At 45.8% G+C, this 71,046-nt stretch overlaps 3 protein-coding genes and 1 long non-coding RNA gene across 6 annotated transcripts; 1 reads left to right on the top strand and 3 right to left on the bottom strand.

Annotated features, from left to right (window-relative positions):
* Positions 1 to 20,312: 20,312 nt before the first annotated feature.
* On the bottom strand, positions 20,313 to 29,720 carry GLUL (glutamate-ammonia ligase). 3 transcript variants are annotated; one of them, XM_082614685.1, is made up of 8 exons: positions 29,549 to 29,687; positions 28,391 to 28,504; positions 26,737 to 26,915; positions 25,279 to 25,440; positions 23,538 to 23,684; positions 22,999 to 23,126; positions 22,594 to 22,793; positions 20,313 to 22,012 (listed from the first exon to the last, which is right to left on the bottom strand). In XM_082614685.1, exons 2-8 carry the CDS (start codon positions 28,399 to 28,401, stop codon positions 21,694 to 21,696), a joined length of 1,146 nt encoding a protein of 381 aa, XP_082470811.1. In that variant the 5' UTR covers positions 28,402 to 28,504; positions 29,549 to 29,687; the 3' UTR covers positions 20,313 to 21,693. The 3 variants fall into 3 exon arrangements, with proteins under 3 accessions (XP_082470811.1, XP_082470809.1, XP_082470810.1); XM_082614683.1 differs by lacking the exon at positions 28,391 to 28,504 and having other exon boundaries at positions 29,549 to 29,720; XM_082614684.1 differs by lacking the exon at positions 29,549 to 29,687 and having other exon boundaries at positions 28,391 to 28,837.
* Positions 29,721 to 29,921: 201 nt separating this feature from the next.
* Positions 29,922 to 62,153, top strand: LOC309800523. The gene is made up of 3 exons (XR_014293471.1): positions 29,922 to 30,029; positions 30,385 to 31,003; positions 62,019 to 62,153. It is a non-coding gene; the product is annotated as an uncharacterized lncRNA (long non-coding RNA).
* TEDDM1 (transmembrane epididymal protein 1) lies at positions 36,132 to 36,954 on the bottom strand (the record flags this gene model as incomplete). Its single annotated transcript, XM_082615511.1, has 1 exon — positions 36,132 to 36,954. One exon carries the CDS (start codon positions 36,952 to 36,954, stop codon positions 36,241 to 36,243), a length of 714 nt encoding a protein of 237 aa, XP_082471637.1. The 3' UTR covers positions 36,132 to 36,240.
* Positions 47,252 to 65,333, bottom strand: RNASEL (ribonuclease L). Its single transcript, XM_082614682.1, is given in 8 exon segments — positions 47,252 to 49,396; positions 49,399 to 49,520; positions 50,175 to 50,305; positions 54,028 to 54,160; positions 54,955 to 55,160; positions 56,406 to 56,491; positions 60,974 to 62,635; positions 65,095 to 65,333. Coding segments are annotated over 7 exon segments (2,208 nt in total). The 5' UTR covers positions 62,448 to 62,635; positions 65,095 to 65,333; the 3' UTR covers positions 47,252 to 49,340.
* Between the last annotated feature and the right edge of the window lie 5,713 nt (positions 65,334 to 71,046).

Genomic DNA, 71,046 nt, shown 5'->3' with positions numbered 1-71,046 from the left:
GTGGTATGAAGAAAGTGGCAGAGGAAGAGTAAAGGGCAGATGGCCACCACGGAGTCCAGGCAGGGGCTGAGGCATGAGCCAACAAGGATCAGGGCCTAAGCCTCTGCTGAGCTCCCGGGGTGAACTGGCCTCGTCTCCCTCTCTTGTTTGGAACAGAAAGTTGGAATGTGGGGTTCCTAGAGACTTGGTGAGGTGGGGATGATGAGCCCCAGGAAATGGTATGCAAAACTTTGATCATATGCATTTTTTCACATTACACCTCCTCCAGTACAAAAGCTGCTGTAGAATGAACCAGACTCTACGTATTGCCCTCTCCCACATCTCCTGGGATCCCAGGAAAGACAGCCATGATAGAGGCAAGAGCACTGGGGCTGGAGTTAGGAAATTAGGGTTCAGATCCTGGCTCTGCCACTTAACTAACTGTGTGGCCTTAAGGAAATCACATCATTTCTTGGAACCTCAGTTTCTTTTTTTTTTTTTCTTTTTGGCTGGGTTGAGTCCAGTTGCTGAGCAGACTCTCTAGTTGCGGCGAGCAGGGGCTACTCTTAGTTGCAGTTTGCGGGCTTCTCATTGCGGTGGCTTCTCTTGTGGTGGAGCACGGGCTCTAGGCTAGCAGGCTTCAGGAGTTGCAGCATGCGGGCTCAGTAGTTGTGGCTCATGGGCTTAGTTGTTCCACGGCATGTGGGATCTTCCTGGACCAGGGCTCAAACCCGTGTCTCCTGCATTGGCAGGTGGGTTCTTAACCACTGTGCCACCAGGGAAGTCCTGGAACCTCAGTTTCTTCATCTGTTGAGAATAACTTACCTCTCACCTAGAGGAGTTGTGAGAATCAGATGAACACTTGCAGTGAGCAAGTGCACCCAGATCAAGCTTGGCATGTAGTTGGCCTTCATAGACTGTTGGTCACATCTGAATCTTGGGAGACGGGCAGCCCCAGCTCTCAGGGAAAACCTGAGCAAGATTCCTAGCTACAGGGTCTTAGTGGCAGCATGGTTGAAAGAGAGCTCTGGGCTATTTGATTTGAAGCTCTATTTGCTTAGCAAGCATACCCTTTTTTGTTTTGTTTTACTTAAAAATTCTATCTTGTCATAACATAAACCTCCCTATTAAGAAATTAATTTTAAACATTTTCATTATAAAGTCCTACATTCTCCTTACTAAACATTTTAAAATGTAGGAAAATCAGCCATAGTTCTACCATTTAATTTTAACATTTAACATATTTTTTCCAGTTTTTTTCAATGTGTGCTTTTTTTTGGTTTTGACTTTGGTAAGATGCTGATAAAAACTAATTAGGTTTTATTTTCTTCTAGGACAAAATTGTAAATACAAATATATATATGTACACCTATAATAAATATAATATAAATATATAAAATATATATATGAGAGTGAGAGACAGAGACAGGGAGAGAGAGGGAGGGAGAGAGAGAGATTTATTTTCAGGAACTGGCTCACAGGATCATGGAGGCTTGGCAAATCCAAAGGGAGTGGAGATTGAGGGAAGAGTTGCAGTTTGAGTCACAGCAGAGTCCCTTCTTGCTCTGGGGAAGTTACTCTTTGTCCCACTTCAACAGATTAGAGGAGGCCCACCCACATTACTAAGGGTAAACTGCTTTACTCAAAGTCCACCAATTTAAATGTTAATCTCATCCAAAAACACCTTCACAGAAACCCCGGGCAGGCACCATGGCCCAGGCTAGTTGATATATAAAGCTAACACTTTGGTACTTCCATGGCCGTCCAGTGGTTTAAGACTCTGTGCCTCCACTGCAGGGGGCGTGGATTCAATCCCTGGTCGGGGAACTGAGATCCCACATGCCACATAATGTGGTCAAAAATTAAAAAAAAAAAAAATTAACACTTTGTAAAAGTTTTTTATAAATAAAAGTTCTGAGGGTCGAATGGAGCTCTGTGTAAGCTGCTTCTCATACCATAACAGTATTTGTGGAAATCATGCCAGGTGCTGAACCCTGGGCAAGTTTACTTAATTCTAGGAAGAGTTTTCTAGTAGGTGTGGTAGTATGCGTGGAGTGCTTTATTCTCTGGAATGAGCAAGCTCACTGCTTTTGTTTAGATTGTATGATGAGGATAGGAGTTCGCAGTAGAGTTGATGGAAATTGTGGGTGGAGGTGGTTAAATCACATGACTTTCCTTAGTGAGGTCACTTGGCTTGAAGGAACCAGGTGGGACAATGACATCCTGACAGCACCTCTTAAGGAGACAATGAAATGTTCTTGGGTGTTTCTCTAGATCGTGTCCTCTGGAAAGCATGCAAGCCCAACCTACTGCTTTGACAAAGCTCCATCACCCTCAGGAGAGGGCTTGGGGCGGCCAAGGCAATAAAGGGAATTAAAACTCTGGCAAAAGTGAAAAAAGACTTCAGGCCAAAGTCCCCTTCCCAAAGAATGGGAGGTGGAGCCATGAACCTTGCTATTTCTATCTTCCCAGAGATTACCAGTCTGGCTGGCAGGCATCTCTGTCAAGAGAAATTTGCAGAGCACGAGAGCCAGTAGGTCAGAAGCGTCTGAGGAAAGAATGGCCCCACCCCTGCCCCACCTCCTAACACACCCACCGTCAGCAGCCTCCATCATCAGCAACTTTAGTCATCCCCAGCCTAAGATAGAGGCTGTCCTGCAGCCTTAGCAGGAAAGGTCAGTTGATTTAAATAGCTGTGTCATCCGCAGCAACTTTCCTGGCCTAAGAAAGGAAACCCAAGCCACAAGAGATGATGAGCCCACGGCTCTACCTAGTGTGGCAAGGACAGAAAGGGAGGCTAACGAGCATTTGTTAGACATCGGCTGTGTTCCCTACTAGTGTGCTTTGGCGCATCCACAGAGTGACCTTACTTAATCCCAAGGGCTGTATATCATTATAAACATGTTGTAGGTGATGTAAAATCTCAGCAAGATTAAATGACTTGCCCAAAGGTAAGAGGATCAGACATCGCTCCTTCACTGACTCAGTGCTGTAGACTTACGGCCATGGGGCTGAAAAGTGTAGACTTTTTCTTCTGAAAAGATGATAAATGCATGATTTTTTTAAAACTCCAAACTGTAGAGAAAAGCAACCACAAACAATTCGCTCTTATCCCTGTCTCAAGGAAGTCACCATCAGTACTTGAAAACTTTACCAAGAATAGTTTATGAATATAAGCATATAATTGTGCCTGGGAGTGTGTGTGTCTGCTTTTGGTGTGCTCCCACCTTTGCTTTTTCACTTAACAATATAGGTCCAATTTCCCTATCAGTACACATAGACCTCCTTCATTCTTCTTAACAGCTGCGTAATACCTATGAATGGGCCTTACTTATCTAACCACTTGGTTTCAATAGTTTGCTAATATAAACAATAGGGCAATGATCTTTCCTTACACGTAATTTATGCATATATGCAAGCATATATATTTCTAGAAGGATATTTGCTGTGTCAAAAGGATATGTGCATATTATTGGAAATAATAATTTTTTTTAGTTTTTTTTTAATATCTTTATTGGAGTATAATTGCTTTACAATGTTGTGCTAGTTTCTATTGTACAACAAAGTGAATCAGCTCTACGTATCCATACATCCCCATATACCCTCCCTCTTGTATCTCCCTCCCACCCTCCCTATCCCACCCCTCTAGGTGGTCACAAAGCACTGAGCTGATCTCCCTGTGCTATGCAGCTGCTTCCCACTAGCTATCTATTCTACATTTGGTAGTGTATATATGTCAATGCTACTCTCTCACTTCGTCCCAGCTTCCTCTTCCCCCACTGTGTCCTCAAGTCCATTCTCTATGTCTGCGTCTTTATTCCTGCCCTGCCTCCGTCCGGGTTCATCAGTACTGTTTTTTCAGATTCCATATATGTGTGTTAGCATACAGTATTTGTTTTTCTCTTTCTGACTTACTTCACTCTGTATGACAGGCTCTAGGTCCATCCACCTCATTACAGATAACCCAATTTCATTCCTTTTAATGGCTGAGTAATATTCCATTGTATATATGTGCCACATCTTTATCCATTCATCTGTTGATGGACGTTTAGGTTGCTTCCATGTCCTGGCTATTATAAATAGTGCTACAATGAATGTTGTGGTACATGTATGGGAAATAGTAATTTAAATTGCCAGATTGCCCTCCCAAAAGGATGTCCCAACTTCCACCTCCACTAAGAAGTCTGAGAGACTGCTTGTGACCCCAACCTGCCATAAGACCTAGAACCTTTCCACATTGTATCTGACAGAACCAGTGCCCAGACCCAGTACTTCTGTTTTTAATTCTAGTATTTGTTTATTTTTCCTTTTATGCAAAATTACCTTCAACATAGACATAGTCTAAAGGAGGTGGGAGAAAGTCAGAATTTAAATGAAACAGAAGGGATAGTGTCTCTACCTTTGGAACTTAGCTCCTAGGAGTAAAGAAAGCAATACAAACTTTTGAACAAATCACTAATCAACTGAAGGTCCAATGGCCAGCCCTCTTTCTGAGCCTCAGAAGTCCAGCGCTTGCATGGATCTACTTTATAGTACTACCTTGTCTCCACTGAATCTCTCCAAGGCCTTCCCTGGGCCTCACTGGGCTTGTCTGGCTCTGAAGTTTTTACTGTGTGGGTCCATAAAGCTTTGCCTTCTTTCCCTAGTGTCTGTTCTCCAAGAGTGAGGGCCCTTGTGTCCATTCTACTGGTTTGCAAGATACAGGTGCCCAGAGCATTCCCTGATTCATACCATAAAAATGGGAGGTGAACTACAGAAAAAAACTTTAAAGACTTCTTAATTAATTCTTTTTTTGCGGTACGCAGGCCTCTCACTGTTGTGGCCTCTCCCGTTGCCAAGCACAGGCTCTGGAAGTGCAGGCTCAGCGGCCATGGCTCACAGGCCCAGCCGCTCCGCGGCATGTGGGATCTTCTCGGACCGGGGCATGAACCCGTGTCCCCTGTATCGGCAGGCGGACTCTCAACCACTGCGCCACCAGGGAAGCCCTTAAGTAATTCTTAAAATGATCTTACTTAGGATGTAATTTTGTGAAAGTGAAGGTCTTTAAAAATGCCACGTCCAGTGCATAGTAGCAGGAAAAACTTTGCTTAGCACTTCATGGATGTTAGCTCATTAATTGTAATGACTTTATATTGCTATGTTAATCCCATTCTACTAATGAGAAAAATAAGACAGAGAGAAGGTAAAATGCCAAGATCATATAGTAGGTAAGTAATGAAACCTAAAATTAACCTAGGCCTTCCACTGAATTCCGTATCCCAAGCTCTTTCTATTATCTCATATTGAAAATAATAATTATCGGGCTTCCCTGGTGGCGCAGTGGTTGAGAGTCCGCCTGCCGATGCAGGGGACACGGGTTCGTGCCCCAGTCCGGGAAGATCCCACATGCCGCAGAGCGGCTAGGCCCGTGAGCCATGGCCGCTGAGCCTGCGCGTCCGGAGCCTGTGCTCCTCAACGGGAGAGGCCACAACAGTGAGAGGCTGCGTACCGCAAAAAAAAAAAAAAGAAGAAGAAGAAAATAATAATTATCATTATAAGGAATACAGATAATCAACACACAAATAAATAGATTAGTGTGATAATGTTATGCTAATTATGATACTTGTGATGAAAGAAATGTTAAGATGAATGTGCTAGAATAAAGCAGAGGACAGAGTAGAGGGTTTAGAGAGTATGGTTAGGGAAGGCTTTTTTGAGAAGGTGGCAGTTGAGCTGAGACGAAAACAGACAGATCTGCTTGGAATTTGAGGAAGAACCTCTTCTGACTGAAGAAACAGCACACCCAGAGGTCACCATCTTGGTGTGTTCACAGAACAGAAAGCAGAACGGAGAGACTGAGCAGAGGGAGTGAGGGTGGACTGGTCTAAGATGAAGCTGGAGAAGCAGGAAGGGTCCAGATCAAAGCAAAACCTAAGAGACAACAGAATGGAGCTTGAATTCCATAACAATAATGGGAAACCATTAAAAAGTGTTAGAAGAGATGAGACATAATCCAGGTTAGGTTTTTGAAAGATTTCCCTGGTTGCTGTTGGGAAATACATTCATCAGAGCTTAGAGTTGAAGGAGAAGGACCATTTGCAAGGCTTGAGTGGAAGGACAAGTGAGAGATGATGGTCACTTGGACTAGGAATGTAATGGTGGAGATAGATAAAAATGGGAGGATTCACAATACATTTGTAGATAAAACAGACAGGATTTTTTTTTTTTTCTTTTGGCGGTATGCGAGCCTCTCACTGTTGTGGCCTCCCCCGTTGCGGAGCACAGGCTCCGGATGCGCAGGCCCAGCGGCCATGGCTCACGGGCCCAGCCGCTCCGCGGCATATGGGATCCTCCCAGACCGGGGCACGAACCCGTATCCCCTGCATCGGCAGGCAGACTCTCAACCACTGCGCCACCAGGGAGGCCCAAAACAGACAGGATTTGCTGATAGACAAGATGGGGAAAGAGCATGCCGTAAATGAAAAGGAAGAAGCAAGATCAATTGCTAGGTTTGGGGCAACAATGACTGGTACCAGAGAGGAGAGGAGGAAGAGTCTTAGAAATGGTGCTCTGAAATAAAGAGCTCTTTATTGTACATACTTAAGTTTTAGATTCTTATTGATAACCAAGTGAGGTTCTCAAGTATGTAGTTGGATATAGAAGTCAAGAGCTCAAGGGAGGGCTTCCCTGGTGGCGCAGTGGTTGAGAGTCCGCCTGCCGATGCAGGGGACATGGGTTCATGCCCCAGTCTGGGAAGATCCCACATGCCGCGGAGCGGCTGGGCCCGTGAGCCATGGCCGCTGAGCCTGCGCGTCCGGAGCCTCCGGGAGAGGCCACAGCAGTGAGAGCCCCGCGCACTGCAAAAAAAAAAAAAAAAAAAAAAAAAAAAAGAGCTCAAGGGAAAGATCTAGGAAAGATCTAGGCTGGAGGTAAAAGTTGGGACACATAGTCTGAGGGTTACCAGGGGAGGGACATACATTAAAAAAAAAAGAGTCTAGGATAGAGCCCTAGAAACTCTCCAAAATGTAGAGATTGGAGCCAGTCAAGGGAGGAGGAGGAACAAGTAAAAGAGATTGAAAGGGAAAGGCCAGGTGAGATGTAGGGGATGAGAAAGGGCTAAGAACTCACAGAAACATCTGGGAATCCAAGAGCTCCGGACTCATATCCAACTGGCCCTGAAGGGGAGCCTTGGTCAAGGCAATGAGATGGAAGGAATAAGTTAGGACTATATGTATAGAAAGTCTGCTGATCACAAGCCAGGCATTCTAGCGAGCACAGTGGAGGGGTCAGATGTGGGGAAGGGAGGAATAAATTGGTCCACATTAGGGAATGTGTGGAACAGCATGGATATGAGAGACCCTGCGATAAAGGCTGAGGTTTGGAGCTCTGGCTGGAACGGGAAAAATAGGGATAGGGGCTTGATGGAATTCGTATTGGGTAATCAATTCAAAGTACTGTCCAGAATATTCCTAATGTCTGAGTGAGGAGATTAGGCTTTGTAGCAACAAGCTCCCTTGTGCAGCTTGGGGTATTATGAGTCCCACTTTACAAGTATAGAAAATTACACTTGATGAGTTTGAGAAAATTGATGCCAGATGGAGAGTGAACTAGGTCCTTTGAGTCCAAAATCTGGGCTTGGCCCGGCACTCCAAAGCTCAGCGGTATTTCCTAAACTTGACTGAGAAGAGTCATCTGGAATGGTTCTTAAAAATATGTACTCCCTCTCTCCCTCCTCTGGAGATTATTATGTAGTTAGGTCTACGGTGGGGTCCCTGATTCTGAAAGTTTATAATTTGCCCCATTACTGCAGTTGTGGATAGAAGATGCTGCTGGGAACACAGAACTCTTTGGTTAGTTTGGAATTTTACAGGACCATCTTTTATATGATTGTGATGTTTGAGGAAAAGGTAGAGGGGAAGTGAAAGGTTGGCTCTAGTTTAATCTAATGTATCCCCACCAATTAAAAACAAACAATATACGAATAAGTCCTTTGCCTTTTGAAAGCAAGAATTATATGGTCAAGGAATACACTAGCTGTATAGCAATTGTAGATCTATTAATCATTTTTCTGAGGGACCTCAGGGACATCACACTTAATTTCCTTGCTCCTTTCTTTACTTGAACCTCCTGTCCACCTGCCTTTTAGGGATGTCCTGAAGGTTGCCCGTTAGCTCCTAGTATGTCCTTAGGTGTGAAGAGCTCAGGAAACTATGAGAATCATAGTGGAAAATTCAAGCTGTTTGTTTTTCTTCTTCATCCATCTGGTCATTTTAACCTTTGTTGCAGTTCTTTAAGAATACAATAGAGGGACTTCCCTGGCAGTCCAGTGGTTAAGACTCCCCTTCCAATGCAAGGGGCGCGGGTTCGATCCCTGGCCTGGGAGCTAAGATCCCGCATGCTGTGAGGCACAGCCAAAAAAAACCAAAAACTATAGAGTTATTATCATTACACTTAGTCTTTTCATATCACAAAGGAAAAGTTAAATGGATTTGACATACAGGTATCCCCCACTTTTCAAAAGTTCACTTTAGGGACTTCCCTGGTGGTGCAGTGGTTAAGAATCCGCCTGCTAATGCAGGGGACAAGAGTGCGATCCCTGGTCCGGGAAGATCTCACATGTCGCGGAGCAACTAAGCCCGTGTGCCACAAATACCAAGCCTGCGCTCTAGAGCCTGTGAGCCACAACTACTGAGCCTGTGTGCTGCAGCTACTGAAGCCCGTGCGCCTAGAGCCCCGTGCTCCGCAACAAGAGAAACCACAGCAATAAGAAGCCCACGGGGCTTTCCCTGGTGGCGCAGTGGTTGAGAGTCCTCCTGCCGATGCAGGGGACGCGGGTTCGTGCCCCGGTCCGGGAGGATCCCACATGCCGTGGAGCGGCTGGGCCCGTGAGCCATGGCCGCTGAGCCTGCACGTCTGGAGCCTGTGCTCGGCAACGGGAGAGGCCACAACAGTGAGAGGCCCGCAAAAAAAAAAAAAAAAAAAAAGCCCACGAACCTCACCGAAGAGTAGCCCCCTCTCGCCGCAACCAGAGAAAGCCCACGCACAGCAACAAAGACCCAATGCAGCCAAAAATCAATCAATCAATAAAATTTCTTTAAAAGTTCACTTTATTCCAGGTTCCTTTACACCTCTCCGATTTTAGGAAAGACCTACGATAGTACCTGTTTTTGCTAACTGAAAGAAATCCGAAGAGGATTTTTGCTTTTACAAAAGAAGTCGAAAAGTGAAAGTAGGGTTCAGTGTTTGTTTTGCCGGAGCCTCCTTTGTAGAACAGCACACACCCTACCCAAGCAGTGACAGTGGCCCCAGCAAGCTCCTTCCTGGGAACTACACTCAGCATCTCAGCATCAAACCGCCATGACTTTGAACTGTATCTGTAAGCGCCTGTGCTTGATCTCAATTTAGATGCATCCTAAGGTGACTGCTTCTGTGAGTTACACCATCTCGACTTCTTAGGAAAGGTTTCAGAGGAACACACCGAGGCAACCAAGAAGTCAAACTTAACCTGAGTTAGAAATGTTCCCTTTCGCGGTACGCGGGCCTCTCACTGTTGTGGCCTCTCCCGTTGCGGAGCACAGGCTCCGGACGCGCAGGCTCAGCAGCCATGGCTCACGGCCCAGCCGCTCCGCGGCATGTGGGATCCTCCCGGACCGGGGCACGAAACCGTGTCCCCTGCATCGGCAGGCGGACTCTCAACCACTGTGCCACCAGAGAAGCCCAGAAATGTTCCCTTTCTGAGACACGAAGGCAATGGAGCAGAACCAAGAAAACAGGCTCTAAAATACAACTGTGACCACATCACAAAAAGTTAAAACAAGAGAAAGGGCTCTGTTACTCTTGTAGCTAAAATTACTGTACGCCAGTGCCATATACTGCAAGTTACGAAGCACTTTCACATTCACTATGTCCGTGCAGCAGTAGTGGTGGGCACAGGACAGCTATCACTGCCATTTTAAGGATGACAGACCAGAGTCCCAGGAAGCTGTGGAACTAGACTGTCTAGGATCAGATCCTAACTATGCCTCTTACTTGTGTGTGGCCTTTAGCAAGTGACTTAATCTTTAGGTGCCTCAACTTTCTTATCTGCAAAATGGGAATAATAATAACAACGGCAGCTCATAGGATTGTTGTGCAGTTAAGTGAGTCAGCAGCACCTAACATGCAGTAATTACCAATAGGGAAAGAAACATCCTTTACTGATAGTCTTTTATTATAGAGATTTTTGTAAAGTTTATATTTTTTAAATTTATTTTTATTTATTTGTTTATTTATTTTTGGCTGTGTTGGGTCTTCGTTGCCGCACATGGGCTTTCTCTAGTTGCGGCGAGCAGGGGCTACTCTTTGTTGTGGTGTGCAGGCTTCTCATTGCAGTGGCTTCTCTTGTGGCGGAGCACGGATTCTAGGTGCACGGGCTTCAGTAGTTGTGGCATGCAGGCTCAGTAGATGTGGCACACGGGCTTAGTTGCTCCGCAGCATATGGGATCTTCCCAGACCAGGGCTCAAACCCGTGTCCTCTGCATTGGCAGGCAGATTCTTAACCACTGCACCACCAGGGAAGTCCTGAGTTTATACTTTTTTTAAAGCACATGCTCAAAAGATAAAGGAATATAAATGAGTGGCTCAGCTCCATTAAGAATTCATCCACATGGGAATTCCCTGGCTGTCCAATGGTTAAGACTCCGAGCTTCCACTGCAGGGGGCACGGCTCGATCCCTGGTCAGGGAACTAAGATCTCACAAGCTGAGCGGCAGGGCCAAAAAGAACAAACAAAAAAACCCTGAATTTATCCATGCATTCAACAACACTTATTGAGTATCTACTAGGAACTTGGATAGATATCAGAAAGAATGCCAAAGATAAGGTAGAGGGTTCTGAATTTACACCCATAAAATGTTATTTTACTTCATCTGAAGCCAAGAGTAGTGGTATTGAGGTGGCTTCAGCAATCTCATAATCTCCATCAGAATCTCTACTCAGCCATTCCAAATAGATTTACAAGCTATGTAAAAAGTGTCCCTGTTCTCTAAACGCAGGGACAAGTCTCCAGGCTGCCCTGATGACCGAAGAGCTGCCCTGTGCCCCTCCTTTCAATGGAGCCCTCGCTGCACTCCGAGCCTGCATTGCTGGATCCCTGGCCCTCCCCAGAGCTGGAAATAAATTCAGGAAACTTACCTGGTGCCCAGAACACAAGGAAAAGGTGGCAAGTGGCTGCTGCTGGCGATGTCACTGCCCACGGTACCCTGGAAGCAGGTGGCCTCCTCGCCACTCTGACCCAGCCTCTTCAGGTGAACCCTGCCCCCTTCCTGTCACCTTCTTGGACCCCCAAAACAATATCAATGTCCCTTGTGTCTTGGGGAGTATTTCCTTTAAGTCTTCTCAGAGGCTCCCTTTCTTGGGGAGCCCTCCGTGCCCTCCCCCAGTAAGATTTAAAGTGTTTGAGCTTTCATTTAAGGACTACTGGGGAAGTAGTCTCCCCGGTAGCTTCAGATTTCCACCCAGCTTCGGTTTCCACCCAGCAACCCAATCTTCCCCTGAGGCAAAGAAACAAAAATCCCAGCTAACCGATGGCCAAGCTGTGGGGTCAGCTGGGGGTGGGGGAGGGGAGGACTACCTGATAAAGTGCTCTTGGAACCACCCTCAGTAACCTTAGCACAAGGGTAGACAGAATACTATACACTGGGTGAATGCTGCCCTAATTTTTTTAAATACAAATTTTGGTAGTGAGACTGGCAAGCTTTTTATTTTATTTTAATCTTTTTAATTTTTTAAATTTAAAATTATTTATTTATTTATTTTTGGCTGTGTTGGGTCCTTGTTGCTGTGTGCAGGCTTTCTCTAGTTGCAGTGAGCGGGGGCTACCCTTCATTGCGGTGCGCGGGCTTCTCATTGTTGCAGAGTATGGGCTCTAGGCATGGGCTTCAGTAGTTGTGGCATGTGGGCTCAGTAGTCGTGGCTTGTGGGCTCTAGAGCGCAGGCTCAGTAGTTGTGGTGCACGGGCTTAGTTGCTCCATGGCAGGTGGGATCTTCCCGACCAGGGCACAAACCTGTGTCCCCTGCATTGGCAGGTGGATTCTTAACCACTGTGCCATAGGGAAGTCCAAGACACCTGTTTTAAAATCATATCCATTAGAATTGTCCTAGAGAATCAGCCTTTTAGAACTGGATCAATGATCCAGAGAATATCTGGAGGAGTGAGAACAGGCTGGGGAAGGATCTAGAAGTCATTGCAGGACAGAAGTAACTGGGAATGTTCAATGTGAAAAAGAAACGACTCAATGGAGACGTGAGTCCTGTCTTCAACTCTCTGAAGAATTTTCACCTGAGAAAGATTAGCCTCCTGGGTCTGTGTAATTTCAGAGGGCAGAATGAGGATAAAGATGAAAAGAAAAGAAAAAAGAAAGGAAAAAACAAACAACAACTACAGAGAAGCAACTTTCACCTCATCATAAAGAAAAGCATAAAGCGTTGCATAAATGGAAAGGGCTTACTTATGATATAGTGATCTCCCTGCCCTAGAGAGTTTGAGCATAAAGTGCATGACAGCCTATAATGAATGCTGTAAAAACAGTTTCTAAACCTGGAAGTCTGCACAAAATCAGCCGGTGGGCAGGAGTTTTTAACCTGAATCCTTGGATAGGCTTCAGGCAGACTCTGAACACACTGAAATTATAAATAAAGCTTATTTTAGGGGGGCATCTGTATCTATCCATAACTGCTTCTATTTGTATGTTTTAACCAGAGTGTCCAAGAAAGGAATAACCCAAAATAAAGTTTAGGGTGACTGCCCTAGGCTGACTTCCACTTCTGATTCTAGGATTCAAATTCCTGCACCAACATCTTTGTGTGCCAAAGGTCAGTGAAACTTCCAATCAGCATGCACTGACAAGAAAAGAGGATTCTTTGGATGCCTGGGACATAGATGTGGGCCATCCCTACCTCAGCATCACTACTTTGGCTTCAGACTTTTTTTTTTTTTTTTGGCCATACCACACCATGGCTTGCAGGATCTTAGTTCCCTAACCAGGGATCGAACCCAGGCCCCCCGCATTGGAAACTTGGAGTCCTAACCACTGAACCACCAGGGAATTCCCTTGGCCTCAGATCTAATCTGTAGTAAGTGAAACAAAGTGACATTTTGTGGGTACAAATTCAAAACCCTTTAGCCTTCTTTGGCACCTGCTCCTGATGTCTACCCAAGCTCCTGTGAGAGTAGGCTCTAATCTTCTGAAATACGGCAGAAGAAAAAGGCCTCAGGTCTCCAGGACCCTCTGGGGCTTTCCTACTCACCAGCCCCTGACTCCCGCAGTCAACATGGAATTGTCTTGGAGGCTGCATGAATGGAGACAGTGTTATGCCTGTTTGTCTTCCACTTAGAAGACTGTGCTACACCATGCCAGGCAGCTGCAGCCTCCAATAGGACACCAGTGGGCCCCGGGGTGATGCCTGCAGACAGCTGGCACTCAGCAAGCTTTTCCACAGATTGGGACCTGAAGGAGACCTCCAGCCCAGCTCAAATGAGGGGAGGAGAACTTTTCAGGTAGCATATCCTGTCCCTGGAAACCAAAAACATATGAACAGGCAGGAGAAATAAATAGTCTCCTTATCCCCACTCTCCCTTCCAGTTTTCTCTCTTTTCTGCTCCTCCATTCTTACTCTCTCTCCGTATTCTCTCTCCACTTCTTTGATTGCTCTTCCCTTCCCCTTCTGTGTGACATCTCAGTTGGCTCAGTGTCACTATTCAAAACTTTAGTTACATAACATGGCTTATGAAAGCAAAATAACCCTGCCGCTTGCCATGCCAGGCTGGGTGAAACCCAGATGAAAAAAAAAAAACACCTGGTGCTCGGTGCTTCTGGGTTTTCTTGGATTCTTCGCAAGGAGGATCAGCAGAAAAGGGCTTGCATGTTCTGAGGGCACCAGACATCTGAGTCTCTCTTGAGATGAACTCAGTCAGGTCTTGGAGCTTTCCAGCCTGTTAAAAGGCAGAGGAAGAACAGGTCAGAGACAAGGGAGGGTGGGGCTGGAGTGAGCAGTGGCAAAGACAGACGCAATGATTAAATAAACGTGAGAACTAGGACAGGAACCTTCCATTCTTTCCATACTCTGTCACCACCTCTGGAATTCTAAGTTGGCATCTCTGCTGAAAACTTTGCACGATACACACTAGTTTAGTAGCCCCTAGACGTATTTCTTGGTTTCTCAATAGATATGAAGACAAAGGGCAGGTCCACATCAATAGTTTCAAGCTCCCAGAAGTGACTTAATTTAACCTCGTCCCCTGGGAGATGTCCTTGGCTCCCAGATCTTGATTATTCAGGCAGAAATATTAATGCAACCCCCCCCCAGGGGTCTCTCCTGGGAATGCTGTGGTAAGAACCTAGTTTTTTGCAGTTTCTGGGTTTGTATTCATTCTGCTGAGGACTCGCCTTTTTTTCCTAAGTATGGATCAGGAAAAGGGCTGATCCATAATGTCATTTTTTAGGCTTAGAGAAAGTTTAGCCCAGGCTAAAGGGGAATCCATCACACTGTGTATATATCTTCTCCAAACATTTTAATCCAGGTGAAATGTGGATTACAATGATTATCTAGGGCATCTTTGACAGAAAGGAGATATCTCACAGAGGAGCATGCAGGTTTGGGCTTATAGTGGAGCTAATATGAATGGAGAGGTTGCACCTGGCTTTGGAAGGCCTATAGGACTCCAGTCTGGGAATTTACTTTATATGCACACACCCTTGGGGGCATTTTTGGTCCCTGGAAACATTGCCTCTATTTTCTTGCCTGGTCCGTGTTCCCTGTATGGCTCCCAGAGGACCTTCCTGCTGTTTGGGATGGAGAAAGGGAAAGACATATCCAAATTATTCCTCGCTCCCAATTAAGTGCAGGCATTGAACTGGAAATCCTTAACTCCACTCTCTGCCAGACAAGAGAGAATCATTAAAAACAGGAATCAAAGAAATGAAAACAGAAACTGTAACTAAAAGACTTTCTCCCCAGGATAATACTTCAATCTTTACTATTGTCTCAGGGCCAAAGCTGCTCATCGTGATACATTTAAACATTGGCCCAAGCTCAAGAGGTGGAGCTTTTCCTTCCCCTAAGCGTGGACTGAATTTCGTGACTCAGTTCCAGCATATAGAGAATGGCAAAAGTGATGGGAGGGGCTTCCCTGGTGGCGCAGTGGTTGAGAGTCCACCTGCCGATGCAGGGGACACGGGTTCGTGCCCCGGTCTGGGAAGATCCCACATGCCGCGGAGTGGCTGGGCCCGTGAGCCATGGCCACTGAGCCTGCGCGTCCGGAGCACCGCAACGGGAGAGGCCACAGCGGTAAGAGGCCCGCGTACCGCAAAAAAAAAAGTGATGGGATGTCACTTCTAAGATTAGGTTATAAAAAGACTGTCTTCCACCTCTCTCTCTTGCTTTCATTTTCTTTCTTGCTTCACTCATTCTGAAGAAAGATGTGTCATGAGTGGCACTGTGGAGAGGCCTGTGTGGGAAGGAACAGTAGCCTCCTGCCCAGTCATGTGACTGAGCTTGGGAACAGATCCTGTAGTGCATTCACATCTTCATAAACTGCAGCTCTGACAGTTTGACTCAACCTCCAAAGAAACTCTGAGGCAGAACCACCCAGCTACGTCACTCCCAGATTCCTGACCCCAGGAAACTGTATCAGATAATAAATATTTGCTGTTTTCAGCTGCTATATTTTTGGAGTAATTTGTTATGCAATGATGGGTAACACACTTCAATGCTTTCAAATTATATATATCCCTCAGGGGTGGAGAGTACTGGGCTAATTTCCCTGGGAAAGATTGTCATCCAGCTTTAAGATTCCTGTACATGAAGCAGGAGTCTTCAAACAGAGAGAAACTGTTCTCTCTAACCTAGAAGAAATGAGTTTTAAATAGGTTAAATATTCCTATTATTACTCATACTAAAATGTTGCCCCATATTTTTCCCCCCAAAGAAACGCTGTGTCAAGGTGTGACTTGTTCATTTCTTTCAGACTTCTCCAACATCCCTGACTTTCTGAATTTAGCTGTGAACCTTGATCACAAATAAATAACTGTAAGTTGAAAGCAGTCATCCTCCAAGAAAGCAAATTTAACCATGAGCTTCTTCATTTCACGGTAGAACATGGTTCACTGCATGGAATTCTAAATCCAGAAGGAATTTCAGGGATGTCCATAGCTTATCTCAGGCTGATTCTATTAGGATGATGTCAATTTCTGTACAAATGAATCATTCAATGCCAGATAGTCTAGGTATCAATGTGTTCCCAACTGTTCCCTCCTTAGGGAAGGGAGGAACCTGCAAGACTCAGCTGTTTTCAGGATAGAGCAGTTGGGGTGATCATCCTTGAAGGCCCTGCATCTGGGACCAGGGAGAGGAGACTATTTCTGGACCAGGTAATTTGGGATGAACTGCAGGAGTAAGGAAGCTCATACACAAATCATAAACATCTAAGATTCATGCTTGTGATAAACTGCCCTCCCACACCCATCCTCCACCCTCTATTCACTTCTTTTAGCCACTGACACTGATAATGACCTTTCCAGTTAATTCGACAAACATTTACCAAAGGCTTACATGGCTACAGTGCCTTAAGTAGGTTAAGCCATAATATATTTATGTAAAGATGTTAATAGGGTGGCAGTTTCTGGTTCCTAAGCCCACCTAGGAATGAGTCTGGAGGTAGGTTATTTGGGGAGGAGAAACCCAGTACGTTCATTTCATGATCCTCTCTTGTAAACAAAGCCCTGGGGAAGTGGATTCTCCTACTATACTGTCTCTCTTAATATATCACAAATTCCTTGCCCGAGACCAGACAAGTCACTTCTCTGCCCCTCCCCCAATCCTCTTTCCTCCCTTCTACCAGTATGATACTGTACTTCATTATATAGCATTATTTGAGTAGTTATCAAAACAGCTCAAAAAATCATTGGAGGATAAGCTAGTATACATAGCAATATGTCTTGAAGTCTCATACTGTTTCATGATGCCAATGACACTCTTTTAGCTGTAAGAGGGAGGGGCATGAAGAAGAGGAAGAATTTCTATTCAGTTGACACCCTCATTCCTATGTTTGCACCAAAACACCAAAAAGTAGTGCCTATTTGGTCCACATTATATCTATTAAATTTTGCAGGTATCTTGAATGCCTCTTCCATTTAACGTCAGTAGAGCAGAATAATAGTCACAAAGGAGGAGTTATTCTGAATCCTTATTGAAAAGCAAGTGCAGAAATGCTGTCATGCAGTTTAGATTTGACGAGTGTGCACCCACTGGAGTTAAGCCTACAGATCTGCTGACTCTGCCATAATGTGGAGGAGGAGAGGAAGCTGAGACAGTCACAACCTCGAGACAATGCAAGTAACTTAATCTGAAATCCATGAGAAAGAGGACAACTTGCTGAGGTCCAAGGCCCTGCAAAAGCAAGTCATCAAATAACAATAGGAACTGCGTAGACACTTCCTCTGTAACATGGGACCAGGACACCACCCCCTTTATATCAGAGGGGCTCCAGGCAGTGAATCATAGATAAACAATTAGTTGACAGTGCCCAAAAACTTCTTGTCCATTAAGCACAGGAGAGGGTAGAATTAGAAAGGGTTGGCGGTAGAACCATGCTTTGAGAATGATTATAGCATCTATGTCCTGCCTCCCCACTCCTAGTGACAGCTTTTCAGACCAGTGAATCCGCTTGAATATGTACTACTTCTGGAAGAGATATTCTTAAGTTCCTGTCTCCTTTATAAGGTGCTATAGCTTTTGCAGAAGGTTCGTGTAGGGTACCTGGACTGTGTTCTAATGTGTACATATATGCATATGTCCCAATATGGTATGTGTCTATATTTTATATATGTGCATATTTCTGCATATTATAAAATCAGGTTGACTTTTTTTTTTAATGAGTAGCTGGTGATTGAGCTAAAGCCTATAAAATGATAGGGCTCTAATCAAGTCAAACTGGTCACAGTAGTAATCTACCTGAAGCCTTTGGAATGACATGGTAACTTGCCACTACTTATAAAGCAACACGAGGCTCTTGGCAGCCTGACTCCAGCCAGAACCAACCACGCCAGCAGTCATTAAAAATTCAGTAAAACCTAACTTCACCTTAGTGCCATGACCAGAGTTAAAACACAGCCAAACCACCAAGACCTTATGGGTTTAACACCACCCAATAGAGTTGTGGGCTTAAAGCTTGCAAAACTGGTACTTAAAAATAATTCATGAAACAAGCCCTGCAGGCACCATGACAGGTCGGGATACAGCCCTGAGAAAGAAAAACAGGATCCCTGCCTTCATGAAGTTTACAATCAAAAGGTCTAGTGAGTGAAGGGCTTTCTTTGCAATAGCAAGTTACTTTTCAAACTTTGTACTTTTATTGGTGTAAGGGCCAAGGAGTAGTTGGAATTATTTAAGTGCAGCCTTTGGTGAGATATTTGGAGCCCCGGCACCAAGTATTTGTTTAGGAAGTTCTTTTATCCACTAGGGTAACATTCTACCCAGCAGCGCAGATCTGGCTTGTTAAATGATCCCAGTAGTAACCATCCAAGGAACTCCTTGGAACCCTTTATCAGCTCCTTGACGTTCTTCTACTAGCTTGTGTTGTCATTTAGCTCTTGTCCAATAACTGGCAGGATGGAATTAAGGGAACTTGTGTTTAAAATGGAGAAACTCCTTTTGTGAATACTGGCCTGTCTCTTTAAGGCTGAAGGCTTGGCCGTCATTCTGTTTAATCTATCACTGATAAAGTTATCACGTAACCTAGTGTCTGCTAAATGAGCTATAAAAAACACCTTAGAAATACAAGGGGATTGCACTGTGACCTGTAGGTCAAAGCTAACTCTATGTAAGAGGGTGGAGAAGGAAATACACTAGTTGTTTCCACCTAAATCCTGTTGAGAATTCCTTTCTACGTCATCTGTCAGAGAATTGTTTACGATGAGCACACAAGCAAAGCGCTCAGGTTATCTCCTTAATGTAGTGCTTGCGCTGTGCAGAATACCCCCTCACCAAGAACTGTGCTGGTGACCTAGGGAAGGGAAGCCAACTTCGGCTGGAGAGAGGGAAACAGAACTTCAGCTGAAATAAATAATTTATCAGCAAAACCTGGAAAACACCGAGAGCAAGCGGGCACTCTTAATAATCATGCCAAAACATGGTGCAAACTGCGACCACTCCCAGCAAACCAATAGGTAAGATCATCCTACTTTGAAAATGGGATATAACTTAGAAAAAGAAAATGCAGATATCTAGGATTACCTAAGACTAGAGCAATAAGCACTTGCCCAAAGAAAACTCATCTCTATAAATTTGCTGTAACAGGCACCAGCTACCTCCAAACTGATAGAGGACACTACTTTTTAAAAAGGTAATTATGATTGCCCACAATACCTGGTACCTTACAAGGTCAAAGGATGAATAAGTGCTTTTGCTAGAGGTATGTGCACAGCACCAGAGAGCAGGAGGGAGCTCCTACCCAGCCTGATGTGGAAATGAACTAAGGTAGGAAGAAGCCAGGACGAGGTGGAAGAATTTCCAGTTAAAGGGACAGGGAGCAAAGGCACCAAGGTGTCAACATAGTGCTTTTGGGAGTATCACAAGCAGCTCACTGGTCTGGTGCAAGGAAAAGCGTATCCAAGGCATGTCTGGGGCTGGCTTGCCCTCAGCACAGCCAGCCTCAGAAGGCTTTAACCAGCGTAGCAACGTGGTCAATATTTGCTATTTAGATGAATCACTGGCAGCTGGGCACAGGATGAAATGGAGACCAGTAGGGATAGTAAGACCAGTTGAAAGCACACTAAACACTTTAGGCTGCTATAAAATTAAGCCAGAGGGGTATTCAAAACAATGTGATAGCATGATAGGTCAAAGCCAAGCTCTGGAGCACATGCAGGGGACGGTTGGTGTTTGTACCCTACTGCAAAATTCTAAGGCTGGGATATGCCTTAACCCACATATCCAAATTCCCAAAGCATGGGAAAGATCTGGTTGGCAACAAGACTCAGGAAAGATTTTTTTTTAAATTCCAAGAACAGGTAAACCTGAACTTACTTTGCCTCTTTTAAAAAACTCCCCTTTTTTGGTAGTAAAAGGGAATGAAGAGGCACATGGGGATTTAAAAGAATCACAAAGAATCAAGTCAGAAGAGATCTTCTAAATGTTAGGTTGATTTATAAGAGCTGCTCTGGGCAGTTAACACAGTTTGTTTACAGTGAGTAGTTATCTATCTCTGAACATACTGTATGTACATGGCAATTAGAAGTTGTCATGGTAAGAAAAAACCATAGCCCGCCTGCTGCAGCCAACACAAAAACAGCCAGAAACAGTAGGGGAGACGTAGGGACAAAGGTGGGGGTTTTTTTTATTATAAAAGAAAAAAAAAAAACTCCTCAGGAATCTAAATAAAGGAAGGGAATATTTCACACTCAGAGAATAGACATCAGGACACAAAATTACAAGTGTTTTGACTCCAGACCTGTCCTCATCTCCTCCATCAGCAGACATGGGAAGGAGACAGCTGAAGCAAACAAGCAATTCTGTAAAACAAAGACTTAGAAACCCTACAGATATGATTAAAATCTAAACTTGTTTTGCTTTAAAAAAATTTTTTTTTAATATATCAAAAGGCCTGCTTTAGTGACATGCTAGTCCCACCAGAAAATAACCCCCAAACCCCCTTGTCAGTAACATGCTCAAGTTGACCAGCCAACTCATATTTCCAAACCCCTGTGTGTACAAGTACGTGTGTGTCTTTTGAACCAAAGCCCCAGGGCTCAGGTGACTGCTGCTGCTCCCGCGGGCTGACACAGCCAACCCGTGCCAGCCTCCCCAGAAGGGTGAGCAGGGCAGAGAAGCCCTAAAGCGGTAGTGAGGGGATGAGAGCCCAGTAGCCAACTTGTCAAGCACCCCGCCCCGTCCCCCCCCCCGAAAAGGAGACCAGACTACTCAACTCAAATTTGGCTCCCCGTGACCAGAATGGTTTTTACTTGCTAAGGAGAAAACACACATTTATCTGCACACCCGTATATATAATTTTTTTGTTTTTACATTTAAATATAAAAATACTACTCTGCTTTGTGTTATAAATGGAGGACCAAACAACATGGAACTCTTTCTTTTAAGGTAGGGCTATCCATCCATTTATGCTGAGCTTGTCAGGGCATTTAGCCCCAGGCAAGGGAAGCACCACACTAGGAGATCTAGGGCATTTTCCGACCTGATTTCCCACCCTTCCTTCTCCCCTAATTCTCACTTTTAATAGAAAGTTGGTTATAACCTTATAAGTAATGGAATTTCTCACCAAGAAAGGGAAATCCTAACCTTACCACAGAATCAAGCCCCCTGCCCCCCACTCAGCTACGACGCAGAGAAAGTACTCCCCCTCCCTTCACAAATACTATGCTTTCTGTCCGGATAGCTATGCCTATTGGACAAACACACCTGATTAAATGGAAGCAGTGGTTATGTTTCCCCAACCCCGCCCCGACTAACGCACTAGAAAGCTTCAGTGATAGGAAAAAAAATGGGGGGGGGGTAGGTGGGTGTGAAGAGATTAAGAACTTGACCCCTCTATCCTGGCCAAAGAAAGCAAGAGTGAGGAATAAAAAAAGACCTTGACATCCCGCCCTTTGAGTTAACAGCTATTATGACAGGTGAGAGGGGCGAGAGTGGCAGCAGGATGTAGGATTAGGAGGGGTTTTGACGGCTGCAAGTCTAGTCCACTTAGTTTTTGTACTGGAAGGGCTCATCGCCAGTTTCGTTGAGAAGACATGTGCGGATGAGGGCTTCTGTCACCGCAAAGGGGTCACAGTTGGCAGAGGGGCGACGGTCTTCAAAGTAACCCTTCTTCTCCTGGCCGACAGTCCGGGGAATGCGGATGCTAGCGCCACGGTTGGCCACACCGGCAGAGAAGTCGTTGATGTTGGAGGTTTCGTGGAATCCAGTTAGGCGCCGGGCGTTGTCCAGGCCCCCCTTGGGATCGTAGGCTCGGATGTGGTACTGGTGTCGCTTGCTTAGTTTCTCAATGGCCTCCTCAATGTACCTGGAGGAGACAGTTAAGATGAGGGTCCAACCTGCCACCAGGAAACCCGCCCTTCAAGGGCAGAGGAGCAGGTGTGGATCCAAGAATGGAGCGACTCATCTACCAAAGACTGTTTTCCAGGGTCTAATTCACCAAAACATGGCCCCAGGAGAACAAATTCTCCACAAGGGCAGCACTTTGCCTTGTAACCTGTATCTCTTAGTGCTCAGAAGAGTGCTAGACATGCAGTAGAGGGCATTTGTTGAATGAAAAGACCCCAAGCAAGGACTTTCTTTCTCCCACCCACAGGCATTAAATTCATTCATAAGCCTGTACTGTTACTAATTTAGTTCTTACTAAAGACTTTCAAATGCATTCATCTGTGTCAACTTTCCCCTATCACCATCCTTGAATCCTACTCCTAGAGTATTTTTTGGGTACTTTTCAAATAGAAACAAAATGACAGGATCAGAAGACAGTTTTTGAAGCCAAGGGGTAAGGTATGAACTGAGAAGGCGGCTTACTCATCCCCAGTACATCAAACCCTTGGCAAGTATTCTTGCAAAGAGAGTGAAACAGCCCCAGCAGGAGGCGGCACTCACTTCAGACCATTCTCCTCTCGCATGGCCTTGGTGCTGAAGTTGGTGTGGCAGCCGGCACCATTCCAGTTCCCAGGAATGGGCTTAGGATCAAAGGTGGCAATCACTCCGAAGTCTTCACACACACGATGCAAGATGAAGCGGGCCACCCAGAGATGATCTCCCATGTCGATTCCTTCACACGGCCCTATCTGGAATTCCCACTAGAGAGAACGAGAAGACTAGCCTTTAAAGCAAAAACCCACTGCTCACCCCAACCCAGAAGCTCTGACACATGCACCCTTCTCACCTCTACTCCAAGCCACCTTGGGGACTTTGGGTTAAGGAGTGGGGCCCCATAGCAGCCCTTGCTAGCAAAAGTCCCCACTCGCCTCTAGGTGGGGAAGGTGATGGGCTAGAGCCATTTACCTGGGCAGGCATGACCTCGGCATTCGTGCCCCCGATCTTGATGCCGGCATACAAACAGGCCCGGTAGTGAGCCTCCACGATATCCCTGCCATAGGCTTTGTCTGCTCCCACACCACAGTAGTAGGGACCTGCAGAGGCGTCAAGATGGAAGGTCAAGAGGCAGGACATCAAGAAAATTCCTATCTATATGAGATGCACGGTCCAAAGTCAGAAGTCAGAAAGCTCTCAACACTTGCTATCTGGAATCACCATCCCTGCCTTCACCCGGAGGTGCAGGAGTGGAGTGCAGGAGGCCCTCCTGGCCACATTCTCAGTAAGGCCAAAGGTTTTCCCGCAATGTTAATGTCTCAACATCCACGTCTGGATTTGGGTAGCACGAGGGCTCTCTCTCTTTACAGTATTATTTCAGCCAATCTCAGGGATACTCCCCTAGCTTTTTGATCCACAAGGATTCACTCCCATCTCTGGAGAGAGAGACTTTCCTTGCTAATTAAGCACTTGGGGAGGAGCAAGATTCACCCCTCACCAAGGGGACTTACCTTGGGGCCCAGGGAAGCCATTGGAAGGCCAACCAAAGGGATGCCCATCTGTGCCCATGAGAGTATATTCCTGCTCCATTCCAAACCAGGGGCGCTGGTTGCCCACCATGTCCATTATCCGTTTACAGGTGTGCCTTAAATTGGTCTCTAGGAAAAAGAAAGAGTCAACACACTATTAGAGACATATGGACAAATGTACCGAACCCCTGTGTTGATGGGAAATACTCCTTGGACTCCAGGTACTTGAGATGAGTATAAGCTGAATTGACCCAGTGTTAACCTTTCTGTGCCCTGGTCGGTGTAAAAGGGGACGATAAGAGAAGCTATGATTATATATCTGCAGGGAGACTCTCAAAAGGCTTTATTTATAACTAAACTGGGTTACAACAAAGTCACATGGGAGTGGATCCAGAACAGAGCAAGTTTTCACCTTATCTGCAAGTTGGCTCCTTCCCAAATACCAACTGTCAGGCACTTAAACCCTCTATTCACAAAAGAACTGCTTCTAGCTGTCAGACTTATTCCTAGTTTCTCAAGCATTTAGAGCCAAATCTACAATTTTTATTGAGAGAATCATTTGCCTATTAAAAGAGCCTTACATTCCAGGTGAGCAGATAAAGTGCTAAGTTCTATAGCATTGGTTAGTACAAAAAAACAAAAATAAAATAAAATGCGACGAGCTCAACTGGGAACAATTTCTAACCCAGAACAGAACTTTATAGACTCATTATGGCTGTTTCACTATGTCCCAGGAACCATTTTAAGACCTCTACGTTACATCAAAGAAAACCCCCAACTTCGTTTTCCTAACAGCCCTGAGGTGGGTATTACGAGTCTCCGTTTTTACAAATGAGAAAATGAGGCTCAGAGATGGTAGGTAGCCTGCCCAGGGTACAGCACAAGCAGCAAGGTCAGGAAACCCTGCTTGTTGACTTCAGAGCTCAGGCCCTTTACCACAATTTGATAATGCCTCTCAAAACAAAGACAAGTAAGGTCCAGAGTCACTAAGTGACTTGCCAAAAAGTCTCACTGGCTGAGTGTGGCAAGAGACTTCATGGAAGTGAGACTCCAGCTGAGCTTAAAAAGGTGAATGGTGGAGAACTGGGAGCAATGGGTATGCCAGACAAAAACCAAAGGTGCAGTTACAGCAAACCTCAAGGCAAACGTATGTTATCAGTGAACCAACATGCTCTTATTTTAGTCAGTGGACAGAGAAAGAAGACAAGCTCTCTGGAACGAAAAGGCAACCAATATTTACCATACAATTCTTTCAATCATTTGCACATATTAACTCAATTAATCCTCTAAACAACTTTATGAGACGGATTTCATTATTTTCCCCATTTTAAAACTGGGGAAGTGAAAAGTATAGGGGAAAAATAACTTGCCCAAGTTCATACCAAGTAAGTGGCAGATCTAGAACTCAAACCCAACATTCTAACTTCAGAATCCGTGTTCTTAAAATCTACAGGCAGGAGGACTGTGACATGTGGCACTCCCCCGGCAAACAGATTTAGAAGAATCCAATGTCATTTTATGGAACCAACAATGGGAGGATGGACCATACAACCTCTCTGAACAAGGAAGTTCAGGATGGAGAGGTCCATGTCCAATCCTTCAGACTTCTAAGACAGTTCTGAGATAAGCTCGTCTTTCCAATACCGATTTTGGAATATCCTCTCCCGCCCACCTTTACAATTCATGGATTGGGGTGGGGTATCCATACCTATCCTATACACACCTGCAGGCTTTCGGTTGTACTTGAAGACTTCACAGAACACCAGCTTGTTGGGGTCCTTGCGGAAAGGGTCCCGAAACATGGCAGCAGGGACGAGATACATGTCACTGTTGGAGCCTTCGGACTGAAAAGTACTAGAGCCATCAAAATTCCACTCCGGCAACTCTGGGGTAAAAAAAGAGGGGGAAATTATAGTTAAAATGCACAGGAACTTTTCAGATCTTCACAAGATCTATACTCTCTTGTCCGGAAAGCCAGTGAGGCATGCATGACTGCCACTATTAACATGCAAACCCTGATGTTTGCAGATAGCCCTACAGTCCTTCCTATCTGAGTTCCAAGTAAGACTATTGCATCACTTTCCTAAAAGAAGTAACAGTCACGAGAACAACCTAAGAATGACGTTTCCTCTGTATGTAAGTCTACTGGACACCAAGGACACAAACTGGATATCACCAGTCAGTCAGTCCTCATTTAAGGTATTGAAATAGGAGAAATAAAGACTCTCTGACAGCCAACTGTGTTGCTTCTTTCTCTAATTCCTCCCCCCACTGTGTGATGGACCGTCCTAGTTCAAGTGGTGTCCTTATTTTAACAGATGAGGAAACAGACACTAGCCGGATGACTTATTCAACGGTGCTCCCACGTCACTTATCCACACTATGTTTTAAAGGCCGGTTCCTTCATCACTCCAGTTGACTATGAGTTCTCCGAAGGCAGAGACCAGACTCTCACCTTGTATTCCCAGGGCCTATCTAATACCTGCCACATAGCAGGTGCACAGTATATGCTTTATATCACAGTCATTCATTCATTTGCTCAAATGTGAACATTATCAGAAGAGTAACCTAACCTAAAAGTAGGTAAAAGATGATGGACCACGGTCCCTTTCCAGAAGGAGAGCGGCTATGGTTTGTTCTAGACCAAAAGAATGAAGTTGTCACAACTCATATAATAGCTCCTGTAGGATAAGCAATCAGCCAGTTTAAGAATTTCCAGAAGTGCATCAACTAAAAACTAATGATGGCTGGTCCTAGAGACCAGTTTAGCGTGTTTGTTTTGCATGTAGAACCTCAGTGACACATGAGTCTGAAACAGCATTCAAAGAGTTTGTAAAGTAGGTGGCATAGTCAGGTTAGAGCGGTGGTTTTCAAACTGGGTTCCTGGCAGTACCTTAGGGCCAATTAAGTAGGACTGCCCAAGTAAACAAAGTTTCCAACCCCTCTCTCCCCCAGACTTAGTCTCTTTTCCTTCAATATACTGGCTTACACGCAAGATTTCATTTAAATGAAGGGGTCCGTTGCTGTTATGCTTGGAGGCAGTGTAGGAGCTTAATGTTGGTTGAATGAAGTCTGAAAAGTCCCGCCTTCGAAAAGCTTTACAAACAGAGGCCAAATCTAGTGGCTCGGTCTCAGGCTGCCGCCCACCCTCATACTGCTCCCACCCAGCTCAGTCTCTCACCTTCTATACACTTGGGCTCACAGTCCAGGGTCCGGGTCTTGCAGCGCAGTCCTTCTCCAGTACCATCAATCCAGATATACATAGCTTGGACTTTCTCACCCTGAGGCAGGGACATGTACACCTGCTTGATGCCTTTGTTCAAGTGGGAGCTCGCTGAGGTGGCCATGGTGGAAGGTGTTCTGGAGAGAGACAAAATAAAATAAGAACACCTCTGACGCAATAAGGACAATTAAATCAAGAAGCAGCGAGAGTGGTGGCCCCTCCCTTTGGAAGTCACACACTCAAAAGTACAGTACATTTATTTAACTTGCTTTCAGGGAGATTAAACTTTTATACTAGACAAAAGTCTCCTTATAAGCTTCCTCAAGCCAGAATCTAAACTTGTGAGCACTAAGCTCTACTTTTTGCAGTTTATCAGAGGTAGAGGAATTGTTTCATTCTTCACACTAAGATACTAGAGGGAGAAAAAAAACCCAAAACACAATGAAGATACAAAAGTTCTGAAACAGAAAGTCTGCCGAACAGACATCATCTCCAAGTAAAATCCAGCCACTGAAAGGCTTGGCTGCTATGATCTCTAGGTTAAGTCTTCCCTTTTCCTTACACCCCAGAGGATATCTCAGTAAAAAGGCGTTTTGAAGATTCCTCCACCTTTCCAAAAAACAAACACCCCCCCCCATTTAGTTGGTAGGATGAAACAAGGGGGCTAACTAGATTTAAGAGACTGGTGGCTTCCTAGAAGAACAGCAGTTATTACAATTACCAAGATGTAAAAATAGCCAATCCAAGTTGGATTCTAAGATACACGATGGCATAATTTGCATCAGTCTGAGGCAAAGTTCTCACTTCAGAGAGGAGATTTAAGTTTGACCAGATTCCACCAGAGAACTTTTCAAGTAATTAAGAAATTCCCACTTCTAAATCAAAAAGTTCTGGGCTTTCAAAAGCTGAGGCATGCTAAAAACTGGGAGCCTCCACCGCAAAACCCCTGAAAGAAGAGACACTGAAGCCACAAAACCAAACCTCAAAATTAAGAGGAAACGTTTTACCCCTCCCTCTGCTGTCGACAGCCCAGGGTGGCTGGAAAGGGAACACACTGTTCTCCTCCAAAGACTTGGGTAACTTTCTGAAGTACAGTGGCAAAGTTTCTATGGGCAACCGTCCATGTTTGCCCAGCTGAAAACGTAACTGCTTCTCCCTCCAACAGCCTCACCCTTCCCCCACACCCCCCCCCCACCGAAAGCGGAGAAGCTGTCTGTCAAGCAGTGTTAGCAGACAACCACTACCTTTGCCTACTCCCTGTAGAAGACTTGGTCAGTCAAATCCCACCCCCGACGCCCATCCTACCTTTAAAAGCCAGAGGGAGCAATCCCTGACCCTTTCAGCTCCCACTAAAAGCTAAAACCCGGTCTCTGGCTTTCGTCCCCAACCTGTTACACCTCCAATTTCAAACCACGCTGTCTCCCTTTAAGCCTCGGATCCTGCTCTTTTTGGTGATGAGTTGCATGCCAACAGCCTAGTCTACTGTATCAACTGGTGCCGCCGAGGTGCCAAGATTACGTGGTGGGTGCTGGGAGGGATGGGATTCTGCAGTTTTTAGCTGTTGCTGCAGCTGCAGTGGGAGCCGGGGTCCTCATCCCTGCTCCTCACTCACCCCAGCCACATAAGGTCAACGGTATCGATGCCCTCCTCAGCCTTTCTCCTTTTCGAGTGGCGTTCGCGCCTCTCGTGGGTCTCCGGCTCTCGCTGGTCCAGGCACCGGCGCTTTCTAGGCGAGGGAGACGGAGAGGGAGAGGGAGTTGGAGAGCGGTCGGGATCGGACCGGGACGAGCAGGAATGCGAAGGCTGGTGGGTCAACGTCTCGATCTTGACCCGCGGTTTCTCTCTGGCGTTCACTGAGTAGGCGACGAAGCCGAAGCAGTTGGAGGGGGACCCCGAGGACCGAGAATCCAGGTCGTCACTTTCGTTCGTGGTCGTCTTCACGGATTTGCGGCCATGGGAGGATCCCCGCTTCCCGCCCCCGGGGTGGTTGGGATAATCCACTTTGAGAGCAGCCCTTTCCCACAGAAAGGTCCCGAAAGTCGGCGCCCCGCCCCTTGGGCCCCCGTCTGGATCTCAGGGCCTAGCCGAGGGGGCCATCCCTCTCCAAGGCCAGGGCTAGGAGGGGCGGGGGATGGGGACATCCGCCAGCGGGACAGCGTGACGCTGCTGCCCCTGTCCGGCCGGCCAGGCCTCTCCACCGCCGCGCCCGCCGGCCATGCCGTATCCCGGGCTCCCCATTGTTCAGTCACAGGGGTAGGCCCCCGGGAGCCCGCGGCGGGAGCGGGCCGCAACACAGACGCTCACTGCCCCTCGCCTCCGCGCAGGCGGCGAACCGCGACGACCGCCCCAGGGCCCGCCTCCGCGGAGGAAGAGAGCGAGGCTCCAGCAGGGGACCACTCCATCCACCACGCACACCACACGGCCGAGCCGGGGGCGCCGGGCCCGGGCAGTGCCTCCACAGCTCGCCCTGCCGAGCGACCTCCAGGGGCGGCGCTTCGGGCTGCAAGCAGCTGAAGGAAGATCAAAACAACTCCCCGCCCTTCTCGAAGGCCTGGCGACTCGCGCGCCCCGCCATCGCCGACCCAGACCCGCCGGGAGGCACGGGCGGCGGAAGCAAGCGGGAGGGCCCGCAGGCCGGGGCGCAAGGTAGAGGCAGGAGGTGGGAAGGGGCCGAGCCGAGCTCAGCCGATCGGTCAGAGCGCGGCAGCTCGGGAGGCGGCGGGGGCGGCACGCGACACTTCCGACCCCCCCGGGCCGGCCAGGCGCTTACCTGGGCGGCGAGCAGGCGGCAGGGTGGGCAGGCCGCGAGAGCGAGGTGCGGAGAGGAGAGGCGAGGAGGCCGGAGGAACTGCTTACACAGAATGCTCTTCTCCCATTCTCGGCTCTGCAGGGCCTTCTCGGATCCCGCACGCTTTATCGGCAGTCGGGGCCGCCCCCGGCGCCCTGATTGGCTCCCAGAGGCCCGGAGCCCGGGCGGATCAGCTGATGCGCGTCTCGGCAACTCGGCCATTGGGCGAGCCGCCGAGCGGGCGCCGCCGGGGTGGGGGAGAGACGACCCGGGAAAGAAAGAAAGGGAAAGGGCGGTGGGGGAAGGGGGTGTGGGGGAGGGGAGCGAGGAAGGGCGGGGCGGCGGCGGCGGAGGACCCAGTGCCTGCTGGGAAGGACCCCGCCGGCCCGGGCGGCCGCGCAGCGCCGCGGCGCCCCCGCCCGCCTGGCCTGGGGTCGGACCCGCAGCCCAGTATTGCATTCAGGTCGTATATTTTGCGGGAGAGTTCTCTCTTTTACTAGGTCACACTGCACGCCCCAGAGCTCCCAGAGGAAATTCTGACCCACGGGCACCCACTTTTGCCTTTTGCTGTTAGAGAACCCCCGGCCCCCTTTCCCGGCCCTCGGGTCAAGTTTGTGAGGGAGCTCGCGGGGCGGGGGAAGCCCTGGGCTCGCCGCAGCCGTGGCCAGGCGTGGGAGGGGGCGGCGCAGACAGGGGGCTGCCGGAGGTAGGCCTGGAAGAGCCCCCTCCCCGGCTCTCTCGGCGGGTTTGGGGATGTGAACAGAAGTCTACGATCTCACATTGGTACTGAAAGTGCTGTGTTTTGTCTCATTCCATAGAAGGGATCCTGGCGGGCGGAGACACAAGTCGGGAGACCTGATTCTGCCTCTGCCACACCTGAGGCAACTCTCGCAGCCTCTCTAGGCCCAAGTTCCCTCATCTATAAATAAAGTGGGACTTCACTGGTGGTGCAGTGGTTAAGAATCCGCCTGCCAATGCGGGGGACACGAGTTCGAGCCCTGGTCCGGGAAGATCCCACATGCCGCGGAGCAACTAAGCCCGTGCACCACAACTACCGAGCCTGCGCTCTAGAGACTGTGAACCACAACTACTGAGCCTGCACCCTACAGCCCACGAGCCACAACTACTGAGCCCGTGAGCCACAACTACTGAAGACCACGCGCCTAGAGCCCATGCTCTGCAATAAGAGAAGCCACTGCAGCCCGCGCACCGCAACAAAGAGTAGCCCCTGCTCTCTGCAACTAGAGAAAGCCCGTGCGTAGCAACGAAGACCCAACGCAGCCAAAAATAAATAAAATAAATTAATAAAATAAATAGAGCGGTTCAAGCAAGGACCTTAAGAGTCACCCATCAGATTTGAAATTCTGTGTGCAAACTGTTTCCCGAGGACAGCTGAAAGGAAGGTGAAGTCTTGGCATCTCCTCTTTGAAGCTCAGGGTATGTCAAAACTTTGGAATTCCTGAAACGAATTCTGTCTGTTTTTGTTTGTCAAGTAATTTATTGCACGTTTTCGTAATATGGAAAATGAGAATCAATACCCCTTCCTCCTCTCTCCTCATAGCCTTGCTCTGATAGTTGAGAAAACGTGTATTGTGAACACAGTCTTGAAGTGGATGCTTGTCAACAGATACACAATACTTACATGTATGTATATATGTATACAACACATACACAACACACACGTGAACGGAATGTCTTCATTGCTACCAGTGCTATTACTCGATCATACTATTTTTATTTCCTGAATCCATCTGAAGGTGTCTAGCCTTTATTGCATCTTTCAAGAGCCCCAGTATTTGAGACTTTGAGGTTTTCTGTTTGAAGACTAAGAAGTCATGTTTCCAGGGCCTTTGGAAGAGAAAGGGAAGAAGTTTGCTCTTCTGGTTATTTTTTGTACCACAAATATGGAAAAGAAATGTTGCCTGTGACCACACACACGTAACTTGGCTTCTTTGGTCAACATCCCTTCCCTGTGAGAGTGTGTCTAACACTGTAGTGATTTAAAATGAGAGATGCAAGATTCATCTCAAACAGGGGCCTTTGGTATGTTTCAGACAGGTAACACTGTGGACCAGGTAAGTCGCCTTGCGAGTGTAAGGGATTCCATCCTTTATGTGATCCTTCGATATGATGGTTAAAAGCTGGGCTTCAGTTCAGGCAACGCAGGTTCAGATCTGGGCTTTACTTCATTTTTTTTTTTTTTTTAATGAAGGTGTGCTTTTTCAAATGCCAGTAGAAGACTGATTTTTTTTTTATTGAGTGCAGTGACTTTATGAGGTAGGCGCTGTTGTCCCTGGTCTACAGCTGAGAAGACTATTACTTTTTTCTTTTTAGAAGATGTTGGGGGTAGGAGTTTATTAATTAATTTATTTATTTTTGCTGTGTTGGGTCTTCGTTGCTGTGCGAGGGCTCTAGTTGTGGCAAGCGGGGGCCACTCTTCATTGCGGTGCGCGGGCCTCTCACTATCGCGGCCTCTCTTGTTGTGGAGCACAGGCTCCAGATGCGCAGGCTCAGTAGTTGTGGCTCACGGCCCTAGCTGCCCCGCGGCATGTGGGATCCTCCCAGATCAGGGCTCGAACCTGTGTCCCCTGCATTAGCAGGCAGATTCTCAACCACTGCTCCACCAGGGAAGCCCCTGGGCTTTCCTTCTTACCAGCTTTGTGTTGGGGTAGATACTTAGCCCTAGAGCCTCAGATTCCTTGCCTCCAAAATAAGAATAACGGCTACCTTGTATATTGTAAGGATTAACTGTGATGGCACATGCATATAGTAAATTTTTAGAAAAGAGCAATAATAATTATTATAGGCCAAGATAATCTGATGGGATTAGATTATTTCTTTCCCCACCATGACCTGTGAAGTACAACTTCCTAACTTCGCGTAATGCTCTACCATTGGTTTTATGAGAGTGGGCTTAGATCTGGTAACAGTGAGCTGTCTTCATTCCATTTCTTTCTGTGATGTCTTGAGTTTAAATTGTTGAGGAGGGGGCGTGAGGGAGGGGAAAAGTCATGTTCTTGTTTTAAAAAATGTTAATTTCCAGGTGCCAAACTGCCAGAAGTGAACCAGAGCTTTTTACTGTACTCGTCACCACCAGCACCCGAGGTGGGGATGGCACACAGAATAGAAAATGGAAAAGTAGGAAGCATGTGCAGTTCTTAAAGCTTCTAGTCTGTGAGTGCCTGCTGCCCTTGATAGTGTCTTAACCTCCCTGAGCAGCTTATTCATCTTAGTGTCCCCCAGTAGTGTCCAGGGTGAGTGGTCAATAACCGATGTTTGTTGACCACACAGAAATGACAGCGGCACCATCAAGAGAACAGGTGCTTTGAGCTGCTTTTCCAAGAATGGAAATGGATTTGCTTTGATCCATTCATGTGACGGGGGCATACTTTTTGAGGGTTAGGAAGGTAATACATGACTACTGAGTTTTTCAGGCAGAACAAGAGGCCTTGTCCCCCTTAGTCAGCACCATACTTACTTAACCCAACCGAATTAGGGCCCAAATGAGTCCAATGATTGTTCAGGGAACCTTAAAAAAGTATGAGGGAAGAAAAATCAGAAGAAAGTCCTTAAACTAACTGGTTCGCCCCCAGAAACCCAGACTGTACTTTTAGAGAAGTTAGAAGTAGAATGGACTGTTTGATCCTGTTTGACTTTGCTGTGTCTGCTGCCCTTTGTTCTCTTTCTCCGTCTTCCCTAAATTGCTACCCGCCCCCCATTCTCCACTCGCTGCCTAAAAAGCATTAGAGCACTTGAACGGATGAACTCTTCTGTACACCCAGTATCAAAGCACACAGGGGATTCTGTTACATGTGCTTTGAAGTCAGGTTTTTCTCTCTTAGAATAGAGCAGCTGTGTCCAAGGGGTGGGTGGAGTGGGAGAGAAATATCACAGGTAAAAATTTGGTTCCAAATCTGCAGAAATGACTGACGACTTAAAAAAAGCATTTCTTCAGTGTTGTTCTGCTGCTTGAAATAAAGGCCTTGTCTTGGGTGGGCTTTACCTGTGAGTTCTCTCAATTTCTTTCTCTCTTTTAAAGGACCCATTCTCACTCTGCAGGTCGTAAGCCCTTAATCTAGTGATCTGAGCGTGCTTTCCCAGGGCCTGTGTGGTTGGTTGCCTTGCACTCATTGGAGACAAGATTTGGGGTAAGGCTCAAACGTACTCAAACCTTCAACCAGAACATATAGTTTGGGAAATGGAGTTTTTCCAACATTTGAATGATTTCAGTAGGCATTGAACAAAACCCTTAACTTAGTCTAAAGAGACATAGCTGAGACTCGGGCTTGAGGAACACCCTGGAAACCCAACCCAGAATTATAAATTTTTTTTTTTTAATAAACCAATGCCAGTTCTTTCCAAAAGAATAGACCATTGTATATCTTAAAGCAAAACAAAAATAAAACAAAAGAAAAAGAAACAGCCTTGGAAGTTGATGTCATTACTCTTAAAGCACATTTTGGGGAAAAGCTGCAATTGACCAAGCCTTCAAATTTCACAGTACACAATTAAAGAAGGAAAGACCAGGTTTTGTGTCAATTTGGTATCTAGCACTGAACCCAGAGGAATTGTTCTTTATCTCTTTTCTGATTGTTTGATATTCTTAAGCTCAGGTTAGGAAATTAGAAATTCAAGTCTCAGCTATTTTTTTTTTTTTTTTGGTCTGATTTGAGTTTTGTTGAAGGCCCCTGGAAACCATTCAAATATAGAGAACACTTCGTTTCCTAGGCTACACCTTATGATTGAAGGTTTGGGTCTGAGCCCTACCCCAAATCTTGTCTCTAATAGGAAACTGCTTGGAGAGTTGGGAGGAATTAAGTTCATCTTAGCTAACGACATGGTAAAATAAGTGCTACTGAGAAAATTACAGCTGTATAATTCTAGAATGAACCTTCAAATCATTCTAGCTGACCAGTGAGGAAGCTGAGGACTTGCTCACTTGCAGTAGCTAGCTGGATTCACCTTAGTGCAGTATTTCACAGGCTAATACGCTTCCAAGGTGCAATTCCCTTGAGAGCCTTTTTCTGTTTCCCTTCCTTCAACCTTCTTGGGCTGTGGATGATGCATTCCTGGGACACCACCTCTAAACTCCGAAATCCCTACTGTACCCACTAAGGAAAGTACCCAGTCCAGGAACCAACTAGTTTACCTCTGAATCCTGCATTGTGGCTTACCCAGTGACTTACATACAGTGGACATTCAATATATTCTTTGTGAATAACTAGATTAGCAGGGGAAAAATTGCTGTATGACAGGTTCTTATTTTTTTTTTTTTTTTTTTTTTTTTTTGCGGTACGCGGGCCTCTCACCGTTGCGGCCCCTCCTGCACAGGCTCCGGACTCGCAGGCTCAGCGGCCATGGCTCACGGGCCCAGCCGCTCTGCGGCATGTGGGATCCTCCTGGACCGGGGCACGAACCCGCATCCCCTGCATCGGCAGGCGGACTCTCAACCATTGCGCCACCAGGGAAGCCCCCTTTTCCCTTTTTTTTTTTTTAAAGAAGAAGTTGGGGGTAGGAGTTTATTAATTAATTTATTTATTTTTGCTGTGTTGCGTCTTCGGGGCTTTCTCTAGTTGTGGCGGGGGCCACTCTTCACTGCAGTGCGCGGGCCTCTCACTATCGCGGCCTCTCTTGTTGCGGAGCACAGGCTCCAGACGCGCAGGCTCAGTAGTGGCTCCGCAGCATGTGGGATCCTCCCAGACCAGGGCTCGAACCCATGTTCCCTGAATTAGCAGGCAGATTCTCAACCACTGCACCACTAGGGAAGCCCCTATGACAGGTTCTTTTTAAAGGAATCTTTGGAGATCATTTTGTGTATTTAATAATCTGTTTCGTTGTTTTGTGAATCTGGGATCTTCATAGATAAATTTTCTTCCTATTCTCAAGGCATGTATGGATTTATCTTTGTTCTCTAGATTGATTGGAACATTATTGAAGCTTATTTAGAAGTTTAGGAAATTTAGCATTGTGGTCAAAAACTGACTAGGATCAGAGTGTGTCCTTTAGTTGGTACTTTTCCCAAAGATATCCTCGACTGGATCCACAGCCCATCCTCCCTCACTCCTATCCCATTAGTTGATTTGAATCCTTGTTTATTTCACATTTCCACGCCAAATTTTAGCGGGAAGCAAACAGCGCTTGGGTACATTTTCTGGATATTTGGACAATACGTAAACTTGGCTCTATATTTTTTCTGACCTCCTTTCCCCTCCCCCCACTTTTTTTGAACCGGTTCTTAGGAGACTTTTTACTGGGTTGGAGAGTGAGAGGCTTGGCTGGGGTGATGTGAATATAGTGCCCTCTGGTGGAATTTTGTGAGAATTGCAAATTTCTCCCCCCAACCTTAAAGAGTGAGAAGTCTTTTCTTGGCTGGCCTTCAAGGAGGAGGGCTTCTCTGTTACATCTCAAATACTATAGTAAATTAATAGCATGCAAGTTTATTCCTACACTGGATATTTTAGAGATATTGTGTTGGGGATATCAATTGATTACTTGAGGTTTGTTTATCATTATAAAATTAGGCCTCAAATGACTAGAAATGGGCAGCTGGCAGCACCTGTGCTTTTTCATCATCTGACATCAATGTGTATGAGAGGTAGACAAAAAAGGAGTTCCCCCAACAAAGGTAATTGGAAAGAGTCTAGGAACCAAGAATTAAGGGAAAATAGCAGGGATCAGAAAACTTGGTCACAACAGTTGTTATCCTCAGCCCTCACTAGGATCTGAGCCCAGACATTTAAGACCCAGCTAGAGGTTGAGAGTCTGCCAGACTCTGACTGATCCACTTCCCGCAGCAATTTGTAGAGGGGTCCCACGGTGCTCGTGTAACATGGAGCTTCTCTGGACCCCGTCAGCTTCCAGCTGGGACGGTAACAACAATGCCAAAAGGAAGAGACGCCATAGATTCCCAACAGGCACAAAGCATTGATCATCACATGCCAGCAGAAGAAGGTGGTGACAAACATGATGTCAATGATGTCATCATCCTGCCCCGGGTAGCCGGTGACTGGTTTGTACAGAATGAAGCCGGCCTGTACCAGCCAGGAGCCCATCATCTGAAAGAGAAAGGTCTCGATCACTGAGCGTTGAAGCGTGTCGGGAACCCACAGCTGTACGGTCAACGCCAGCATCAGCAACAACACCACCAAGATGAGCAGAGCGTGAACCTGCAGCTCCGCCCCTGCTGAGTCCTGAACATGGGACACCAACAACAGCCGTAACACACAGAAAGTCAGCACCAGGGTCCCTTTTTCTAGGGTCACACAGCACTGAGGCAGCAAGTTCTTGCTTACAACATCTACACAGCCGTTGAGGGTGAGGAGGATGAACGTGGTGACATGCTGCCACTCTTTGGCGTACATACGTCTCGGGAGCAGCTCCCTGTTCATCAGTATCAGCCCTCTCTTCACGCAGCTGATCTACGCCGTCAAGCCAGAGCCAGCCAGCGTCTTCAGCAAACCTCCGTAGGATATGTTCCACAGCCTGGCGCATCTTCCCTTATTCCTGGGAGGGGATGAAGGATACAGGAAAGAGCCACTGAATATCACAGCTTTGGAGACCACTACTGCTTGATACAGTCCATATGAGAGTAGAAACAGGTTCCCATTGAACTAGAAGTCCCTCTAAGGAAGGTGAGAAGAGTAAAACCAAAGCACGTCCACACCTTCTGGGGCCACTTCAAGATCTGGACTTTGGAAAGAATTGCCTTCCACCAACTTTTATCATTTCGCCCCCCCCACTGCTCCCCCACAGAGAGGAAATGCTTCTTAAAACAAGCCTACGACTTTGGTGGTGTAAAGCCTCATTGTTCCATTCCATTCTGGGACATTGGGAACTAACTGGCTTCTGCCAAAGAAGAAAGCTGGTGAATGTGCCTTTAGGGGCTCCCCTCTAGGGCCCTTGGGGTGCTTCTGGTCATACTTGTCCCCTTCCCCTATGGCTTCCTTCCCCTGGTACTGCCCAGCACTCAGAGAAGGACACAGAAGCATGGGATGGGGTTAGGGGTTGCCATGGTCTCCAGAGGAAACCTGGGCACTCACAAATCCTCAGGTTTCCTTTGGTATCTCTCAGACATAACTTTGGCCTGATTACAAAGTTTTCTTTCTGGATACATATATTTAAAAACATTTGGATATATGAGCATGTTTCGTACCTATCTGGCTTTTCTTCTTTTATAGACACGTTCTGAGGATCACCAAGAAAGGTCCCTTCCTCTCCTCCCCTTATCTTTTCACCTCCCCACCTTTGTCTCCCCAATTCAGCATTTCTACTGGCCAGTAAATGGATCTGAAAAGCTAACTTTTGATACTGATTTTAGAAACAGTGGGTATTTGGTACTGTGTCAACCTAACTAAGCTTGAGCTATGTTTCCTAGAGTTACCTTCCCTATATGATTCCAGATTGAGTTGGCTGCAAGAGAAGTTTACAAGAGAACCTAAAGATGGAAATGAAGCAACCTAAGACACTCTGAAGGTGTAGGGTACCAGGCGCCACTGCAGTTCACGCATTCAGTTACTGATCTTCTGGCTCAACTCCTTGGCATGGACAGCCAGGCCTACAGCTCCCTCAGCTTCTCTTTGTGCAAAGGGTACCAGCTGCTTCTGCAGGCCACCTGCCACTGAAGTATGAGGTGATGAGAGGAAGACAGAGGCTTCAGTCTATCTTCATAAGCTGCAGTTTGTCCTTGCTCTTCCCCAACTTCGTGTAATATACTTCTTCCTGACTGCTGCCAATTTGGGCTGAAATGGCCTCCACCCCATCACACAGAGAGGCAAGAGCCTTCCACAGACTTCCTCACTACAAATGTGTAAGGTCTAATATCCATAAGAAATCCATATTCCCATGATCTATCCCTAACTGATACAAGGGATTAAGGTGTAATCCCTAAAATGTAGATACCGTTGAGAGGAGTGACTCCAGTGAGCTAGTGTTGGCCATTTGGATTTTAATGTGAATTAGCCCATCAGCTTCATTTATCTATGACTCCGCTAGTGTCTAATGCACCTCAGAAGACAGAGTGCTAGGTATTGGGTAACAGCCAGCTGAGTATAAGGCAGAGAGGATGGTGAAGAACAAAGTACAGATAATGTGAAGCTCATAGTGGTTCTGGGTTTACTGTGGAAGGTACATGGAATAGGAATTTCTCTGGGGGGTGATAATAATGCTGAGGGGAGAGGAAGTTCATTGCTCAACGTGAATGGTACTGACATCACAGTCTTCTGCATAATCATCTGTGCTTACAGTACAAGTAATGCTGTGGAGCAGAGAGGCAGCACCTGTATGCTGACAGTGCCCCTAGTGAAGAGGAGGAGAACTTACACACAGGTCACAGCACTGCCTCTGAGACCTCATCCCTACCCAACTACCTACACTTCCGCAAGTCCACTTAATTCCAGAAAAAGTTAAATCTCTGCCCTTGAGGATGACAGTAATTCAGATTTCTTCTTGCTATTTAGAGGTTTGGTGGGGCTAGGGATTTGAGTGTGAAGGGAAATTAGAAAAGCAAAACTTAATTCAGCTTTCTGTGGGAGTTTTCTAACTTTAAATTTTAAAGTTAAGTATTTTTTTTCAATTAATAAACAATCATTGTAGAAAAGTCCGATAAAATGCATCAGCAAAAAGAAGAACGTTACAAATAATCTAATTTCATAATCTGGAGGTGACCATTGTTACCACTGAGGTGTAGAAACAGTTCTAAGAAAGCAGCACAAAGAATGGAAAATGCATCGACTGGAAGTCAGAAATCTGCCTTCTCACTCCAGGGCCCCTTGATTTGCTGCGTGTCATACACCTCATTTAAAAAAGACTGAGTGTTGAACTTAACTTTCTATTAAAGTGAAAATAAAAGGGCATGAATATGGTTGCACAGAAGTGAACATGTTTATCTTCTGTCTCCTTCTCCCTTCTGGTGAATTATCAAAACACTGGGAGAGCTCTGTAGTGCTCAATGCTCAGAGGTAGGAGATTCAAAGGGAAAATCTGAGTGACGCTTCTGAAGTAGTCAGGAGGAGAGAACCCAAGGGATTCTCTTAGGTTCTTGGATTTGCTCTGGGAGAGGCACAGGGTCCATCGCTCCTCTATGTATCAGCAGGGCCAGGACAGGAAGCATGTGGTTACAGGCCTCAGGAGGAGCCACATTTGGTTGCTTTTAATGTTGCTTCTAGTACTTCGAGGCTGTGGTCCTAGTAAGGTGGGGGCAGCAGAGCTTTCTCCAGCTCCTATCCTCCTCTCCCCAGTTGTTCCTGCAGCTGTGAGTCAGTGGTTAAAGAGGAGAGAGAACAGCAGCACTGACCCCACAGCAATGTGAGGTTGAAAGTGGAACATGTGAGGACAAGGAGCCCCACTTAAGGTCCCGTCTGGGTTGCTCTGGCCCCCACCTTGGCCAGGCACCAGGGCTGCATGTTGTTCATTAAAACATGAACATCCTGACCAAGACTTTGAAGACAGGAATCACCCATCCCAAACCAGACACTCACTGCCCACCAGTCGCTAGAAGGAAGCCAAAGATGGTGAATGATTAGCAGAGCTGGCAGACAGCTCCAGAGTCTTTGGACACCAAGTGCCTCGAAAGAGTTTCCTGAGGAAAATTCAGCTTGACCACAGGAGCCCACGGAAGTCCTTCATGGTCTGGCTGCCCCACGGCGAGACTCCCCCCTCAGACCTGTCTCCCCTACCCACCACCCCATGTTCTTGAGGGGCCCCAGGCACAGCCACTGCCACTTGTCTGGCATGAAATGCCAGGATGAGCCAGAATGCCTTCAGGAATTCAATACATATGAATTTACTAAATGTTGTGAGATAATCTTGCCCTCACAAAGCTTACAATAGAGTTAAAGATGTAGTAGACTCAGACATGCACAGGAAATATACAAATTACACACTAATTAGAGAATGTCATGCTGAATGATGAGTGCAGATTAGAATAGTTCAATGACAGGAGGTGTTCCTGGGGGAGGTTCAAGGTTGGTCAGAATCATCCCTGGATATGTCTTAGAAAACTGCCAGAAACTCAGGGAAGGTTCTAGCATCAAGTACTTTCTAAAGCCTTTATACCAACTTGAAGGGAATCTGTCAGTTCTTATTGTTGCAGGGCCAACATGGCTAAGAACCCAGTGCTGTACTGGGTGTGTTGTAGAGTGGCAGGGCCAATTAAAGGCCTGCCCCCCCCCAGTCTCTAATGCTAAGACAAGGGCTCCCGTGGGGGAAGGCATGGGACCTTGAGATCTGGAATGGGGAAACAGGGGAGGCTGAGAGGTTTGAACTCCCCAATTCCATAGGACCTCTCTTTCTGATGGAGGAAACCCATCTTCCCACTTGAGAGAAAAAGTCTTCCTCTGCATAAACACCTTTCAGTGACTGCACCCGGGACGGTCCCATCACCAGGGGATACCAGTCTTTATAGGACCTACTCCCACCACTCTTAATACCTCCATGTCCCTAACAAGGGTGGATCTCAACACAGCCCAGACAAGGGGGTACAAGACCTGGCCTGAGGTGAGAGAGGGAATCGACCCACCAAAAAGGTTACAAGACCTCACCAATCAGCATTGGCAAGAGTATGGGGAATGTGGATGTGAATGAATTCCAAAGGTGTTTGACTATGTAGAATGAAATTGAAGAGTTGATTGAGCCTCATTTATCAATATCAGTTGACTCTCCTGAGATTCTAGGTTTAATACGTGGCTTGAGCATCTGGGAATGGTATAAATATCGATAGTTGGCTAGTTTGGCCAATTGAAACCTGGGCTCAATGGCGGCCTACGGTCAGCAAAGTTGACATACTGGAACTTCCCTGGCAAACTCTAGAGAAGCACTGCCAAGCAGAACATTCTGCAAGGATGAGAAGTTCCTAACATCTGTGCTGTCCACTATGATAACTTCTAGCCACTTGTGGCTATTGAGCACTTGAAATGTGGTCAGTGCAACTAGGGAAGCAAATTTTTCATTGTAATAGATGGAAATTTAACACATGTGGACAGTGGTCATTGTAGCAGATGGTGCGGTGCTAGTGTAAAGAGCCTGAAGGCTCAGGAAATGGCAAGGTGACTTCTCTTTGAGCTGAGTCCACTCTCGCTGCATCCCCTGGGTTTTGGTTTTTTGTTTGTTTGTTTTTGCGGTACGCAGGCCTCTCACTGTTGTGGCCTCTCCCGTTGTGGAGCACAGGCTCCGGACGCGCAGGCTCAGTGGCCATGACTCACGGGCCCAGCCGCTGCGCGGCATGTGGGATCTTCCCAGACCGGGGCACGAACCCGTGTCCCCTGCATCGGCAGGCGGACTCTCAACCACTGCGCCACCAGGGAAGCCCATCCCATGGGTTTTGATACATAGAGCGCTTTCACTGTCATTCACTTCTGAATAATTTTTCCATTTATATTGTCATTATTACTTTATTTATTTTTTATTTAACCCAAAAGTTATCTGGAAAACATTTCTCTTTTTATTTCTATCAGTTTTTATTTTATGGATATAGAGGCCACAGTGTTAATGCATTAAAATTGATAATTGTTATATCTTCTCTGTGAGTTGAAGGTAATAGAAAGGACAAAATATATTTGTCCCTTTTAATGTTAGTGATTCTCATCTTTAGTGTTCTTTTGTCTGATGTTAGTATTATAACATCTATTTTCTTTTATTATTTTTCTAGTCTACTTTAATGCCTAAGTTCTCAGCCTTTCTGTGCCCAGTTGTTTAAGCATATATCTTATAATAAACATATAGCTTGACTTTTTATTTTAACCTGTTCTGAAAATCTATTAATTTGACAGGGGAATTTAAGATACTTACATTTACTGTGATCATTGATATATTTGGACTTATTTGTAGAATTTTATTTTATGCTTGCATTGTTTCTTATTTTAGTCCTGACCCCAGTTCCATTTTTAAAAAAATTTCCATAGGACTGAGTAACTTACATTGACTAGAATTAAAATTTCTTCTAAAACAAATATATATCTGTTAGAATTGAAGGCGATGGGAACTTGAGACTGGTGATACTTTACTGTGCTTCTGTGTTCGTCCACTTTCCTCACCCCTCTGGCTCCAGCTTTGTAAAACTTTACAGACCATCCTGTTGAATCCTGAAACCTTGACATTCCATATAGGCATGTCACATAGGCAAAGCTGTCCTTGGCTTCTCATGGCACCAATTGTTTATGCAACAACCTCTGTTCTTTCATTCCTCAAGTAAATCAATTTTATATGTGAAATTTAACAAAAACCAAGGCCTTACCCCACTCTTCAGAGCAGCACCATCTAAGGCAGCAGTTATTGGTTAGTATCTTTTCTGCCTGCCAAAAAATACATTTTGAGACATCCTAAGAAACAATAGGATGTGGTGGTTAGTCGTCCAGACCCTGGGCCTATTCTGCCATGGCTGGAATCTCAGCTTTTCTGTATTCTGTTCCACAGCAGTGATTTCCAGCATTCTATCTTCCAACTCACTTATCTGTTTTTCAGCCTCAGTTATTTTGCTATTGATTCCTTCTAGTGTATTTTTCATTTCATTTACTGTACTGTTCATCACTGTTTGTTCTTTAGTTCTTCTAGGTCCTTGTTAAACATTTCTTGTATTGTCTCAATCTGCGCCTCCAGTCTATTTCTGAGATCCTTTTTTTTTTTTTTTTGCGGTATGCGGGCCTCTCACTGTTGTGGCCTCTCCCGTTGCGGAGCACAGGCTCCGGACGCGCAGGCTCAGCGGCCATGGCTCACGGGCCCAGCCGCTCCGCGGCATATGGGATCCTCCCAGACCGGGGCACGAACCCGTATCCCCTGCATCAGCAGGCGGACTCTCAACCACTGCGCCACCAGGGAGGCCCTATTTCTGAGATCTTGAATCATCTTTACTATCATTACCCTGAATTCTTTCTCAGGTAGATTGCCTATCTCCTCTTCATTTAATTGGTCTTGTAGGTTTTTACCTTGCTCCTTCATCTGCAACATATTCCTCTGTCATATCATTTTGGCTAACTTACTGTATTTGTGGTCTCCTTTCCTGAGGCTGCAGAATCATAGTTCCTGTTGCTTCTGGTGTCTGCCCCCTGATGGGTGAGGTTGGTCCAGGGGCTTGCGTATCCTTTCTGGTGGGAGGTACTGGTGCCTGCACTCTGGTGGGTGGAGCTGGGTCTTGTCCCTCTGGTGGGCAGGGCCATGTCAAGGTGTGTTTTGGGGGGTGCCTGTCAGTTTAGTATGACTTTAGGCAACCTGCTTACTGATGCGTGGGACTGTGTTCCTGTCTTGCTGGTTGTTTGGCCTGAGGTGTCCAGCACTGGAGCTTGCAGGCTGTTGGGTGGAGCTGAGTCTTGGTGCCAAGATGGAGACCTCCAGGAGAGCTCATGCCGAGTGATATTCCCTGGGGCCAGGAATTCTCTGTCAGTCCAGTGGCCACGACTTGGCGCTTCTACCACAAGGGTTCAGGTTCAACCACCAGCCAGGAAAGCAAGACCTGCAAGCCACGCAGCGCAGCCAAAAAACAAAAAAAAGAGAGAAAGAAAACAAACAAATAGACAAACAAAAAACCAAGACAAACAATAAAAACAAAACTAACAAAAACAAAAAAACAAAAAAAACAACAAAAAAGCAAAGAAAACCAAAAATAAACACAAAAATGACAACAAAAAAAAACAGAAAACAAAAACAAAAAAAGAGCAAAAACAAAGAAAAATAGAAAAATTAAAAATGTATTTTAAAATTAAATAAATAAATAAGTAAAATTTAAAAATTAAAACAAGACAAAACAAAAAAAATTCCCTGGGGCCTCTGCTACCAGTGTCCTTGCCCCCATGGTGAGCCACAGCCAACCCCTGCCTCCCCAGGAGGCCCTGCAAGACCTCTAGGTAGGTCTCTGGACCTGCTATGAGCACTGTAGGGGCAGCTCAGACTCTGACCTGGCCCAACTCCCATGTGCACTTGCCCCTAAATTCCACAGCTGCTGAAGCTAGACTGGTCTCAGCTGTGGGAGCACTCGTCCATTCAGATTTTCTGCAGGCGTTGGATATACCAGGCCTATAGCAGGGGGTTAATCCATGGCTTGTGCAGCTGCATGGAGAGATTTCAGTTCCTCTTCCTTAGTTGCACAACCTCTGGGGCTCAGCTTTGGTTTCAGCCCCACCTCTGATTGTGGGCCATCTTGAGGCATCTGCTTCCCACCCAGATGAGAGGGGGTGAAGGCAGCGACTGACTGGGCACACTTGCTTGCTTAGATTGGAGGGACAAGAGGTGGCTACCAACTGGGGCATGCGTGCTTGCTCAGGCAGACGGGCAATAAGGCAGCTATGACTGGTGGTGTGTGCACGCTCACTCCCATGGGATCCCCCTCTAGGGCCCACGGAGGCACGGGCTGGCAGGAAGCTGTGACAGACTGGGGCATGAACGCTCGCTCTGTTGGGAGTCCCACGCAGTGCCTGCAGAGGCAGGTGCTGGTGTGTGAGGAGAGAGGCCCACGATGGTGGCCCTGCCCTTTGCGTGCCACTCAACAATGGTGCCTCACTTCCAAGGCAGTCCACGCTTCCTCCAGCAGCATTCCCGGCTGCAGAGGTCCTCACTCCCGTCCCTTCAGGCCATCTCCGCACAGCCAACAGAAGTCCTTTCCCCAGGTCCACTCTCCTAACCCCACACTTCAGCACCTAGGCCCTACCAGCATTGGCAGACACCCATCTCAGGCTGGGGCGTGCAGGGCTGTGGCCCAGACCATCTGTGCAAGTCTTGCTCTGTCCTGCCTGCCACAGACGGGCCACTGCACTTTCTTCTGATAGCCCCTGAAGCCCCCCCTCTATTTCAGCGTATTTTGCCACTAGTGGGGGACCTCCCTGGGTGCAGCTCCCCAGGCCTACTCCTCTCCTCTCCTTCACCTCCCCACCAGGGGTGCAGGTCCCAACCCATTTCCTCTTTTCTTTTTCTTCCCTTTCTCTCTTTTGTTCTACCCAGTTATGCAGGGATCTTTTCTTGTCCTTTTAGGTGTCCAAGGTCCTCTGCTAGTGTTCAGCAGGTGCTCTGTGTGAATTGTTCCACTTGTAGATGTATTCTTGATGTGGGGAGAAGTGGAGAGATGTGGGGACTTGTGGGAAGAAGTGAACCCCAAGTCTTCCTATTCCACCATCTTGACCTCGACTTGGTCTCAGCATTTTTGAGGAACAGAGATAAGGCCAGTGTGGGAGGAGTTGAGCCTTCAAGGTAGGAGAGCAAAGCAATGGGCACGACTGTATAGACACTGTCAGCTCACATAACGCCCTGTGTGTGGTGGGAACAGCTGGGTTTTATCCTAACTGCCATGGAAAGTCACTGAAGGATTTTAATCTGGGAAGTGACCTGACGTGATTTATATTTTTTCAAGATCACTTTGTGGAGAAGAGATTGTTGGGGCATGAGGATGCAAGCACAATAGTCAGTTACAAGGCTCATGCTTCAGTCCAAATGAGAAATGATGGTAGTTTGAGCACAGCAGACACAAAAGTTTGTGGACAGATTTAGAATTTATTTTGGTGAGAGAACCAACTGCACTTATTAATAGATGGGATGTAGGGCGTATGGGAAAAAAGAAGCAAACAAGACTGATGATTTGTAGGCAATTATGTGGATAAATTTCAGAACATGGCTATCATCTGTCTATTTATGATGATACTCGTCATGGCACTTGAAAAGATCATCCATGGAGAAAAGAGGAAAAGTGAATTGCTTGAGGATTAATTCGGGGGCACTCCATGTTTAGGGGTTGAGCAGAGAAGGAGCTGGCAAAGGACACTGTGGAGGAGCAACCATTGGGGAGGAAAAGCAGGTAAGTGTGGTGCCGCAGGTGCTAAAGAAGACAGGTGCAAGAGCAAAAGAGTAGTCAGCTGAAGCAACTGTGGTGTGAGGTTGATGAAGACAGAGAAGGACCATTGGATTTGGTTGCTATGAAGGCCGTGGGTAACCTTGACCTCCTAGGCTTTAATAGGAAGGAATGGATGAAAGCCCCGATACACACGCTCACAAAGACCATCCAGCCTACCTGAACTCCCTATCTTTGGCTCTCCAGAAAAACCACACCCTTTGGACTTGCAGACCTGGGTTTGCACCCTGGCTCTTCCACTTACTACCCATATGAACTTGGGCAACTTAGCAATCCTTTCTGAGCGTTAGTTGCCTCTTCTGTAAAATGGGAATAATTACATCTTATGGCATTGTCATGTTTGTTATGGGATGTCATATATAAAAGCATTAGGCTCTGGAAAGCAGTAGGTGCTCAAGAGGTGGTAACTATTATTCTTACCATCATTTTCTCTCCTATGTTGCTTGTTCAGTGCATTCTAGGCAGGCAAGCTCCCCTCGTCTCTGTGTAACTGGCACTTCTGCTTGACAAGCCCAAGCACAGAATCACTTTGCCTAACACAGTACCTAACGTGAACTACAAGCTCAATTAAATGTTTGTGATAATGGCAACTGAATAAGAAATATTTGCAGCATGTCCACAGAAACCCTTAGAGGATTAAAGCAGAGAGTACAGTCATCAGACCCTTCCTTTTCTACAAGGACCCCCAAGGTGCGTATTGTTCCCGAATTAATGGAGGGCTGAGATTAGGCTCCTTTTCCCATTATTAAAGAGCAGGATGCCTTTCTTAAAACTTACCCAGGAATTAATCACTGAGCATTTTCTATTGTTGATATCACTACTCTCTAAAGTAGAAATGTCACTCAGAGAAAATCAGACATTCAGATAATTCAAAGTTTTATTGAGTATGCTTTACAAATGGGCATTTGATTGTCATATCCAAGTACTCACTACAAATCAGAAAAACAAATCTTACTTTTAAAACTTAAAGCAACCTTGCTGCTCCTAAAACCTTAAAGAAAAGTCTTAAGTTTGTTTCTTCCAGTACTTGTTAATTTCATTCAGTGACACCCTTTTTAGACCACCTCCTTTTTAAATTCTATTTATTTATTTATTTTTGGCCATGCCCTGTGGCATATGGTATCTTAGTCCCCAACCAGGGATCGAACCCGCACCCCCTGCGCTGGAAGTGCAGAGCCTTAACCACAGGACCACCAGGGAAGTCGAGACCATCTCCTTTTCAGAAAGAACCTAAGATACTGTTTTTTCTCCCAGCTCCTCTCATTACAAAGCTTCATCTTCACCACCACAGTGAGGATAACTGGAAAGAACATCAGACTTCATACCAGAAAATCTTTTCAAATTCAGACAGTGACTCTTCCTATGCATTAGAGTAAATCAACACGTCTCTAACCTTGGTTTCCTCATCTGCAAAATGAGGATCACAACACTTATCTTACAGGATTATTTTGAAAACTAAAGAAGTAAAATATGCAGGTATAATTTATAAGTTATAAAACACCATCAAAATGTGTCCTAGCATTATTACTCATGTATGAAGATGGATCATTCATTTTTCAATGAATATTTATTGGCCATTACCATGTGGCAGACATTTTGCTAAGCTGTACGATACACATCAAAAATATATATATGTCATTGGTCCTAAGGAGCCAATTATATACGTATATCATTCCAGTGGGGAAGAATCATGCTCTGGGTGGAGAGAAACATGCTCTGGTGTGGCCATGGGTGCTAGGGAGCCAGAGAGGACACTCAGACAGGGGTGTGGAAAGTGAGGGCATTCAGAGGACTTCCTGAGGGAGTGAAACTGGAACTGTCTCACTGCAGATCCAAAAGCAAGACATCAAACTCGAGTCACGCCTCTGTGAGGTGAGCCACACAATCCACAGTTCTGGGCTCCCAGCCAGTTCAAAGGTAACACAGCCCACTAAGGCAGAATTTCTCAACCTCAGTGTCACTGATAATTCTGTTCTTCTGGATAATTCTGTGTTTCGGGGGTGCTATCCTGTGCATATCATAGAATGTTCAGCAGCATCCCTGACCTCTATCTACTAGATGCCAGTACAACCCCCTACCCTCAGCTTTGATGGACATTTTAACTGCCAAATGGTCCCTGAAGGGCAAGATTGCCTACAGTTGAGAAATACAGCCTTAACATAATAGAAAACCAACACAGGTGATTCTAGAAGGAATGCATTTCATACAGTCGGTGCTTAGACTTATACTAGTTAGTGCTCAACGAATATTGAATGAATGAATGAGCCACCCAGAGCCCATTTGACCTTTTGGATCTCATGTAGAAGAGCTCTGAGCTAGTAATTAAGTTCTAAGGTGCCGAGTGAGAGGTAACAGTAACACCACGTCCATTTATACTGCGCTCTGTGCAAGTAGTATAATCTGGGGCAAGTAGTTCAATTTCCCTGAGTCTCTCAGGCTCTTCAGTTCCTAAAAGGGGATATTAATCTTATCTTGCAAGGTTGTTGGGAGAATTACATGAGATAATTGATGAAAACATAAAGCATTAGAGGTTTAGGAACTCACTCCTTTGGTGCAGTTGACAAGAGGAATCTTAGCAGGATGCTCTCCCAGCTCCTGCCACTAAGCTTTACCCTTAAAAAGGACTAGAGTAGTTTGAGCATATGCTTTTTTTGTTGTAAACGTGGAGAATGCTGAGCACGGCACCAGGAACTGACACATCAGCTATCCAATTCATTGCTCACAAGCAACCAGGTTAGTCAAGAGGCCCAGGGAATTCCCTGGTGGTCCAGTGGTTAGGACTCCGTGCTTCCACTACAGGGGGCATGGCTTCAGTCAGTTCCTGGTGGGGGAACTAAGATCCCACACGCCACGTGGTGTGGCCAAAAAAAAAAAAAATGTCAAGAGGCTCAAAGAGTTGTGACTCGCCCAGGATTCCACAGCAAAAAAGTACTTCCCTGAATTCAAAAGGCACTAGGGCTGGCCAGCCTGCTCACCACCACCACCTCCATCACACCTAGGCTTATTTAGATGTGAGGTTTTGGAAAATGCTTTGTGTATTCTGTGTTCTGTAGTTTCCTATAGACATACATGACCAGATCGGGAAATTTCTCCTGAAAATACTGGGAAGGTTCTCCAATTCTTGACTTCATCCTGAAATGAAACATAAATATTTTGATATGCTTGCCCCAAACTCTGCATCCCCCCTTTATAGCATATGGCCCTGGAAATCTTTTTTTTGCTCCCCTGGTTTCTATAGCAGAATAAATGAGGACTTTGGAATCTGACAGAGCAAGATTCATCTCCTGACTCTTCAACTAATGGACTAAACTTTGGCAACTTAAGTTTTATGAACCTCAGTTTTATTATCCATAAAATGTACATAATACAATCCCACAGTCCCTTATCTACAATGCTGAAATCCAAAAAAGCCCTCAAAACTTCAAGTTTTTTGTGAGCTTACAGCTAAGAATTTTGGTAGCAAAAGCTAATTGGATTAACACGGGGCTACTCTTCTAATGCTACATTTGCTTTACCCAGCCACGCAGTCCCCTGTATTTCTTCACACAAGAATTGCTAGCCTACTGTTCAAGGGGGCTCAGCAAAAATTGAAAAGGAAGAGGAGAAGCTGCAGGGCATGTCCACTGTTGACTGTAAGACCCTTGTGATGGCCCTTTTCCAAACAGAAGGAGGAATGACTTTCATCAAAATAAATTTTCTTCTTTCCTTCAAATAGCAGATATAAATTTAGAACTGGAATTTTTAAATTATTCTCATCCCATACATGACTTCTCATACATGACTTACATTTTATTCTTGTCTTCATTAATGTGCTCTCCCAAATTCCGGATGAACTTCAGCAGGTCACCCACAGTGTCCTGATAAACATTGCCATTTTTATAAAACTCATTCATTTTTTCCATCACAAATTTGTCAATCTAAAAAAAATTACACAAAAATGTGGTAGCAACACAAAATAAATCCTGAATGTTAATACAAAAAGGCAGAATACAAATTTGAATATATGCCAAAATTTCCACTAATTAATAAAGCAAATTAATACAAAGAAAAGAATGGAAGTAAGCACCATACACCACAACGCTAACTGTAGTTGTGTTTGGATGTGGAATTATAAATAACTTTAAATTCGTGTATCTATTTTCCAAGAGAATTGTTTTCATAGAAATTAACTACATTAAAACATGGTTTAGGAAATCGTTGGCTACTATACGAGGAAATTTGCTCACTATACTCTGCAGTAGCACTATCCTTGTGGCCACCCTTCCAAATTCATACTTGATTACATCTTCTTCTTCAAGAGGGTTGTCCTGACTGAAACCAGGCGTTGCAGCCATTGCCATAGTGAGTGTGGTGGTTCTTTGTTTTCTTTTGTTTGTAATTATGTTTCCAAAGGTTACATGTTTCTCCTTGTCCCTAGGTGTCCCAGGGCAGCTGCTCTCAATAATGCCTTCCTGGGCTTCCCTGGTGGCGCAGTGGTTGAGAGTCCGCCTGCCGATGCGGGGGACATGGGTTCATGCCCCGGTCCGGGAAGATCCCACATGCCGCGGAGCGGCTGGGCCCGTGAGCCATGGCCGCTGAGCCTGCGCATCCGGAGCCTGTGCTCGGCAACGGGAGAGGCCACAACAGTGAGAGGCCCGCGTACCACAAAAATAAATAAATAAATGAATAAAAATAATAATGCCTTCCTCTTGTAGATGGCTCTGATAGGTAGAAAGAGTCTGGAGTAAGAGAATAAGATGCAACAACCATGAAGCCAGAGGGTCCCTTAGGAAGACTAACTGGTGACTAGAAGCCTGCCTGGGGGTACTATGTGTGGAGCACATGTGAGAAATGCTGAGCATGTATGTGTGCGAGGAGAGGCAGCCATATGAAGAAGGTGGAGTCCACACTGGAAAACTGGTTGCACGCCCAGGAAAATGGGCAAGTCACCAAAATCAACAGGACAACAAAGCTGAAAATGAAAACGAAAAGAAAAGACTTGAAGTCAATCAAAATTCAACATATGTCAATGAAGTTTCAGGGAAAGAACCAATGAACTGAGAGACAAAAGAACAGAATTCTCTTCCCAGCTCTGCCAACCTCTGGCTTTCCAGCCCTGAGTATTTGGGGTTCCACCTCTGAGCCTCAACTTCCTTGGCAATTAAATGATTTGGTGGACTTGACGGCATCATAACATTGTGCAGTGAGCCACTTTAGTGCGTGGCCTTTTTTTTTTCCCATTTTTTTATTGAAATATAGTTGATTTACAATGTTGTAATTTCTGGTACAGCAAAGTGATTCAGTTATACATATATATACATATTCTTTTTCACATCCTTTTCCATTATGGTTTATTAGAGGGTATTGAATATAGTTCCCTGTGCTATGCAGTAGGATCTTGTTGATTAAATACGTTTTTATATTTTTATTTTTAACCAGTTTTAAATGTTTCTCTAGGGGAATTGGCACATTTAATATTTGGTCTCATTTGTATTATCTTTTTTTCTGTATCTCTATTTTCCTATTCGCTTTTCAATTCTGTACCTTCTATTACAGTAGATTGGGTATCCTTTTTGTCATTTGAAGTACAATCAGAATAAAATCTTACGTAAATTATCTGAGGATAAAAAAGTAGTTCTACCATTATTTTTCATGTTTATAAATAAAACTGAGGCTCCTTTCTCTGAATGATAGAGTCTTTGGGTTCAGCCCCATTTTCTCCAACCCCTTTGTCTCCCAGGTTCCTCGTTGTTGTATCTCGTTCTCTGGAAACACTTTTTAAAATTACATTTTTGCACCTTAGAACCTGCCTGTATCATCACATCTGATGACTGATAACGTTCCATCACCTCCATAACCTTTATCTCTCTAGTGATATTTAGCACTCTTCTTTATTTGTACTTTCCTCTTCATTTCAATTCTGTCCTTCCTTCTTATGCCTCTGGACCTTTGGGCTTTGATTGATAATTTACCCAACACCACTGCATTTTCTCAAACCTGCTTCTGCTTGCAAACAGAAAGTAAAGGCCAGATAATTAACCTTCAAGGAACGACTTTCCTATATGGTCTGAAAATAATGCTCCATTTAACACTGAGTGGAGAGTGAGAAAAGAAGGGAAGCAATAGCTTTCATCACCTGCTTCTTCTGTGCTTTGTGCTCTATACTTCTCTTATTTCTACTTTTGCAACCACTTTTATTAGCACTTCAGTCTTGAGGTTGGATTTCTCCTTTCTGTTGCCTGTAGTACTGTTTCTCTGTCTCAGACATTAAAAAGAAAAAGAAAATGACAATCTCTATCAGCTACAGGTTAGCACATGGCCTTTAAGCCAGAGTGCCCAGCTTCAAATCCTGCTGCACCCTTTACTGATTCTGTGCCTTTGAAACAAATCACTTGTCTGTGCCTCAGTTTGCCCACCTGCAAGATGGAGCTAATTGCCTCAGAGGCTGTTGTAAAGATTAACTGTGGTTACTCATGGAAAGTCCTGAGAACTACAGCTGCCATATAGTTAGCACTATGTGATCGTTCGCTATTACTATCATCTGCTCTTGTTTCAAATGTCTTTGTTTCTACAAGTTTAATTTTTAGCTGAACTTTTATAGACATTCATTTAGCAAAGAGTCATGGCACACCTACTCCATGCCAAGAATACAATGACAGACAAGACAACAGATGGTCTCTGCCCTCGTGGAACTTACTGTGTAGCAAGAAAGAGAGACGTTAAGCCAGCAATTATGAGTGTGATATGTGGTCTAGAGGCAAGCAAGGGAAGGAAAGCAAAATGAGACACAGAAATGAAGAGGTTTGGAAGAAGCAAGAGTCCTACATCAGGCTTAAGATACAGAAGCTGCTGGTCTCACTCAAAGACTTGAGAGTTATGGATTTTCCCATAATGCTTTGTCCATGTCTCTGGGGTACCCAGCATGTATCCCACAGCCATCATTCTGTGGGTCTCTCCGCCCCACATGGATGCTGTACTCTGTTTTGTATATCTCTGACCTTGCATGGGCCTAACACATACTGGTACTTGATAGATGTCTGCTCATTAATAATAACGAAAGTTCTGATAGTACTGACTAGGCTGAAATGGTGATTAATTTTTATGTTCCACTACATTGAGTGGACCTTCTCTGGAAGAGGAGGAATTTGAAAGATCATCTTTTTTTCTTTTTTTTTTTTTTTCATTTTCTGTTCTCTCATACAGAAAATAGGTGCGTATATGGATGCTCAGGCTGGGCTATTCATGGACAGCAGAGGCAGCCAGTCTCCCTGGATGGAAATGCCCCATGGGGGAGTACCTCCTTTGGGCTAAACTCTATTTAATCAGCTGCTCTTGTCACAGTGGAAATAGAATTATTAGTCAGACCTCGCTCAGAAAACAAGGCTTGAGAGAAAGAGTCACAGAAAAGAAAAAGGCTCTTGGGCTGTGACAAGGCCATCCTAAACAGGAGCCTGGATGAGTCTCTCAGGAGGGCCTGGCCTGGAGCAGAGACTCAAAAGGGCAGAGGGGACCTGGGATGGGAGGAGGGAAAGGAAAATCCCCTTTCTCACCACTTGGTTGGGCCAGGCCCATAGTATAAAAAAGTTAGGAAAACCAACGTAACACATGACACAGATTCTTATTTCTGGAATAACTCCCAGACCGTAGGAGTTGTTCATACCTTAGTTGTCCACTGGGCAAAACTTGTGGAAAGTTCAGATGTTTCAGGTTGCAGACGCTGGAGGATCTCGCCATTAGCCTTTCTCTTTTTGATGTCAGATTCATTTCCCACATTCCTAAGGGTCCTGTAGCGGCTGAGAATGATAGAATCATCACGGTTGTTCCATCCTTCCCACTCTTTACAGAACTATTAGATTTTGGCTTTTGATAAGAGTAGTAAAAGCATGTCTCTCAAATCTGCATAAGGGGAGAGCTCTCTCTCTCTCTGTTTTCCCTCATCCTTTTTCTATTTTTCAATGGAGAAAACCAGATCCAGAGACGTTAAGTCACTGCTCCAATGACAGCCAGCCAGGAAATGCCAAGCTGAGAGAAAAGCCTGCGTCTGCTGATTCCCAGCCTGACTCCTGCCCACCTCACCATGATGGTTAATTTTATGTGTTAATTTCACTGACCACACAGGGCCCAGATTAAATATTATTCTGGGTGTGTCTGTGAGGATGTTTCCGAGGAGATTAGCATTTGAACCAGTGGATTCAGTAAAGTAGGCGGCCCTCCCCAATGTAAGTGGGCATCATCGAATCTATGGAGGGCCTGAATAGAACGAAAGGGGAAATTCGCCCCTCTCTGCCTGATTGCTTCAGCTGGGACATGGCTCTTCTCTTGCCCTCAGCTCTCCTAGTTCTCAGGCCTTCAGACCCTTACTGGAATCTACATCTTCAGCTCCCCTGGTTCCCAGACCTTTGGATTCAGATTAAGTTACACCATTGGCTTTCCTGGGTCACCAGCTTGAAGATGGCAAATAGTGGAACTTCTCAGCCCCAATATTGCATGAGGCATTTCCTTATTTTGTATATATATAAAGAGCCCTGACTAATACACTCACTGTCTCTGTCCTGGAGGCCTGTAATATACACTCAGTTTTCCTTACCTCGCCCAACTCCAAAAGAAAGGATGACCCAGCAGGCCACTCAGATGGGCCTTCACGTTGTCCTCAGGGAAGAACAGGTGATGAATGAGGTCCCGAGTTTCCTCATCTGGAGAACGTTGAATCAACTCTTCAGTTCTTAGATCCTTCAGCCTCTCAAAAGGAATGTCTCCCTGCTTTACCACATACAGGACCAGCCGTCCCAGGGCCTACACAAAAGCCATAAATCAAGCTAAGAGTGCTTATGAATTATCACTCTATTTGGGGAACTTTGGAGGGTGTGGCGCAGGCTATGAGCAAATGGAAAACGGGTAGAATCTCTAGGAGATTCCACAGCCTGGTCAGGGAGAGAAGGCATGGGCTTGTGCATAGAGAACTCTTCAAGGTAGTATAGTTTAGTATACTCCCTCTTCAAGGTAGTATAGTTTATAGGTTTAGGTTTATAAGGAACAAAAGATAATCCCAGGCCAGAGTTGTCAGGGCAGACTGCTTAGAGGAAGAGGAATTTGAGCTAGACTTCAAAGTACGGATAGAATTTAGATAAACAGGGGAAAGGGAGAAGGTTTTAAACAAGGGGGATGCTCAGAGTCTGGCTGGGAACTGGGACTTTGGGTCAGGCCTATGTCAGGCCACAGAGAAAGGAGCCAGACCAGGTCCCGCAGAATAGAGTGAAGGCCCCAGGAGTCAGGGCACAGCAGGGAGGAAGGACCAGGAAGGAGGCCAGCATAGAAACTGCACTGGGAAGGACACTAGTCAGGGAAGGAGCTAAAATCTGGAGCCACTGAACCAGAAAGGCCAGGTATGGATGGAGAGTTCTTGTCTATTGGGTTGGAAGTTCAGCACCCTGGAGAACTCCAGGCGAGAGCTGCCCTGGCAAGCTCAGAATCTATCTGGGAGCTGTGGTCTGCAGAGGCTACGTCTCTGTTCTGTCTCCTCTCTGGAGAAACAGTTCTTTCAGGATCTTAAGCTTTGGGGCTAAGTTTAGTCTCTTTCGAGTTGCGGATCGATCCCATCCCTCCGCTGTGCTTCAGAGGGCCTTAGTCGCTGGCCCTCCTAGGAGTTTGGCATACGTGTTTGAATAGAGTGGGAAAAGAAATCTCATTTACTTTGTCTTTAGGCAGAAAATACCTCCTACAGGAATTGTGGAATTATTTTGGAGAAAATCTCCTGGCGGTAATTCTGGAAGAAGTGTGGCATGCTCAGTGTATTTACTATTCAGCCTGTGGGGTCAGAGAGAGATCTAAAGAGATAGAGAAAGGGGCCACGGCGATGGCCAACCCCACACCCACTTGGCTGTCTGCAAGGGAGTGAAGGCAATGAGTACCAGGGAAATGCCTTGAAATGTCTTTCCTTCTGGTTGAAATAGGAACATCCTCTAACTGGCCACAGGGAGTAAGGTAATGAACAAAGAAGGAAGCAGAAAGATGGAAAAATAAATTGTTTGTAGAAATTACCTCTAGATCTCTCTCAATTTCCTGTGGATCTCCAGTCCACTTGATGCTTTTATCGAAATCTGCCAGCCAAGCACCATTCTTGGAATCTAAGGGATAGTTTGTAGAGATGCATTGAAAATCCTCATTCTCCATGCTGTAATTAATTGAAATAAGTCTGGAACACAATGTACAATCTATCATCTCTGAGGAAGACAATGATAAGCTCATATCTGCTTTGTTGTTTGCTTCTCAAAACACCGTCACGTGCACTGTGTCGTTTGATCTCTTAGGTATCTGCCAAGAGCAGGACTTACATTTTATTTGTTCCAAGCCAAGGGGTGGGGAAGCATGAGGATAAGAATAACCAGCTCCCCAGTCATGCAACTCCTGGGGTCAAAGAGCACAGATTTGTAAAGAAGCTGCTGGCAGGAGTTAAGGTTACATCCTATAGCTAAAGAACAACTAAACAACAAGGGTCCAAATCCAAGACCACCTTAAGCATAGCATTCCACCAAATCAAGCCCACTAGTTACTGCCCACTAAGACGTTGTAATCTGTTACCACGAATAAGCCATGTGCTTGTAATGAGTCACTGCCTCCTTGCCCCCTTCAGAATCTTCCTCCCTTAAAGGAAGCCACTAAGTCTTCAGAAAGAGGGATGCATGGATGAGAGAGGTCAGGAACAAAATGAAAGGTGGGTGAGTCAGTAATTTGTCCTCGAAGAGGTGCCTTAAAGGAGTCTGAGAGGAAGGTTGGGTAACCCCACATAGGATGATGGCCACTACAACTTTGTGCTTCTCAAACTCCTTTCATTATGAACTTAGACATCAGAGTTGTGAGGAAACTCAGAGTCTAACAAAAAGGAACCCATTAAATCATTCAACAAATGTTTAGTGAGGGGAAAAAAATGATGGTGAGGAAGGAGAACACAGTCCTGGCCCTACAGAGTTTAGAGTCTCTGGGCAAGGAGACCAATACTAAAGGAGGGTAAACATTAAATTAATTGCAATTTTGACAATGCTAGCCCAAAGTGCAGGATGTCCTAAAAGTGTATCACAAGAAGAGCTACATGGCTGGGCGACGGGGGTGGGGGGGGGTTGTGGTGCAGGGAGGGTGGAGAAGTTTTCCTTAAGGAAGAGATGCCTAGGGAATCCCCTGCTGGTTCAGTGGTTAGGACTCCGAACTTCCACTGCAGGGGGCATGGGATCAATCTCTAGTTGAGGAAATAAGATCCCACATGCCGCATGGTGCAGCCAAAAAAAAAAAAAAAAAAAAAAAAAACAGAGGAAGAGACACCTAGATAGAAAAGATCAGAAAGTAGAATTTGGGTAGGTGAGTGGATGGGGAACAGAAGGAAGAGAGAATTCCAGATAGGAATGCGTGGAGAATTCCACTCTGGCAGAAGGAAGGCCCAAGTGTGCACTTGGGGAGGAGGGACAGAGTCAGAAAGTTGCTTGTGATGAGGTTGAAGGGGCAGATGGGGTGCAGATCATAACCACAGACCACTTTCAATTATGTGAAGTGATAATTTCCCTTCACTTATTTAAGCCACTTGGAGTCGAGTTTTCTGCTACTGAAATTTGAAAGTACCTAATGGAATACCTCACATCTCTTCTAACATTTGATTTGTTTATTACACGCCCCAATTTTTTATTTTTAGTTTCAACAGACATTGTTAAAGTGCTATAAAAAGTTTTAATGCAGGCTTCCCTGGTGGCGCAGTGGTTGAGAGTCCACCTGCCGACGCAGGGGACACAGGTTCGTGCCCCGGTCCGGGAAGATCCCACATGCCGCGGCGCGGCTGGGCCCGTGAGCCATGACCGCTGAGCCTGCGCGTCTGGAGCCTGTGCTCCGCGACGGGAGAGGCCACAACAGTGAGAGGCCCGCGTACCGCAAAAAAAAAAAAAAAAAAAAAAAAGTTTTAATACTTACGCTCAGTTTCTGTACTACAGTGTAGAGAGGGAATTTGGCCCTGCTGACACCTGATTTGGCGCCAGTGGAACTGGTTTCATACTTCTGGCCTCCAGAACTGCGGGAGATTAAATTCCTGTTGTTTTAAGCCACCAGGTTTGTGACAATTTCTTTTAACAGCCATGGAAACTTACACATTTGGTTAGCTATGTTTCTTTGGGTGTAAGTTCTTCTGTTTCATGCCTCTCTTTCACAGTATTGGCACCTCTCCAATATCTTAAGTGATTTTCGACTGTAAGCCTTACTTTGCGGTTGGGACTCCCTGACGTCCTGCGAGTTGCTTCTGTTAACGCCACCCAATATAGTGGAGGGATGGAAGCAGTCGTCAGAGCTTCTGCTTTGCGTTTTATTCAGTGAAGCTCTGGGGTAAGCAGGACATGCCACTTAGTAGCTGCTTTGGCAGAAATCTTGCATGTTTGACTGCTCTTTGTTTCTCTTGATATCACCAATGACCCAGTGTCTCAAGCAGTCCCCCGGTCTGCAGAAGAAAGGTCTGTCATAGATGCTTGGTCCCTGGGGAAGAGGGGAAGCCCAGGGTTTGATCTTCCTAGTGTCGACTGATGCAGCAATCTGCCTGCTAGCTGGTCCTTGGTCCTCTCCTGCTTCTGGCTTCCATCACTTTGGAGTGGCACTTTTCTACACTGTTCCTACATTCATGAGTGATGTTTCTCTGTGGCTTCTTGCATTTGTCCTGGGCTCCTGTATTATTCTTCAATCGCATCCTATCTATGTTTAGTCTCTCCATGATTCTTCAAGGATTTTGTCCTCTAGGAATTCTTTTTTTAATGTTGATCTCAGTTATGAATTCATTTAAAAATCTTTTCCCATCATTTGAGGGAGTTAATACAGGGAAGAGTCTGCAGTATGTGCTTGGTTCGCCACCTTGAGGCAGAAATATAATCGGTTCTTTACTGTTCAAGCTTAAGAATGGAAGAAGTGGTGCTAGAAATTTCAAAGAATAGGTAGTCACAAATTATTTTTCTTTAGAACGTGATGTGTGACCCTCTTGCATCAAGATCAGCAGGTAAACTTGGGAAGGACCTCACTTTTGGCTGAACCTCAAAGACTCTTCCTTACTGGGTAGAGTTGCACATATTTCTGGCCCTTGTCAGTCTCCCCAGCGAAGTTGCTTAAATCCAGGAAGCAGTGCCACAAGCACCTGTCCTCAAACTAAAACCAGATCTTACATCTACCTATTTCTCTCTTCCAGGACCTTAAGTACTGTTCTCTGACTCTCAGTACCCACCTCTTCTTTTTACCCTGGTCCCTTACACCAAGCTTAAATGTCAGTGCATATCTGTAGGTTAGGTATCTGCTTCTGCTTAGCCCTCTAGACAAGTACCTGGCCTTTGTTGGGCACCTACAATGTACAGATGACTTGTCCATTTGACATACTGCACTTAGACCTCATAACAACCTTATGAAGGAGGTATTATCAGTCTCAAGTGAGGAAACCAATGCTCACAGAATTAAGTGACTTGCTTGAGGTTACAAAGTGGTGGGACAAGGCTGCAAGGCTCCTTAAATATGGCTGAAGCCAAGGCTCTTTTTACTGTATCCCCTTGTCCCCTGGGACTTTACACTCAGCTCTGCTTGTTTTTTCTTTTTTTTTTGAAGTTTTGAATTTTATTTTATTTATTTATTTTTCATACAGCAGGTTCTTATTAGTTATCTATTTTATACATATTAGTGTATATATGTCAATCCCAGTCTCCCAATTCATCTCACCGCCCCCCCCCCCACTTTCCCCCCCTTGGGGTCCATACATTTGTTCCCTACTCTGCTTCGTTTTTTTTGTTTTTTTGTTTGTTTGTTTGGCTGCGTTGGGTCTTCGTTGCTGTGCAGGTTTTCTCTAGTTGCAGTGAGCAGGGGCTACTCTTCGTTGCAGTGTGCAGGTTTCTCATTGCGGTGGCTTCTTTTGTTGTGGAGCATGGGCTCTAGGTGCGTAGTTGTGGCTCACGGGCTCAGTAGTTGTGGCTCGCGGGCTCAGTAGTTGTGGCACACAGGATTAGTTACTCTGTGGCATGTGGGATCTTCCCAGACCAGGGCTCGAACCCGTGTCCCCTGCATTGGCAGGCAGATTCTTAACCACTGCGCCACCAGGGAAGCCCTCAGCTCTGCTTGTATCCTTGAATGTTGCTTTAGTTTATTTGGTTTTGGCTTGCAGCAGTGGACACTGACTTGTTCGGCCTGCTTGCAGTATGTTTCACTGTGTCACATCTTAACCTGGATCCCAATTTTAACCTCAGTTTTGCAATTAAGTTTCACTGTAACTGCCACCTTCTCTGAAGGAACACCCTTTCTAGGTTCCCTGACTTGCAGACTACTCCAAGAATTCAAACTTCTGGAGCTGGCTCCATCCAAGACCTACCTTCATATTTGTATTTGCCAAGGGCAATATAAGGTTAGCCTGCTATTCCATTGGTATCCTTGACCTCCACGTGGAATACGAGTTATACCTGGTAGCAGGAGAGGTTGCACTGTAACTGTGGATTTGTTACATTAATCCTCAAACTGAACAACCCACACTGACTCTAGTTCTTCCCTGTTCTGCCATGAAAATCCTTTCCTCTCGTAACTAAAGACCCTACGTTTCTAAGAGAACACTGGGGACTTACCTATTAACATGTTTTGTGGCTGCAGATCCTGGTGAGTGTATCCAGACAGGTGTAGTTCCTCAACAGCCTTAAATAGAGATGAGAGGACATTTCGAGCAAACTCATCTTCCTTGTTTTGCCCAGCCTCCCCTCTGTGGTCGGCCAAGTGCTTCTCCAGTGTGTGTTCACACAGGGCGAGGCACACGTACAGAGAGCCCTTGTAGTTCTCACTGCCATAGAATGTCACATTACTGTTGGTTCGGTTGCTCTGCAACAAGGAGACTTCATTTTGTCCACGTGTGCTGCCTTCATAGAATAGCTTCACAGCTACCTCTTGGTCTTCATAGAACCCCAGGTAGATGCCCCCTTCAGAAGTGTCAGCAATTTTATATTCTTCATCCATAAAGATCTTAAGTTTACCAATCATAGGGCGGTATATCCTGTGGAGATGTTTCAGGGCTTCCCCCCAACGTGAGCTCTGCGGCTTCCAGTCTTGAGCAGGAGGGTGAAAATCTTCTATGGCTCCATGCTGGCAAAGAAACTTTGCCAGGTCATGGTCATAATTGCGCCTTGCTATGGCAAGAAGGTCTCCACAATCTGTTCTGGCTCCTTTGTGGCACAGCAACTGGGCGATTTCCTTCAGCTTGAGTTCGACAGCAAGATACAGTGCTGTTTTGCCCTCATTGTCTGTGTCATTGATCTCTATATGTTTTTGTTCCAGAAGCATCTGCACCAAACCCAGGTTCTTCTTTTCCACTGCCAGGATCAGGGGCGTCTTCCTTCCTTGCCCCCTCACACTGACATCAACCTTACAGTCCAGCAGAAGGCGAGTAATGGCCTTCACCTTCTCATCATCAGAGTTCATAAGAGCATAGGTCAAAGCATTTCTGCCCATATTGTCTCGGGCATTGACATCTGCCCCCATCTCGTGAAGGAGGATCCTCACGACATCTACATGCCCTTCTTCAGCAGCATCCATGAGAGCAGTGGCCCCTCCTTTCCTAATCTTCTCTTGATCCTGCTTTGTCTTTCGATGCAAATTCACCTTTGCTCCATTGTTATACAGGAACCTTAAGGCTTCGACTCTACCATACCCAGAGGCTTCCATGAAAGCTGTGAAGCCATGAACATCACACTCGTTGACATCTGCTACTTTTGGAAGTAAAAGTTGGAGCACCTTCACATTTCCAGCGATGCCAGCAAGTATGAAGGGAGTGGCTCCATTCCTCTTCCGCAGACAAGGCTCAGCACCATGATTAAGCAGAAGATTCACAATGTCCTCGTTGCCACTTTGCACTGCATTATGCAAAGGTGACCAGCCCCATTCTTCATCCTGGAAATTGACATCAGCCCCTTTTTTTAGCAATTGCTGGATCCACTCAATGTCTTCCTTTTTAGTAGCTTTAATCAACAATTTATTGTCTTCCACTGAAGCCCTCCCATTAGTAGCGGGTGTGGGTCTTTCCTGAGGATTGTTAGGGCTCTTGGTCTCCATGATGGTAAATACCACTGGTTACAAATTTTTTGCCTTTTTTTCAAGAAAATGAAAAACTTATCTCCTTGGGATTTGATCAAAGAAACGTGGAACTCTTAGAAAATCCTGTCAGGGTCAATCAGAATTATCTGGCTACAGACCACCAGTAACAGGAAGGACAATACTCTTGAAGTCTTCTGACTTTCCACCTGGAGATGAGAGAGGAACTTTATAATTTTATAATAGTGAGAAAACATTTAGACTTCCCTGGTGGTGCAGTGGTTAAGAATCTGCCTGCCAATGCAGGGGACACGGGTTTGAGCCCTGGTCTGGGAAGATCCCACATGCCGTGGAGCAACTAAGCTCGTGAGCCACAACTACTGAGCCCATGTGCCACAACTACTGAAGCCCACACACCTAGAGCCCATACTCCACAACAAGAGAAGCCACCACAATGAGAAGACTGTGCACCGCAACAAAAAGTAGCCCCTGCTCGCAGCAACTAGAGGAAGCCTGAACGCAGCAACGAAGACCCAATGCAGCCAAAAATAAATAAATTTATTAAAAAAAGAAAACATTTGAATTCGAGAAATTAATTTTACTAGCAACTTTTTCAAAATACATCTATTATAGAAATTTTAAATATAGAATATTAAAATATATATAAATTTTAAACAAGAAAATTATTACTTTATTCTCCCACTGCCCAGGAACAGGTATTGTTAATATTTTAGTATAGTTCTATAGATTTTTTAAAAAATAGTTGGGCTCATGCTCTGTAAGTAACTTTGTATCCTGCCTCCTTTCATTTAATGCCTTATTATAAATAATGTCCTATGTTATTACAAGGGTTTTAAAACATTTTGATGGCTATGCAATATGCCATCAGAGAGGTTTTTCAGTTCTCTACTATGGAGCAAATTTTTAAAATAACTTTTAAAACAGAGTTTCAAAATGATTATTTTTTTCACAATTCTAAATAATGTTGGAGCAAATTTAGCTTATTTTAGCTTGTTTTCTTATGATAGATCTTATAATAGATTTCTTATGATAGATTTCAAAGAACTGAATGCCGAGACAAAGGCTATGATTGTTTTTAGGATTCTCAACCTATATTAATACATTTTTTTCCAATGCCATATAAACATACTCTTACTAGAAATAGATGGCCTTTTTAAAAAACCAGAACCCTCATTTAATAAGCAAATATGTGTTTTTCATCAGTTTGTGTTTCTGGTTGAACCTGCTCAGCACAGTCCTGGTTCTTTGCACGTGTGCAGTCCTATTCAAACTAGTGTAGAGTATGGTTAAGAACTCAGACTCCCAACTCAGCAAAATCTAAGTTTGAGCCCCTGATCGTGTAATTCTAGACTCTTACTTCTTAATCGTGTAACCTTAGATTACTGAGTCTCAATTTTCTGTTCCCTCAAATGGGGGCAACAATAAATACAGTCCCCCATAAAAAGTGCATTGAAGTAGGGAGAGGGGGAAATATTAAGCCTTCAATAAATGGTAGAGCTAATTACGTTCGTTTATGAAAACAAAAGTTAACAAGTCCCAGTCTCCTCACCCATGTGCATATACACACTATACAAATAGGGAACCTGGGGGGTCAGTTTAATCCAACTGCCCTTGATCAGCTCTGAGCAATTTAGACCCAATTCAAATAGCAGATGGCAGCAAACTGTTACCTGAATATCTGCATAACTACGTCTGCTGCAAAATTCACAGAGCAACCATTTTTCAGCAATCTCACCCCTCCGACAGTGTCAAAGCCCCTACCTCAGAGGTCTAATCAAATGTGCAGCGGAAGCACAATCACCCGGTAATGAACTCTCTGGACCCAATGTTTGTGTAAACACTTCCGGTGACAGTGAGTGTGAGGCGTGCTGGAATAAAGGACCAGGGAAGGAAAGAAGCTCGAAGAAACCTGGAAGACTCGGGGTTTCTTCGAGCTTCTTTCCTCCTCTGGTCTTTTATTTATTCCAGCCCACCTCCAACTGCTACCTTCAGTGTAATACAATCATTTAAGAATACCACGTCTTGGGGGCTTCCCTGGTGGCGCAGTGGTTGAGAGTCCGCCTGCAGATGCAAGGGATACGGGTTCGTGCCCCGGTCCGGGAGGATCCCGCGTGCCGCGGAGCGGCTGGGCCCGTGAGCCATGGCCATTGGGCCTGCACGTCCGGAGCCTGTGCTCCGCAATGGGAGAGGCCACAGCAGTGAGAGGCCCGTGTACAGCAAAAAAAAAAAAAAAAAAAAAAAGAATACCACATCTTGGACTCCTTTTGAGGAAATGCAAATAAAAATGACGATAATGATAATAAGAGAAACCTCAAGTAAAATATCAGAGTAGAAAATAAAAATAACCCGTCAAAAACACTTTAAGGGAAGAGTCCTGCTTTCAGTTTCATTTTCTCCACATGACAAGATGCGCCTGATAAACGGAGATGACTTGCATAAATAATGTGTGGATTGTGACAGAACCCTGGGAATCTCAGGTGGGCTCAGGCCCAAAGGGCCCCCTGGGGCTGGCCAGCTGGCTCTGTGTGCTCTTTCCTCTCCTCCAGTTCTACACCCACTGTCATCTCCAGTCCCCAAAGCCCAAGGAATCCTTTAAAGAAAACAACTTCTCAAGCTTTCCCAGCTCTCCTCCTTCTGCCCACCTTACCTTCTAAACACAGACGCCTCCTCCTTGGTGATTTCTCTGGCAGCACTTAACCCTCAAAACACTGTAACCAGCAAGGAAACAGTTCCGCCAGGGTCTGGAGCGTCTGGAGCGTCCCGCCCAGCTGGGCGGAGCCTAGAAAGGAGAGTGAAAGGAGGAGGGAGGGGACACTGACCACGCCTACACTCGGCAGAGGTAGCCTGAGCTAGCAGCGCCTTTAAACCTCCTAGAGGAAAGTGGTGGCTCTTTTGGTTTTTAACCTTTTATTTTCTATTGGAGTATAGTTGATTAACAATGTGTTAATTTCAGGTGTACAGCAAAGGGATTCAGTTATACATATACATGTTTTTATTCGGTGGCTCTTAACTGATTGCTGAGGGCTGATTTGATGTCCAAGATCGTGCTGCTCAGCCTTCAGCCTTTCAGGTCACAGCTCCAACCTGACCACGTTGTTCCAAACCCCCTATCTTCTTGAGGGAAATGAATGGTAAATAAACATTTATTGAGCACCGACAGGGAGCCCGGCACTATGTTCATTGCTTCACAAGAGACTCGGACCCAGTCAACCCCTAACAATCCTGATGATGATGAAACTGAGGCTCCAGGAAGCTAGATCAGCCCCAGAGCCCAAGCTCCTTCACTCACCTGGGTGCTCTCAACTCACCGCCCTGAGGCAATGTGGCCTCCTGGAAAGGGCACAAGGCTGGCTGTCTTAAGACCTGGTCCTGCAGCCAGAGCTGTGGCTGTTTTGCTGAGTGACCACAGGCAAGTGGTTGAACAATGTTGGGCCTCATTCTCTCATGTTAATATGATTTTTAAGATTCCTTTCTGCTCTAGAAGTTCTGTTCCTGACCATTTTCCTAGCACTGAGTTGCACGCTGTATACTGAAGGCTACAATGGGAAGTATTCCTGTCCTCAAAGAACAGCCAGTCTTGCTGGGAGACAAACTTCCTAGAGGGTCATGAACAGCGAGCAAGGTGTGGTAACATGTTGGTCACCAGTGGCACGCCATCCAGACTCTCAACCTCTGTTACCCCTTACACCCCAGTGACTCCCAAGCCTCTCTCTCTAGCCCCAGCCTCTCTGCTGAACTTCAGACCCACAAAACTAGAACATGTCCCAAACAGAGATTCTCATCTCTCCCTAAATCTGCTCCTTTCCTTTTTCTCCATCCCCATGAATGGCACCACCTCCTGAATGCCACTCCTCATTCTCATCCCAATCCCAAGTCTCCTACTTTCATCTTCAAGGGGATGACTACCTCAGCCCTTACTATCGCTTACTGGAAGAAACTGATGGCTTGCTTCTCAGCCTCTAATCTAGTATTACCTGCTTCACTGACTTGCCATAATGTTCAGGACAAAGTTCAAAATCCTTAACCCATCATTCGTTCAATTAATATTTATTGAGCACTGACAATGTTGCCAGTGACTATTCTAAATGCCTGGCATACAGTGATTTATCACACAAGTGCCTCATGGGGGTCTTCCTGGAGCTTGCATCTTAGTAGGCAGAAATAGATCATAAGTAATTGAGAAATGCAATATGTAACATGATTTGAGGTCCTGATATGGTCCCTGACTGTCCTGATTCCTCATGGGCATCATCACTACTACCACCCAGTTCCCCATCACATCACACTGCTTCCCACCACCATGTCTCTGCACATGATGCTTTTGCTACCTGAACTAATAATAATGATAAGAAGAAGAAGAATGATGATGGCAGCAAGCATTTATGTAGCTCTTTAGTATGCTCTAGGAACTGTTCTGAGCCCTTTATATATATATATATTAAATCATATAATCTAATCTTTATGAGGTAGGTACTGTTTTTTTAATATTTATTTATTTATTTTATTTATTTGGCTGCGCCAGGTCTTAGTTGCGGCATGTGGGATCTTCGTTGCCCCAAGTGGGCTCCTTTAGTTGCAGCATGTGAGATCTAGTTCCCTGACCAGGGATCGAACCTGGGTCCCCTTCATTGGGAGCTCGGAGTCTTAACCACTGGACCGCCAGGGAATTCCCTCTAGGTTTATTGAGAAATAATTGACATACATCACTCTAGAAGTTTAAGTTATATAGTATGATGGCTTGATTCACATATACTCTGAAATGATTACCACAATAGGTTTAGTTAACATCCATTATCTCATATAGCTACAATAAAAAAAAACAGAACAAGTAGAATTGCTGGATCATATGGCAGTTCTATTTTTAAGTTTTTGAGGAAGCTCCATACTGTTTTCCATCCTGGCTGCACCAATTTACAATCCCACCAACTGTGCACAAAGTCTCCCTTCTCTCTACATCCACACCAAGAGCTTCAGTTTGTTTTTTTTGTTTGTTTGTTTGTTTTTGGTTTTTTTGCGGTACGCGGGACTCTCACTGTTGCGGCCTCTCCCGTTGCGGAGCACAGGCTCCGGACGCGCAGGCTCAGCGGCCATGGCTCACGGGCCCAGCCGCTCCGCGGCATGTGGGATCTTCCCAGACCGGGGCACGAACCCGTGTCCCCTGCATCGGCAGGTGGACTCTCAACCACTGCACCACCAGGGAAGCCCAAGAGCTTCAGTTTTTAAAGGGGATGTCAGCCCTGTTGGCTAAACAAATCTAATTTTAACCCCTGTACCCCCTGGGCTACCTTAGCAATTATGCTAATAATTTTCATTTCTATTGAAATTTCACATCTTTATTAAACTGCATTAATAAACAAAACTAAAAGTTATACCTCTTGGATATAATTCCAAAGGAAGGAGCCAACTTAAAATGAGAGCAAAGTTAAGCAATTCCAAGGGAAAAGTTTGTATAGCCTGACCTGACATGGCCACAAGGAGGCGGCAAAGGGTGAGGGATAGGCCAGAGCCCTCCACGGTCGACACGGAGGCGACAGCACTGACGCGGACATACACGAGCCTGGGTTGAGTGAGCACCGTCTGGATGTAACGGCTCCGTCCTTGATCTCCTCATCTGGAAGTCTGGAATGCCCTTCATATCAGATAAAATACAGTATGGAAACAGCTGTACTATACTTGGGAAAATAGACTTGGAATCCTGGCTGTGAACTGTGACTCTTCCTTTCTTTTCAAAAAGTCAATAAATAGTTATTGACTGTGTACAAGGTACTGTGCTGAGTACCTGGAATCAGATAATAATAATAGTTAATATTCGTGGGATATCAGCATTGTGCCACTTTTCTTTCATTCCATGTTCCCTCTGAGGGGTGCACTCTTACTGCACTCGTTTACAGATGAGCAAAGTAAGCCTTGGAGAGGCTTAGTGGCTTCCCAAGGTCATACAGCGAAGGGGCCAGTTCCAGCCCCAACATTCCAACTCCACGAGCTGGGCTGTGTATCGCTCAGCCGTGGTCTGTTCTGCCCCATCTTATCAAATAATGTGGCTCCCCATCTTGAAGAGAGTGGTTTAGTGAAAGAAAAAGAGCTGTGAAGAGGCAAGTGACAGTGCCATGTCACACATGAGGCGATCAAGGTTAGGACAGGGTGTCCTAGAATCACGGAAGTGGCAGAGATGAACGCTGGGCAGTGGACGTCTGGGAAGGAAGGCTTCACTTGAGGAGGTGATGTTTCTGCTAGATTTTCAGGAGGCCTTTTGAGGAGGGCATTCCTCCTCAGCCCCCAACCCCTAATTAAAAGAAAGACAAAGAGGGCATTACAAGCAGAGAGAACAGCATGTGTGTAAGGGCCATCTGGGCAGGGGCGAAGTCAGGAGAGGGACTTGGGTCAGATCAGCGCGAACCTCGTATGTCATCGTAAGAGCTGGACTTTCTCTCGTAGTCAAAGGGGAGCCACTGAAGGGCTTGAATGCAGCCATGGAGTGCTCAGATCTGTGCTTTATGGATAAAGACTGACACGGCGTGGAAAATGAACTGGACGGGGAGAGCACTGGGTAGGGGCACCAGGTGGGAAGTCGTTTTTATAGCCTAGGTTGAAGAGGATGAAAGTTTCCTCTAAGAAATCTCAGTGAGGGTTTCCCTGGTGGCGTGGTGGTTAAGAATCCGCCTGCCAATGCAGGGGACACAGGTTCGAGCCCTGGTTCGGGAAGATCCCACATGCCGCGGAGCAACTAAGCCCATGCGCCACAACTACTGAGCCTGCGCTCTAGAGCCTGTGAGCCACAACTACTGAGCCCATGTGCCACAACTACTGAAGCCCACGTGCCTAGAGCCCGTGCTCCACAACAAGAGAAGCCACCGCAATGAGAAGCCCGTGCACCGCAATGAAGAGTAGGCCCCGCTCACTGCAGCTAGAGAAAGCCCGTGTCCAGCAGCAAAGACCCAACACAGCCAAAAATATAAATAAATAAATAAATAAAACTATTAAGACGTCTCGGTGAGCCGGGAGGAGAAGCAGCATCTCTCCCTATCAGGGTTACGGGACCAGAAGGCAGTGGATATCTGAGGGGGACGATGAGGACCTTGGCTTTGAATGCGCTCCATACCATGAGCCTGTGGGAAGTCCAGGGAGAGGAGTCTGGTAGGAAGTTGGAAATGGTCATCTAAACGTTTCTCCTGCTGGATTTAAAATTAATCATTAACGCCATCTGCTAAACATGTATATGCTAGGCCCTGGGTGTAGAAAATTGGAGAGGGGGACATGCCTAAACCCCAGGAGTTTGCCGTCTGGTCAAGGGAGACAGAAAGGAGGAATGTAAGTGCTCTGATGAGGGTTAGCAGCAGTGGGGGCACATGAAGCACAGGCTTCAGGGATCAGACCCAAAGGCTCAGGGAAGGCGCCCCAGAAAGACCCTTGAGCCTGCTTTTGAAAGATGCGTCCCCAGGCTGATGAAAGAGTGATGAGAGTAGGGGACACAGCAGGGAGGTGGTCCAGGAGGAAAAAGCAAGGAGGCTTGAACAGTAGGGTGAATCTGGGAACCGTGAAAGGTTTGTTTTCAAGGGGCAGGTGAGCGATTGGGAGCAGAGGCTGGAAAGGCATAAGCAGGCCGCTCAGGAAGTGCTTTGCCTACTAAGCCGAAGCCTGAAGTGCTCTGGGGTAGGACCAGAGCCAGTGAGTTTAAAGATATTGGAGACCTCTTGCTGGCTGCGTGATTTTCAGGAAATCACTTAAACACTCTGAGAACCAATACAGTAGAGGTCCTGTGTTGGTTTGAGCCTGACACCTGGGAGATGTATAGGTCAGCCAAGAGTCGTTCTTCTTTATCTCTAATGCGTATCTACCACCTTCAGGCCACGCCATGGGCTCCAAGACCACCCTGTATGTGAGAAGAAGGGCTAGGGGAGGGGAACAAGCCTTGCGGATGGTCTTGCTGGATTGAGGAGCCTGCCAGCACCCACCCCAGTCAGTGGATGTCCGTCACCCCCATTCACTTCTCCATTACTAGCCAATTACACCCACGTTTTCCTACTGGCACCCATACTGTTTCAGAAAATACACATTTGTGCCCTTGTCTAAACTTATCCAGAATCCCCACCCACCATTAAATGAGGCTACCTGCAGTTCATGGTACGGCTACTATTTTGGTCTTCTGCCAGGCACATAGAATGCACTAGATGCAATAAATGCATGTAAAAAAGGCAAAAAGATGGAAGGAAAGTAATGAGAAGAGGAAAGGTTCCTACCTCCCCACCTGTCTGGGTACCATCTTTCTTCTTCCCTCATCCATCGTATCCCTCAACCATCCCTCACAGACTGGACTCCCCCAACCACGGTGTCACTGGGTTCCAATCTCATCTCTGCCACTCTCTCGAGCCAGCTGCCCTGGGCATGTTCCCCTCTCACCCCCGATGCCCTCAGGAGCTTCAGTTTCCTCATCTGTATTGTAGGGTTATCATACCTACCTCACAGAGCTGTCGTAAGGACTCAGTGAGATCAGGGCCTGCCACGGTGTGTGTCCCCATCTTCCTTCCCAGGCCCTTAACCTCAGAATCCCTCCTGGCATCACGCATAGAATCACCTCTTAGATCTGGGCTTAGAATGTGAT

The sequence above is a fragment of the Mesoplodon mirus genome (assembly GCF_964341445.2).
Source record: "Mesoplodon mirus genome assembly, chromosome: 3".
Lineage (NCBI taxonomy): Eukaryota > Metazoa > Chordata > Mammalia > Artiodactyla > Ziphiidae > Mesoplodon > Mesoplodon mirus.
This window is presented reverse-complemented; position numbering and strand designations above follow the sequence as displayed.

Bases quoted from the DNA above. Each gene is read 5' to 3' on its own strand.
- GLUL (XM_082614685.1), bottom strand. The intron at 23,127-23,537 runs GTAAGTCCCCTT...ACGCCTCTGCAG, and splicing joins TGGCTTCCCTGGGCCCCAAG to GTCCCTACTACTGTGGTGTG. The intron at 22,013-22,593 runs GTGAGTGCCGCC...TGTCTCCTCCAG, and splicing joins CGAGAGGAGAATGGTCTGAA to GTACATTGAGGAGGCCATTG.